This window comes from Salmo salar, unplaced genomic scaffold, assembly GCF_905237065.1.
Source record: "Salmo salar unplaced genomic scaffold, Ssal_v3.1, whole genome shotgun sequence".
NCBI lineage: Eukaryota > Metazoa > Chordata > Actinopteri > Salmoniformes > Salmonidae > Salmo > Salmo salar.
This window is the reverse complement of record NW_025547971.1, coordinates 17657-89745: the sequence shown is the minus strand read 5'-3', so window position 1 is coordinate 89745 and position 72089 is coordinate 17657. Positions and strand designations below refer to the sequence as shown.

General features: G+C 42.5%; 1 protein-coding gene and 1 long non-coding RNA gene across 2 annotated transcripts; both read left to right on the top strand.

Annotated features, from left to right (window-relative positions):
- Nucleotides 1-42691: 42691 nt before the first annotated feature.
- On the top strand, nt 42692-45830 carry LOC123732542 (Fc receptor-like protein 5). Its single transcript, XM_045711754.1, has 6 exons — nt 42692-42696; nt 42792-42844; nt 42906-43181; nt 43287-43529; nt 45522-45586; nt 45807-45830. Exons 1-6 carry the CDS (start codon nt 42692-42694, stop codon nt 45828-45830), a joined length of 666 nt encoding a protein of 221 aa, XP_045567710.1.
- A 12-nt stretch (nt 45831-45842) lies between these two features.
- LOC123732541 (uncharacterized) lies at nt 45843-62364 on the top strand. The gene is made up of 4 exons (XR_006763208.1): nt 45843-45881; nt 45977-46034; nt 46422-46464; nt 62308-62364. It is a non-coding gene; the product is annotated as an uncharacterized lncRNA (long non-coding RNA).
- Nucleotides 62365-72089: the final 9725 nt, after the last annotated feature.

The window sequence follows — 72089 nt, the reverse complement described above, 5'->3', positions numbered from 1 at the left end:
CATAACCATTGCTATAAATGCTAAAAATCCAATCTTACTGAAACATATTTCACATTTTGCCCTGTCCCTCTGTACTGGTATATCTCCACTACTCTCACCACTCCTCCCCTTAACCCATCTTCCTCTACTTTCTTCACTGCCTCAGCATATGACAACTTCTGCGCTACTATAACCCTGGAAACCTCAACCTGCCTCTCTCGCACAGGACATTTCTGATCCCCAGCTCCATGGACACCCCTACAATTAACACATTCTACTACTTTCCCTAATGTTACACATTCCTTTGTCTCTTACAATTAAACCAAATCTTTTTTCACCCACTGTGAAGCCACAAATGGATCAGCCAAAAGGCAAGAGTCCACTTTTTCCATAAACTTCACTCCTACTGTCACAGACTCATCTTTTTCCTGATCCTCGGTGCATACCTCGGTCTCTGATAACTTTACTACACCTACCACCTCTGATACTTCACCCTCATTCACTTCCATTTCTCTTCCTGTCTTCAGCTCCCTCTGCTTACACTTTCTACCATTCTTCTTTAAACAAACCATCTCCCTTTTTTCCACCATTTTTATCCGCCTTGAGCTCCCCCTCTTCTTCCCTCCCTCTCTTAGACCTCTCTTTTCCCTCCTCATCTTCTCCGTTTTCCACGTTCACGTCTCCTTATGTTAATACTGCTGCTCCATCCCTGACACACATCTTGGACTTGCTTTCTCTAGGGACTCCATTTTCCCCTTCCAGAGTTCTGCTCATGTTCCCAATGTGTATTGCCGCCACCAACTTGACGGTTTGAAACCCCAAAATGTAAAATCCATACGTAATAGTGAAACTAACTTAATCCATCCTAATTAAAATAGTACACTGCCAAAACAAACAAACTCCCACTTCTTCCTTCTTGTAGTTTTCCATATCTCCCTTTTCAGGCTCTAGGGCCTGAAAGGGTGGTACAGCTCTAGGACCTGAGAGGGTGGTCCGGCTCTAGGGCCTGAGAGGGTGGTACGGCTCTAGGGCCTGAGAGGGTGGTCCGGCTCTAGGACCTGAGAGGGTGGTACGGCTCTGGGACCTGAAAGGGTGGTACGGCTCTAGGACCTGAGAGGGTGGTCCGGCTCTGGGACCTGAAAGGGTGGTACGGCTCTAGGACCTGAGAGGGTGGTCCGGCTCTAGGACCTGAGAGGGTGGTACGGCTCTGGGGCCTGAAAGGGTGGTCCGGCTCTAGGACCTGAGAGGGTGGTACGGCTCTAGGGCCTGAGAGGGTGGTACGGCTCTAGGACCTGAGAGGGTGGTACGGCTCTAGGGCCTGAGAGGGTGGTACGGCTCTAGGGCCTGAGAGGGTGGTACGGCTCTAGGACCTGAGAGGGTGGTACGGCTCTAGGCTCTTCAACATAGATTTCCCACTAGACTCCAGATATTACCCCCTTGAGAGGTGCCCTTGTCCTAAGACTACTTTTACATTTATGGTCCGGTTGCATATTGACTTAATTAGCCTATGTGTTCATTTTATGAATGTTGTATGCTATGAAGAGAATTATAAAGCATTATTGATTTATGTTCAGGCATGCCGTTTTCGATCATGAGCAGCCATTCATGTGTTACGACACTTCAAACTGGTGAGACGCAACACACATTTCTTCTGTTCCTCAGAAGCACAAAAAACCTTAACAAGACAGCCTCCAGTGATCCTCACTCTACCCAGAACTCTCTCCACCAGTTTGGATACCTCAAATGGATTCCTCCAGATTGGTAATTGGTTCAGCTGCTCCTCATTTACAAACCGTACTCCTACAAGATACGAAGTAACATTCTATTCTCTGTCTTCTCTACTTTGCTCCTTTTTCCTTTGTTTTGGACTCCACTTCTCCTTGATTCTACCGCCATTAGATTCAGACCTCATCATCCGCTTCCGCCCTCTTTTTCACCTGCGTGAATCTTCCCTCTTCTCCAGCCCAGATGGAGACAAATGTTTTGACCTACAACGCAACAATGATATGTGCATTCCGCCACCTACTGGACAGCTGGGTAATAAGGATTTAAAAATGTATCCATACAAACTATAGTAATGAATCATTAACACCTGCTAACCATGTGTATGTGACAAATACTATTTGATTTGATATCTACTGTGTTGTTTGTTTGTGCATTTCTGTGATTATTTAGTTAGTTAGTAAATAAATGATTAAGACAATTGTTGTATGGATGATTCATAGTGAAGACTGGGTTCGTGCCGATAACCAACAATTTACGACATTTGGAATGAGACTAACGTGAGGTAAAGAATAATTAACTGATTTGATAAAATAACAGTCTTCGCTTTAATGAAAGAGGTAATGCAATAAATAGGCCATAGAGTCGAAATAATTACAATTTAGCCTCAACACTGGAGTGGTAGATGTGCAGATGATGATGTACAAGTAGAGATATTGGGGTGCAAAAGAGCAAGAAAATAAATAACAATATGGAGATGAGGTAGTTGGGTGGACTATTTACAGGCTATTTCCCGAACGTCTGTGTACAGGTACAGTGATCGGTAAGCTGCTCTGACAGCTGATGCTTAAAGTTAGAGAGGGAGATATAAGACTCCAGCTTCAGAGATTTTCAATTCGTTCCAGTCATTGGCAGCAGAGAACTGGAAGGAAAGGCGACCAAAGGAAGTGTTGGCTTTGGGGATGACCAGTGAAATATACCTGCTGGAGCGCATGCTACGGGTGGGTTTTGCTATGGTGACCAGTGAGCTGAGATAAGGAGGGGCTTTACCTAGCAAAGATGTATAGATGACCTGGAGCCAGTGGGTTTGGTGACAAATATGTAGCGAGGGCCAGACAACGAGAGCATGCAGGTCGCAGTGATGGGTAGTATATGGGGCTTTGGTGACAAAACGTGATAGACTACATCCAGTTTGCTGAGTAGAGTGTTGGAGGCTATTTTGTAAAAGACATCGCCGAAGTCAGGGATCGGCAGGATAGTCAGTTTTAGGAGGGTATGTTCAGCAGCATGAGTGAAGGAGGGTTTGTTGCGAATTAGGAAGCCGATTCTAGAATTGATTTTGGATTGGAGATGTTTAATATGAGTCTGGAAGGAGAGTTTACAATCTAACCAGACACCTAGGTATTTGAAGTTGTCAGAAGTCAGAACCGTCTAGAGTAGTGATGCTAGTCGGGTGGGCGGGTGCGGACAGCAATCGGTTGAAGAGCATGCATTTAGTTTTACTAGCATTTAAAAGCCATTGGAGGCCACAAAATGCATGTTATATGGCATTGAAGCTCGTAAGGAGGTCTGTTAAAACTTTTTAGGGATGGGGGCAGTATTTGGAAGTTTGGATGACTGAGGTGCCCAAAGTAAAACTGCCTGTTACTCAGGCCCAGAAGCTAGGATATGCATATGCATGGTAGTATTGGATAGAACACACTCTAATGTTTTCAAAACTGTTAAAATAATGTCTGTGAGTATAACAGATCTGATACTGCAGGCGAAAACCTGAGGAAAATCCATCCAGGAAGTGGGATTTTTTTTATGTGGGTGCTTTTCAATTGAATACAGTATCTAATGGGTTAGGACCCAGATTGCAGTTCCTATGGCTTCCACTAGATGTCAACAGTCTTTAGACATTGTTTCAGGCTTGTTTTCTAAAAAATGAGGAAGAATGAGACCTTTCTCTTAGTGGACTGTAGAATCATGCAGTGCTGGTTTTGCACGTGACCGAGTGCGCGCCTTTCGTTGTTTTTCCTTTCTATTGAATACGCTATTGTCTGGTTGAAATATTATCGATTATTTAGACAATTGACAACCTGAGGATTAATTATAAACATCGTTTGACATGTTTTGACGAACTTTACCGGTACTATTAGGATGTATTCGTCTGCATGTTTTGACCGCCTTTGAGCCAGTGGATTACTGAACAAAACGTGCCAACAAAACAGAGTTTTTGGGATATAAAAAGGAACTTTATTGAACAAAACAAACATTTATTGTGTAACTGGGACTCTTGTGACTGCAACCAGATGAAGATCATCAAAGGTAAGTGATTCATTTTATTTCTATTTCTGACTTTCGTGACTCCTCTACTTGGCTGGAAAATGTTTGTATGCTTTTGTAAGCGGGGTGCTGTCCTCAGATAAATGCATGGTATACTTTCGCCAAAAAGCCTTTTTTAAATCTGACACAGCGGCTAGATTAACAAGAAGTTTATCTTTAAGCCGATGTATAACACTTGTATCTTTTATGAATGTTTATTATGACTATTTCTGTATTTTGAATTTGGCGCTCTGCAATTTCACGGAATGTTGTTGAGGTGGGTCACTAGCGGCACACCTATGCCAGAGAGGTTTTAACACAGTGTCCAAAGAAGGGCCAGAGGTATACAGAATGGTGTCATCTGCGTAGAGGTGGATCAGAGAATCACCAACAGTAAGAGCGACATCATTGATATATACAGAGTAAAGAGTCGGCCTGAGAATTGAACCCTGTGGCACCCCTCTACAGACTGCCAGAGGACCGGACAACAGGCCCTCCGATTTGACACACTGAACTCTATCTGAGAAGTAGTTGGTGAACCAGACGAGGCAGTCATTTGAGAAGCCAAGGCTGTTGAGTATGCCGATAAGAATGCGGTGATTGACAGAGTCGAAAGCCTTGGCCAGGTCGACGAAGACGGCTGCACAGTACTGTCTTTTATCCATGGTGGTTATGCTATCGTTTAGGACCTTGTGCGTGGCTGAGGTACACCCATGACCAGCTCAGAAACCAGATTGTATATTTGAGAAGGTACGGTGGGATTTGAAATGGTCCGTGATCTGTTTGTTAACTTGGCTTTTGAAGATTTTAGAAAGGCAGGGCAGTTTGGGTCTAGAGTGTCTCCCCTGACTTCAAAAGGGTTTCCCAAATAAACATCTTTATAAAAAAAACGTATTCCAACAAGGAACGATTAATCAGACTCATTTTACACAACAATTTTAGCCCTTTTTGTTCCATTGTTGGACTTCCCTGTTGTCCACTTATCTTTATAGCTAACTGTACTCGACGCGCCTTCAGCTTCAAACGACACTTCTGCTTCCGCCATCTCAGGGTCCTGCAGTGACAACGTCCTCCCCCTCTGTATGTTCCTTCCTCCAACAGGAATCTGCTCCAAAAACTTTGTAAATAACAAGGTTGCCAACAAACAACCCATACAAAGTTGTATAGCAGCAGAATAAGATACCGGGCAGGGAGTGGGATGTTTAATTACTTTTTTCACTGACAACATTTATTTTGAAAAATGTCTGTCCTCATTCTGGTCGCCTACAAGCAATTCCTGTTCGTTGGTTTAGTTATTATTTCTGGTGTGTCTGCATTTGCCGGTGAACTCTATTGCTTTGGTTAAAATGTAACTAAATGACTGCTAGCTCCAATATTCTATTAGCTAGGTGGCTTGTACACAACAGCCTACTCGTACTACAGAAACATACAATGTATTTTGCCAAGTTCTCTCTGTGTTACTCCTGTTGCCCAAATATAGCAGGTAACTTATGTCTGTGTTGAAGATGTTATTGACCTATTTCAGGTAACCTCAAGATACTTCACTCACTACAGCTGCTTTTGAAGAACTTTCCAGGCGTTTGTGCTTTACATTCCGACTTTTGAATTGTCTCCTTAATTGGACATATTTAGTTAATAAAAAAGAACAATATATAAAGCATGCATCTGTTTTAAGGTTATTGTGTTTGTGTGTGTGGTGTAGTTCCTCTTGGTGTCCACTAGGTGGCATTACAGTTTCAATATTTTTACACCAGGTTATCATGTGTAACAATGTTCCTTTTAAGTCCAGTGGTGTAAATTACTGAAGTAAAAATACTTTAAAGTACTACTTAAGTGGTTTTTTTGTGTATCTGTATTTATAAAATGTATATTTTGACAACTTTTACTTTTGCAAAAATTCTAGATCACCTTTACTCCACACACAGAGATGCGTACAAAGCTCTCCCTCGCCCTCCATTTGGTAAATCCGACCACAACTCTATCCTCCTGATTCCTGCTTACAAGCAAAAATTATAGCAGGAAGCACCAGTGACTCGGTCTATAAAAAAAAGTGGTCAGATGAAGCAGATGCTAAACTACAGGACTGTTTTGCTATCACAGACTGGAACATGTTCCGGGATTCTTCCGATGGCATTGTACACCACATCAGTCACTGGCTTCATCAATAAATGCATCGAGGACATCGTCCCCACAGTGACTGTATCTACATACCCCAACCAGAAGCCATGGATTACAGGCAACATTCGCACTGAGCTGAAGGGTAGAGCTGCCGCTTTCAAGGTGCGGGACACTAACCCGGAAGCTTACAAGAAATCCTGCTATGCCCTATGACGAACATTCAAACAGGCAAAGTGTCAATACAGGGCTAAGATTGAATCATACTACACTGGCTCTGATGCTCGTCTTATGTGGCAGGAATTGCAACGTATTACAGACTACAAAGGGAGCACAGCCGCGAGCTGCCCAGTGACACGAGACTACCAGACAAGCTAAACCACTTCAAATCAAATCAAATCAAATTTATTTATATAGCCCTTCGTACATCAGCTGATATCTCAAAGTGCTGTACAGAAACCCAGCCTAAAACCCCAAACAGCAAGCAATGCATGTGAAAGAAGCACGGTGGCTAGGAAAAACTCCCTAGGAAAAACTCCCTAGAAAGGGCAAAACCTAGGAAGAAACGTAGAGAGGAGGGGTGGGGGGTGGCCAGTCCTCTTCTGGCTGTGCCGGGTGGATATTATAACAGAACATGGTCAAGATGTTAAAATGTTCATAAATGACCAGCATGGTCAAACAATAATAATCATAGTAGTTGTCGAGGGTGCAACAAGCACGTCCGGTGAACAGGTCAGGGTTCCATAGGCGCAGGCAGAACAGTTGAAACTGGAGCAGCAGCACGGCCAGGTGGACTGGGGACAGCAAGGAGTCATCATGCCAGGTAGTCCTGAGGCATGGTCCTAGGGCTCAGGTCCTCTGAGAGAAAGAAAGAAAGAGAGAAAGAGAGAATTAGAGAGAGCATATTTAAATTCACACAGGACACCGGATAAGACAAGAGAAATACTCCAGATGTGACAGACTAACCCTAGCCCCCCGACACATAAACTACTGCAGCATAAATACTGGAAGCTGAGACAGGAGGGATCAGAAGACACTGTGGCCCCATCCGATGATACCCCCGGACAGGGCCAAACAGGCAGGATATAACCCCGCCCTCTTTGCCAAAGCACAGCCCCCACACCACCAGAGGGATGTCTCCAACCACCAACTTACCGTCCTAAGGCAAGGCCGAGTATAGCCCACAAAGATCTCCGCCACGGCACAACCCAAGGGGGGGGCCAACCCAGACAGGAAGACCACGTCAGTGGCTCAACCCACTCAAGTGACGCACCCCTCCCATGGACGGCATGGAAGAACACCAGTAAGCCAGTGACTCAGCCCCTGTAATAGGGTTAGAGGCAGAGAATCCCACTTCTATGCTTGCTTCGAGACAAGCAACACTGAGGCATGCATTAGAACATCAGCTGTTCCGGATGACTGTGTGTTCACGCTCTCCGTAGCAGACGTGAGAGTAAGACCTTGAAACAGGCCAACATACACAAGGCTGCGGGGCCAGACGGATTACCAGGACGTGTGCTAAGGGCATGTGCTGACCAACTGGCAGGTGTCTTCACAAACATTTTCAACATGTCCCTGATTGAGTCTGTTATACTAACATGTTTCAAGCAGACCACCTTAGTCCCTGTGCCCAAGAAAACAAAGGCAACCTGCCTAAATCACTACAGAACAATAGCACTCAGGTCCGTAGCCATGAAGTCCTTTGAAAGGTTGGTAATGGCTCACATCAACACCATTATCCCAGAAACCCCTAGACCCACTCCAATTTGCATACCGCTCAAACAGATCCACAGATGATGCAGATGATGACCTCTATTGCACTCCACACTGCCCTTTCCCACCTGGACAAAAGAAACACCTATGTGAGAATGCTGTTCATTGCCTACAGCTCAGCGTTCAACACCATAATACCCTCAAAGCTCATCAATAAGCTAAGGATCCTGGGACTAAACACCTTCCTCTGCAACTGGATCCTGGACTTCCTGATGGGCCGCCCCCAGGTGGTGAGGGTAGGTAGCAACACATCTGCCAAGCTGATCCTCAACACTGGAGCTCCCCAGGGGTGCGTGCTCAGTCCCCTCCTGTACTCCCTGTTCACCCACGACTGCATGGCCAGGCACGACTCCAACACCATCATTAAGTTTGCAGACGACACAACAGTGGTAGGCCTGATCACCGACAGCGACGAGACAGCCTATAGGGAGGAGGTCAGAGATCTGGTTGGATGGTGCCAGAATTACAACCTATCCCTCAACATAACCAAGAATAAGGAGATGATTGTGGACTACAGGAAAAGGAGGACCGGGCACGCCCCCATTCTCATCGACAGGGTTGTAGTGGAGCAGGTTGAGAGCTTCAAGTTCCTTGGTTTCCACATCAACAACAAACTAGAATTGTCCAAACACACCAAGACAGTGGTGAAGAGGGCACGACAAAGCCTATTCCCCCTCAGGAAACTAAAAAGATTTGGCATGGGTCCTGAAATCCTCAAAAGGTTCTACAGCTACAACATTGAGAGCATCCTGACCGGTTGCATCACTGCCTTGTACGGCAGTTGCTCGGCCTCAGACGGCAAGGCACTACAAAGGGTAGTGCGTACGGCCCAGTACATCACTGGGGCTAAGCTGCCTTCCTTCCAGGACCTCTACACCAGGCGGTGTCAGAGGAAGGCCCTATAAATTGTCAGAGACCCCAGCCACCCCAGTCATAGACTGTTCTCTCTATTACCGCTTGGCAAGCAGTGACGGAGTGCCAAGTCTAGGACAAAAAGGCTTCTCAATAGTTTTTACCCCAAGCTTTAAGACTCCTGAACATGTAATCAAATGGCTTCCCAGACTATTTGCATTGTGAGCGTAATGTCAAAGAAAGGAAATTCAGGTGAGCACCACAATGCCTTCTACAACCATGCTTTACCAAGGTTTTCCAGCACACAGATTTCACCTACTACGGTAGCTATGTTGGTCTATTGTACTTCAAACAATGTGTTAGCAGGTTGCTTAGGATTCAAACCTTCTCTGTTGGTGCTAATACCCACCAGACATTTCTAAACCCAGAGGCACAATATCACCAGACTTTGGGGAATGCTTGTGAAACAGACCAATGAGACCAGGCAGTGTTTTGGGGTTAGAGAAGTCAAAAAGAGAAGTGAAACATTCTTCCTTAGTTGTTCATTTTCTAGAAATTTTACTTCTATGGGAAACGTGGGACGTTTCCCACCAGTTTAACCTGTCTAGGATAGGGGGCAGTATTTTCACGGCCGGATAAAAAACGTACCCAATTTAAACTGGTTACTACTCTTGCCCAGAAACGAGAATATGCATTTTATTAGTAGATGTGGATAGAAAACACTCTAAAGTTTCTAAAACTGTTTGAATGGTGTCTGTGACTATAACAGAACTCAAATGGCAGCCCAAAACTGAGAAGATTACAAGCAGGAAGTGGCCTGTCTGACAATTTGTGTTCCTTCTGTTGCATCTCTATCGAAATTACAGTATCTGTGCTGTTACATGACATTTTCTAAGGCTTCCATTGGCTCTCGAAAGGCGCCAGAAAGTGGATTGGGGCGTCTGCTGTCTCTGGGCAAAGTACAGGAACTCTGTTTGTCAATGGACTGCCTAAGGACTCACAGCCTGGAAATGCGCGGTCACGAGAGATCACAATTTTTTCTTTCCCTATTTGAATGAATACAAGGTTAGTCCGGTTGGAATATTATCGCTATTTTACGAGAAAAATCGCATACAAATTGATTTTAAACAGCGTTTGACATGCTTCTAAGTACGGTAAAGGAACATTTTGGATTTTTTTGTCACGAAATGTGCCCGCGCGTTGCCCTTTGGATAGTGACCTGAACGCACGAACAAAACTGAGTTATTTGGATATGACTATGGATTATTTGGAACGACAACAACATTTGTTGTTGAAGTAGAAGTCCTGGGAGTGCATTCTGACGAAGAACAGCAAAGGTAATCCAATTTTTCTAATAGTTATTCTGAGTTTACTGAGCCTAGACGTTGTCGAGTGTCTGAATAGCTAGCCTTGATGGCCGAGCTATGTACTCAGAATATTGCAAAATGTGCTTTTGCCGAAAAGCTATTTTAAAATCTGACACCGCAATTGCATAAAGGAGTTCTGTATCTATAATTCTTTAAATAATTGTGGTGTATTTTGTGAACGTTTATGCTGAGTAATTTAGTAAATTCACCGGAAGTTTTCGGTGGGTATGCTAGTTCTGAACATCACATGCTAATGTAAAAAGCTGGTTTTTGATATAAATATGAACTTGATTGAACAAAACATGCATGTATTGTATAACATAATGTCCCAGGAGTGTCATCTGATGAAGATCATCAAAGGTTAGTGCTGCACTTAGCTGTGGTTTGGGTTTTTGTGGCATATATGCTTCCTTTGAAAATGGCTGTGTGATTATTTCTGGCTGGGTACTCTCCTGACATAATCTAATGTTTTGCTTTCACTGTAAAGCCTTTTTGAAATCGGACAATGTGGTTGGATTAACGAGAGTCTTATCTTTCAAATGGTGTAAAATAGTCATATGTTTGAGAAATTGAAATTATAGATTTTTTGAGGTATTTGTATTTCGCGCCATGCGACGCCATTGGTTGTTGGCTAGGGGTTCCGCTGGCGGAACGGGGTTCCGCTAGCGGAACGTCTAGAGGCAGGAGGTTAACCTGTTATGGCTAGGGGGCAGTATTTTCACGGCTGGATAAAAAAACGTACCCTATTTAATCTGATTATTACTCCTGCCCAGAAACTAGAATATGCATATAATTATTAGCTTTGGATAGAAAACACTCCAAAGTTTCTAAAACTGTTTGAATGGTGTCTGTGAGTATAACAGAACTCATTTGGCAGGCCAAAACCTGAGAAGATTCTGTACAGGAAGTACCCTGTCTGACCATTTCTTGGCCTTCTTTCCCATCTCTATCCATTACAAATGATCTCTGCTCTAACGTGACACTTCCCACGGCTCACATGGTCTCTCAGAAGGCGGGAAAAAGCTGAATGACGTAATTCAAAGCCCTGGCTGAAACACACGAGCGCTTTTGCTAAGTGGTCTATCAGAGGACAAAGGGCTTAGGCGCGTGCACTGGCCACCCCCGTCTTTCTCTTTTTCCCTCTATTTACCGAAAAGCAGATTCCCGGTCAGAATATTATCGCTTTTTTACGAGATAAATTGCATAAAAATTGATTTTAAACAGCGGTTGACATGCTTTGAAGTACGGTAATGGAATATTTAGACATTTTTTGTCACGAAATGCGCCATGCGCACGACCCTGATTTACCATTTCGGATAGTGTCTAGAACGCACGAACAAAACGCCGCTATTTGGATATAACGATGGATTATTTGGGACCAAACCAACATTTGTTATTGAAGTAGAAGACCTGGGAGTGCATTCTGATGAAGAACAGGAAAGGTAATAACATTTTTCTTATAGTAAATCTGATTTTGGTGAAGGCTAAACTTGCCGGGTGTCTAAATAGCTAGCCCGTGATGGCTGGGCTATGTACTTAGAATATTGCAAAATGTGCTTTCACCAAAAAGCTATTTTAAAATCGGACATATCGAGTGCATAGATGAGTTCTGTATCTATAATTCTTAAAATAATTGTTATGCTTTTTGTGAACGTTTATCGTGAGTAATTTAGTAAATTGTTAGTAAATTCCCCGGAAGTTTGCGGGGGATATGCTAGTTCTGAACATCACATGCTAATGTAAAAAGCTGGTTTTTTATATAAATATGAACTTGATTGAACAAAACATGCATGTATTGTATAACATAATGTCCTAGGTGTGTCATCTGATGAAGATCATCAAAGGTTAGTGCTGCATTTATCTGTCTTCTGGGTTTTTGTGACATTATATGCTAGCTTGAAAAATGGGTGTCTGATTATTTCTGGCTGGGTACTCTGCTGACATAATCTAATGTTTTGCTTTCGCTGTAAAGCCTTTTTGAAATCGGACAGTGTGGTTAGATTAACGAGAGTCTAAAACCCTACTTAAGTATGATCTCCAATTAGAGACATTGGAGAACATCCCAAAAAAACAACATAGAAATAGAAAACTAGAACCTAAACATAGAAATACAAAACATAGAAAAACACAAAACACCCGCTGTCATGCCCTGACCTACTCTACCATAGAAAATAACATCTTTCTATGGTCAGGACGTGACACTGACGCATTTTCTAACACATTTTAGGAAGCTTTATTTGACAAGTTGGTAACCATACAACGGTGTTGCTCAAGGTAAACACACACAATGACATTATAGAAAAATACAATTTCACATTTCACATTGAAGCCTTTACATCATTCATCATGGACATAACAATACAACTTTCCTTCTATTAGTAGTAATGAAGCCTTTACATCATTCATCATGGACATAACACTACAACTTTCCTTCTATTAGTAGTAATGAAGCCTTTACATCATTCATCATGGACATAACACTACAACTTTCCTTCTGTTAGTAGTAATGAAGCCTTTACATCATTCATCATGGACATAACACTACAACTTTCCTTCTGTTAGTAGTAATGAAGCCTTTACATCATTCATCATGGACATAACACTACAACTTTCCTTCTATTAGTAGTAATGAAGCCTTTACAACTGATACTGTCAGCTGGTTCCAGTCAGTGGTGTCTGTATGTTCTCATGATAAAATGACTCTAACTCTGTTGATGGAGGTCAAGGCTGCAGCGTCTAAAGAGAAGTACATGATAAACTGACTCTAACTCTGTTGTGGAAACTTCACACCTCTCTGTTGCTGATTCTGTTGATGGCGGTCAAGGCTGCAGAGTCTAAAGATAGTGCGTTGGTGTGAAAACGGAAGGGGGGAGAGAGAAGATAAGAGAACTGGGAAGTAAAGAGATGGACTGACAGGGTTGTGGTTATTCACCGCTGCTGAAGAGAGCATATTTTTCCACCCAGCATGACGTTCTGATGAACAGGGTCACAAGGTAAAGAGAGAGGAGAGAGAGATGAGTGAGGGACAGAGGAGCTGATCCAGTCTACTACAGTGAAGACCATCAACACCACAGGAACATTGATACACCCCTACAGGTCTCAGTGTTTAATGTGTAGTTAGATACATTTATACACCCCAACATACAGTCCAATTATAATGACTGATTCAACCAGGTGTTTGACTGGTGTTTTAAGTGTTTAGAACTCTGAATGTACATCATATAGACTTCGTAGGTTCCCATGGAGACGAAAATAGAACCGGCTGCAGCAGACCACAAAGAGGAGGGGGAGGGGGGGAGGCAGAAAGAAGGAGGTACGTGTGTGTCTGTGTTGCTGTCTGCATGTCTGGGAATGTGTAGTTCTGTGTGTGTGTCTGTGTGTGTGTGTGTGTGTTTGTGTGTGTGTAACCTCAAACAGACACATATCTACTGCTCTGATAAGTCTATATATATATATATATATATATATATATATATATATATATATATATATATATATATATATATATATATATATCATACATTTATAGACATACAGCTATAACCTCTCTCTATATATACACACCTATAGACATACAGCTATAACCTCTCTCTATATATTCACACCTATTGACATACAGCTATAACCTCTCTCTATATATACACACCTATTGACATACAGCTATAACCTCTCTCTATATATACACACCTATTGACATACAGCTATAACCTCTCTCTATATATACACACCTATAGACATACAGCTATAACCTCTCTCTATATACACACCTATAGACATACAGCTATAACCTCTCTCTATATATACACACCTATTGACATACAGCTATAACCTCTCTCTATATATACACACCTATTGACATACAGCTATAACCTCTCTCTATATATATACACACCTATAGACATACAGCTATAACCTCTCTCTATATATACACACCTATTGACATACAGCTATAACCTCTCTCTATATATACACACCTATTGACATACAGCTATAACCTCTCTCTATATATACACACCTATTGACCTACAGCTATAACCTCTCTCTATATATACACACCTATTGACATACAGCTATAACCTCTCTCTATATATACACACATCTATAGATATACAGCTAGAACCTCTAACAGACACAGATCTACTGCTCTGATAAGTCTATGTGTGGGGTGGAGACAGCCTCTATTTTTACTAATGCTTTCAGCTGGAAGGACATTTTTCTTGGTGACTTCAGGTATTTTGAGCATCATGTTATACTGTTTAAATGTCAGCCACCAGACCAGAGCATCATGTTATACTGTTTAAATGTCAGCCACCAGACCAGAGCATCATGTTATACTGTTTAAATGTCAGCCACCAGACCAGAGCATCATGTTATACTGTTTAAATGTCAGCCACCAGACCAGAGCATCATGTTATACTGTTTAAATGTCAGCCACCAGACCAGAGCATCATGTTATACTGTTTAAATGTCAGCCACCGGTGCTGGCCATAACCTGTATAGGCCACCAAACCATTGCCCCACTTTCTTTACTGCTTTCTCTGAACTGATGTCTGTTGTCCTTGAGAACTATGATAAAATCATTGTGTTGGGTGATTTTAATATTCATGTTGATAAAGCGACTGACTCCAAGGCCATTGAATGTCTGAATCTTTTGAGCTCTATGGACTTTATCCAACATGTTACTGGGCCCACCCATACCCACAGCCGTAATCTGGACCTGGTTATTAGCAAGGGGCTTTCTACTGGGCCCACCCATAACCACAGCCATACTCTGGACCTGGTTATTACCAAGGGGCTTTCTACTGGGCCCACCCATAACCACAGCCATACTCTGGACCTGGTTATTACCAAGGGGCTTTCTTCTGGGCCCACCCATAACCACAGCCATACTCTGGACTGGTTATTACCAAGGGGCGTACCTCTGAGGAAGCACAGTTCCCGCTCAGCCCAGTCAAAACTGTTCGCTGCTCTGGCACCCCAATGGTGGAACAAGCTCCCTCACGACGCCAGGACAGCGGAGTCAATCACCACCTTCCGGAGACACCTGAAACCCCACCTCTTTAAGGATAAAGTAATCCTTCTAACCCCCCCCCCCCCTTAAAAGATTTAGATGCACTATTGTAAAGTGGTTGTTCCACTGGATATCATAAGGTGAATGCACCAATTTGTAAGTCGCTCTGGATAAGAGCTTCTGCTAAATGACTTAAATGTAAATGTTTTGACATATCCTGTATTGTTGATGTTGCTTTATCTGATCACCACTGAGGATTTATACCTTGTTGCCCATAGAACAGGGTAATACTGAACACATTATTAAGAAACTCTATCTGACCTCTGAAGTTGATACAGATTTTATTGAGTTCATTTTTTAATTTTTTTATTATTTTCATAATTATTTTACCAGGTAGGCCAGTTAAGAACAAGTTCTCATTTACAACCGCAACCTGGCCAAGATAAAGCAAAGCACTATGACAAAAACAACACAGAGTTACACATGGGAAAAACAAACGTACAGTCAATAACACAATAAAAAATCTATATGCGTGCAAATTAAGTAAGGAGGTAAGGCAATAAATAGGCCAATAGTGGCAAAGAAATTACAATTTAGCAATTTACACTGGAGTGATATATGTGAGATGAGGATGTGCAAGTAGAGATACTGGTGTGAAAAAGAGCAGAAAAACTAAAACGAATATGGGGATGAGGTAGGTAGTTGGTTGGATGGGCTATTTACAGATGTACAGCTGCAGCGATCGGTAAGCTGATCTGACAGCTGATGCTTAAAGTTGGTGAGGAAGATCGAAGTCTCCAACTTCAGTGATTTTTGCAATTCATTACAGTCATTGGCAGCAGAGAACTGGAAGGACAGGCGGCCAAAGTAAGTGTTGGCTTTGGGGATGACCAGCGAAATATACCTGCTGGAGCGCGTGCTACGGGTGAGTGTTGCTATGTTGACCAGTGAGCTGAGATAAGGCGGGGTTTTACCTAGCAAAGAGTTATAGATGACCTGGAGCCAGTGGGTTTGGTGACGGATATTGGAAGGCCAACCAACGAGAGCATACAGGTCACAGTGATGGGTAGTATGTGGGGCTTTGGTGATAAAACGGATGGCACTGTGATAGACTGCGACAAGTTTGAAGAGTCGAGTGTTGGGGGCTAACTTGTAAATGACATCGCCAAAGTTAAGGATCGGTAGGATAGTCAGTTTTACGAGGGTATGTTTGGCGGCATGAGTGAAGGAGGCTTTGTTGTGAAATAGGAAGCCGATTCTAGATTTAATTTAGGATTGGAAACGCTTAATGTGAGTCTGGAAGGAGAGTTTACAGTCTAACCAGACACCTAGGTGTTTGTAGTTGTCCACATATTCTATGTCAGAACCGTCCAGAGTAGTGATGCTAGTCGGGTGAAAGGGCGCGGGCAGCAATCGGTTGAAGAGCATGCAGTTAGTTTTACTAGCATTTAAAAGCAGTTGGAGGCCACGGAAGGAGAGTTGTATGGAGTTGAAGCTCGTTTGGAGGTTTGTTAGCACAGCGTCCAAAGAAGGGCCAGATGTATACAGAATGGTGTCGTCTGCGTAGAGGTGGATCAGAGAATCACCAGCAGCAAGAGCGACATCATTGATATATATAGACATAAGAGTCGGCCCGAGAATTGAACCCTGGGGAGCCCCCATAGAGACTACCAGAGGACCAGACAACAGGCCCTCCGATTTGACATACTGAACTCTGTCTGAGAAGTAGTTGGTGAACCAGGTGAGACAGTCATTTCAGAAGCCAAGGCTATTGAGTCTGCTGATAACAATGCGGTGATTGACAGAGTCGAAAGCCTTGGCCAGGTCGATGAAGACGGCTGCACAGTACTGTCTTTATCGATGGCGGTTATGATATCGTTTAGGACCTTAAACGTGGCTGAGGTGCACCCATAACCAGCTCGGAAACCAGATTGCATAGTGGAGAAGGTACGGTGGGATTTGAAATGGTTGGTGATCTGTTTGTTAACTTTGCTTTCAAAGATTTTAGAAAAGCAGGGCAGGATGGATATAGGTTAATAACAGTTTGGGTCTAGAGTGTCACCCCCTTTGAAGAGGGGGATGACCACGGCAGCTTTCCAATCTTTGGGGATCTCAGACGACACAAAAGAGAGGCTGAAAAGGCTAGTAGTAGGGGTTGCAACAATTTCAGCGGATCATTTTAGAAAGAGAGGGTCCAGATTGTCTAGCCCATCTGATTTGTAATACCCAGATTTTTCAACTCTTTCAGAACATCAGCAGTCTTAATTTGGGTGAAGGAGAAGCGGGGGGGTTGGGCAAGTTGCTGCAGGGGGTGTTGAGATGTTGGCCAGGGTAGGGGTAGCCAGGTGGAAAGCATGGCCAGCCGTGGAAAAATGCTTATTGAAATGATCGATTATCGTAGATTTAACGGTGGTGACAGTGTTTCCTAGCCTCAGTGCAGTGGGCCGCTGTGAGGAGGTGCTCTTATTTACACTTTACAAAACTTTTTGGGATTAGTGCTACAGGAAGCAAATTTCTGTTTGAAAAAGCTATCCATAGCTTTCCTAACTGATTTAGTATATTGGTTCCTGACTTCCCTGAAAAGTTGCATATCGCGGGGTCTATTCGATGCTAATGCAGTACGTCACAGGATGTTTTTGTGCTGGTCAAGGGCAGTCAAGTCTGGGGTGAACCAAGTGCTATATCTGTTCTTAGTTCTACATTTTTTGAATGGGGCATGCTTATTTAAGATGGAGAGGAAAGCACTTTTGAATAGCAACCAGGCATCCTCTACTGACGGGATGAGGTCAATATCATTCTAGGATACCTGGGCCAGGTCGATTAGAAAGGCCTGTTCGCTGAAGTGTTTTAAGGATTGTTTGATAGTGATGAGGGGTGGTCGTTTGACCTCGGACCCAGTACGCACGCAGGCAATGAGGCAATATATCTTGTCGGAAAATGTTATTTTAGGATTTTTGTTGTCCTTCCTAAGCCAGGATTCAGACACAGCAAGGACATCCGGGTTGGCAGAATGTGCTAAAGCAGTGAATAAAACAAACGTAGGGAATAGGCTTCTAATGTTAACATGCATGAAACCAATGCTTTTACGGTTACAGAAGTCAACAAATGAGAGTGCCTGGGGAATGGGAGTGGATCTAGGTGCTGCAGGGCCTGGATTAACCTCTACATCACCAGAGGAACAGAGGAGGATAATAGTACGGCTAAAGGCTAAAAGAACTGGCCATCTAGCACGTTCAGAACAGAGAGTAAAAGGAGCAGATTTCTGAGCACGGAAGAATAGATTCAAGGCGTAATGTACAGACAAGGGTATGGTAAGATGTGAATACAGTGGAGGTAAGCCTAGGCATTGAATGACGATGAGAGAGGTTTTGTCTCTAGAGACACCATTTAAACCAGGTGAGGTCACCGCATGTGTGGGGGATGGAACATAAAGGGTTATCTAAGGCATATTGAGCAGGGCTGGAGGCTCTACAGTGAAATAAGGCAAGAATTACTAACCAAAACAGCAATAGACAAGGCATATTGACATTAGGGAGAGGCATGTGTAGCCGAGAGATCATAGGGTCCAGTGAGCAGGTAGGCGAGCTGGAGGCACGGAGATTGAGACAGCTAGCAGGCCGGGGCTAGCAGCTGGCTAGCAGATCGGCCACAGGGGACATCACAACAAGAGTCTGTTGAAACCCCCTCAGACGGTTATGTCGGTAAACCAGTCGTGATGGATCTGCGGGGCTCCATGTCGGCAGCAAAGGGTCCAGGCCAATTGGCAGAAGAGGTAATTGAAGCCCAGCCATTGCTTGATGGAATCTCTTCAGCTAGCCGGGAGATGGGCTTAGGTTGAGGCTAGCTTCAGGCTAACTACTAGCTAGTAGCTAGTGAGCTGGCTAGCTTCAGAAGGGGGTTCCGGTTCAAAAGTGTAAAAATAGCAGATCCAAACCACATTGGGTGAGGCGGGTTGCAGGAGAGTATGTTCAGTCCGTAGATGGAAAATGAGATAAAAAAAATTATACAAATATATATGAAGAAAAATGATATATATATACAATGGGACAAGACAACCAAAACAGACATCCCCACTGCTACGCCATCTTGGATGCATCTCTGTCACTCTCTTCTATGTCTCTCTCTCTTTTCTATGTGTCTCCCTCTCTCTCCTATGTGTCTCTCTCTCCTATGTGTCTCTCTCTCTCTCTCTCATACACACACACACACACACACACACACACACACACACACACCTTTCACACCTTTCAGTCCTTCTCAAGAGGAAGTATAGATGGGTAGAGTGGAGAGGTGGGTGGGGGGATGGACAGGCTACAAGTCACTAGAGTTTAGATACAGTTAGTGATCGACACGTTGAGATGGAACGCACCTGTCCTCTACTCTGTGAGTTGAATATTATCTAAATGGTTTAATGTCTAGATATATGTTAATATCTATATAGTTTAAAATCTACATAGTTTAATATCTGTATAGTTTAATATATATATATATATATAGTTTAATATCTATATGGTTAAATATCTATATAGTCTATCTATATGGTTTAATATCTGTATAGTTTAATATTAGTACAAAAAAAAAAAATGCATGAAATTAAATGTATGCATTCACTACTGTAAGTCGCTCTGGATAAGAGCGTCTGCTAAATGACTAAAATGTAAATATCTGTATGGTTTAATATCTGTATAGTTTAATATCTGTATATTTTAATATCTATGTAGTTTTATACCTGTATGGTTTAATATATATATGTTTAACATCTGTATGGTTTAATATCTATATAGTTTAATATCTATATGGTTTAATATCTATTTGGTTTAATATCTATTTGGTTTAATATCTATATAGTTTAATGTCTATATAGTTTAATGTCTATGTAGTTTAATATCTGTACGGTTTAATATATATATGGTTTAAAATCTGTATAGTTTAATATCTGTATGGTTTAATATCTATATGGTTTACAGTTCTTCTTAATCGCTTTGGCAAATTTTTTTCAACCCTGGAAATGTTTAGAGGTTTTTTCACCAGTCAACCCTGGAAATGTTTGTTATGTACAAATGTCAGTTTTGTTCTACTTTTTTGTTGACACTATATAAGAATGTCAGTTTTGTCTAGCTGAATGCTATTGTGTATCACACTGAGCTTTTAGATACCAATTTCAACATTACGTAAAAGTTCACTGGGAAAGTCAAAACTCTACAATACTGTAGTACACAGAAAAATGGACATTTGCATGTCCATTTTTACATATTTCTTACATGTAAAGTCATATTCTAATTATGGCGCCGTTCTTAGGAAACTATGCAGTACTTTGTTTTTTTTATGCATTATTTTCTACATTTTTATCCCAGGAAATGTTAAGTCTCATTACATACAGCCGTGAAGTTCTATTGGATATAAGAGCAACGTCAACTTACCAGGAATACGACTTTCCTGAAGCGGATCCTCTGTTTGGACCACCACCCAGGACAATTGATCGGATCCTAGTAGGCGACCCAAAACAACAGTGCCACAGAAGGGGCAGACGGAGTGGTCTTCTGGTCAGGCTCCGTAGACGGGCACAATGCTCACCGCTCCCGAGTATACTACATGCCAATGTCCAGTCTCTTGACAACAAGGTAGACGAAATTCGAGCAAGGGTCTTCCAGAGAGACATCAGAGATTGTAACATTCTCTGTTTCACGGGAACATGGCTAACTCGGGATACGTTATCAGAGTCGGTACAGCCACCCGGTTTCTTCACGCATCGCACCAACAGAAACAAACATCTCTCTGGTAAGAAGAAGGGCGGGGGTGTATGCCTTATGATTAACTAGTCGTGGTGTGATCATAACAACATACAGGAACCCAAGTCCTTTTGTTCACCTGACCTAGAATTCCTTACAATCAAATGCCGACCGCATTATCTACCAAGAGAATTCTCTTCGATCATAATCACAGCCGTGTATATTCCCCCCCAAGCAGACACATCGACGGCCCTGAAAGAACTTCATTGGACTCTATGTAAACTGGAAACCACATATCGTGAGGCTGCATTTATTGGGGATTTTAACAAGGCTAATCTGAAAACAAGGCTCCCTAAATTTTATCGGCATACTGAATGAGCGACCTGGGCTGGCAAAATTCTGGATCATTGCTACTCTAACTTTGCTACTCTAACTTCCGCGATGCATACAAAGCCCTCCCTCGCCCTCCTTTCGGCAAATCTGACCACAACTCCATTTTGTTGCTCCCAGCCTATAGACAGAAACATAAACAGGAAACGCCCGTGCTCAGGTCTGTTCAACGCTGGTCCGACCAATCGGATTCCACGCTTCAAGATTGCTTCGATAACTTGGACTGGGATATGTTCCGGATAGCATCGGACAACAACAGTGATGTATACGCTGATTCGGTGAGCAAGTTTTTTAGCAAGTGCATCGGTGATGTTGTACCCACGGTGACTATTAAACCTTCCCCAACCAGAAACCGTGGATTGATGGCAGCATTCGCGTAAAACTGAAAGCGCGAACCACTCCTTTTAACCATGGCAAGGCGACCGGAAACATGACCGAATGCAAACAGTGTACCTATTCCCTCCGCAAGGCAATCAAACAAGCTAAGCGTCAGTATAGAGACAAAGTAGAGTCGCAATTCAACGGCTCAGACACAAGACGTATGTGGCAGGGTCTACAGTCAATCACGGATTGCAAAAAGAAAACCAGCCCAGTCAATGTCTTGCACCCAGACAAACTAAACAACTTCTTTGCTCGCTTTGAGGACAATACAGTGCCACTGACACGGCCTGCTACCAAAACCTCAAAACCTGGTGAGGGTAGGAAACAACATCTCCACCCCGCTGATCGTTAACACTGGGGCCCCACAAGGGTGCGTTCTCAGCCCTCTCCTGTACTCCCTATTCACCCATGACTGCGTGGCCATGCACGCTTTCAACTCAATCATCAATTTTGCAGACAACATTACAGTGGTAGGCTTGATTACCAACAACAACGAGACGGCCTACAGGGAGGAGGTGAGGGCTCTCGGAGTGTGATGTCAGGAAAATAACCTCTCACTCAACATCAACAAAACAAAGGAGATGATCGTGGACTTCAGGAAACAACAGAGGGAGCACCCCCCCTATCCACATCGACGGAACAGTAGTGGAGAAGGTGGAAAGTTTTAAGTTCCTCGGTGTACACATCACGGACTAACTGAAATGGTCCACCCACACAGACAACGTGGTGAAGAAGGTGCAACATCGCCTCTTCAACCTCAAGAGGCTGAAGAAATTTGGCTTGTCACCAAAAACACTCACAAACTTTTACAGAAGCACAATCGAGAGCATCCTGTCGGGCTGCATCACTGCCTGGTACGGCAACTGCTCCGCCCACAACCGTAAGGCTCTCCAGAGGATAGTGAGGTCTGCACAACACATCACCGGGGGCAAACTATCTGCCCTCCAGGACACCTACACCGCCCGAATACACAGGAAGGCCAAAAAGATCATCAAGGACAACAACCACCCGAGCCACTGCCTGTTCACCCCACTATCATCCAGAAGGAGAGGTCAGTACAGGTGAATCAAAGCTGGGACCAAGAGACTGAAAAACAGCTTCCATCTCAAGGCCATCAGACTGTTAAACAGCCATCACTAACATTGAGTGGCTGCTTCCAACATACTTACTCAAATCTCTAGCCACTTTAATAATAAAAAATAGGATGTAATAAATGTATCACTCGTCACTTTAAACAATGCCACTTTATATAATGTTTTCATACCCTACATTACTCATCTCATATGTACATACTGTACTCTATACCATCTACTGCATCTTGCCTATGCCGTTCAGCCATTGCTCATCCATATATTTATATGTACATATTCTTAATCATCCCTTTACATTTGTGTGTGTATAAGGTAGTTGTTGTGAATTGTTAGACTACTTGTTAGATATTACTGCACGGTCGGAACTAGAAGCACAAGCATTTCGCTACACTTGCATTAACATCTGCTAACCATGTGTATGTGACCAATCAAATTTGATTTGCTAAATAGTGAACAGAAAATTTGCCACAAAATGACATCCATGCAAAAAAACTAAACAAAACAAAAAACAATGAAAAAAACCTGCGGTAGTTCAGTAAAAAAAAAACAGTAAAAAACAATAAAATGTACCTCACACTACAAGTTCCCATCTTTCTCCCTTGTGATGCACTGGAGGAAAAATCTCCTTGCCAGGCGCAACCTGATCTCCTGTGATGTCATCACAAGCAGCATTCACCTAATCTTGAGCCCGATAGTCATATACTTTCCACCTGCTGAAAAAAACTCTTCTATCAGATTCAGGAATGGGGAGGATGGTGGAAGGAACTCCATTGTTATCCTTTCATGGGCAGCAAACCATTCCCTAACAATGTTCGTTCCGTGGAATCTGACATCCCACAGAATTACATAATTTTTAGGAAGGCCAGGAGAGGTTGGGTGTTATAGGGACCAATGTGTGGAATATGTGTGTTCACACCATTCTCAGATATCGCAGCACACATTGTAATATTTCCCCCACGTTGGCCTGGTGTGCCAATTGTGGCTCGGTGTCCAATGAGATTGCGGCCACGTCTCCTGCCTTTGGCCAGATTGAACCCAGCTTCGTCCACAAAAACAAGAATGTGGGTCATTTCATGTCCTTCCAGCTCCATTATTTTCTATATAGTAACACAGAAACAGAATATAAAGTTCGTTTTACAGCCTATTCTAGAATCAGACAGTTTAGTAAACTAGAAATGTTTTCTGTTCTTATGGGTATCTACAACTTCAGGAAGTATATACAGGCATCATTGAAGTACAGTAAAACTCACTGTACAATATACCATGTTCACACCAATGGTTTACGTGGACATACTGGTACCACAGCTCCTACCTGGACATACTGGTACCACAGCTCCTACCTGGACATACTGGTACCACAGCTCCTACCAGGACATACTGGTAGCACAGCTCCTACCTGGACATACTGGTAGCACAGCTCCTACCTGGACATACTGGTACCGCAGCTCCTACCTGGACATACTGGTACCGCAGCTCCTACCTGGACATACTGGTACCGCAGCTCCTACCTGGACATACTGGTACCGCAGCTCCTACCTGGACATACTGGTACCGCAGCTCCTACCTGGACATACTGGTACCACAGCTCCTACCTGGACATACTGGTACCGCAGCTCCTACCTGGACGTACTGGTACCGCAGCTCCTACCTGGACGTACTGGTACCACAGCTTCTACCTGGACATCCTGGTAGCACAGCTCCTACCAGGACATACTGGTACCACAGCTCCTACCAGGACATCCTGGTACCACAGCTCCTACCAGGACATCCTGGTACCACAGCTCCTACCAGGACATACTGGTACCACAGCTCCTACCAGGACATACTGGTACCACAGCTCCTACCAGGACATACTGGTACCACAGCTCCTACCTGGACATACTGGTACCACAGCTCCTACCTGGATATACTGGTACCGCAGCTCCTACCAGGACATACTGGTACCGCAGCTCCTACCTGGACATCCTGGTACCACATCTCCTACCAGGACATCCTGGTAGAACATCTCCTACCAGGACATACTGGTACCACAGCTCCTCCACTCTGTCACTATTCCTCTCAAATGGCACCTTGTACAGTTGTTTAACAGTCATTTTTTTTTTTTTCCAAAACCATGTCTATAGTGGAAATGCTGACAGAATTTATATTTGTGAAGATGTTGTTGTCATTTATGATTGCACTTTGGATCTCTTAGTCTGATGGAATTGTTGGCTATGACCATGTTGTTGGCTGGATATGACCATGTTGGATATGACCATGTTGTTGGCTGGCTATGACCATGTTGTTGGCTGGCTATGACCATGTTGTTGGCTGGCTATGACCATGTTGTTGGCTGGCTATGACCATGTTGTTGGCTGGCTATGACCATGTTGTTGGCTGGCTATGACCATGTTGTTGGCTGGCTATGGCCATGTTGTTGGCTGGCTATGACCATGTTGTTGGCTGGCTATGACCATGTTGTTGGCTGGCTATGACCATGTTGTTGGCTGGCTATGACCATGTTGTTGGCTGGATATGACCATGTTGTTGGCTGGATATGACCATGTTGTTGGCTGGATATGACCATGTTGTTGGCTATGACCATGTTGTTGGCTGGCTATGACCATGTTGTTGGCTGGCTATGACCATGTTGTTGGCTGGCTATGACCATGTTGTTGGCTGGCTATGACCATGTTGTTGGCTGGCTATGACCAATCAATCAATCAAATGTTTTTATAGCCCTTCTTACATCAGATGGCTTTTCATAGCCAATCATTCAGAGTATCCCTCCCACTCCTGCTGTCTCTAGAGAGTTGAAAAACGCAGGTCTGGGACAGGTAGCACGTCCGGTAAACAGGTCAGGGTTCCATAGCCGCAGGCAGAACAGTTGAAACTGGTGCAGCAGCAGGGCCAGGTGGCCTGGGGACTGCAAGGAGTCATCAGACCAGAGTCCTGAGGCATGGACTTAGGGCTCAGGTCCTCCGAGAGAGAGAAAGTGAGAAAGAGAGAAAAACTGAGAAAGAGAATTAGAGAGAGCATACTTAAATTCACACAGGACACCGGATAAGACAGGAGAAATACTCCAGATATAACAGACTGACCCTAGCCCCCCGACACATAAACTACTGCAGCATAAATACTGGAGGCTGAGACAGGAGGGGTTGGGAGACACTGTGGCCCTGTCCGACAATACCCGCGGACAGGGCCAAACAGGCAGGATATAACCCCACCCACTTTGCCAAGCACAGCCCCCACACCACTAGAGGGATATCTTCAACCACCAACTTACCATCCTGAGACAAGGCCGAGTATAGCCCACAAAGATCTCCGAATGACATCACCAAGAGGTAAAATATATAGTGAAAACAATAGTGGTCCTAAAACGGAGCCTGGTGGAACACCGAAATGTACAGTTGATTTGTCAGAGGACAAACCATCCACAAAGACAAACTGATATCTTTCCGATAGATAAGATCTAATCCAGGCCAGAACTTGTCTGTGTAGACCAATTTGGGTTTCCAATCTCTCCAAAAGCATGTGGTGATCGATGGTATCAAAAGCAGCACCAAGATCTAGGAGCATGAGAACAGATGCAGAGCCTCTTGGTCTGACGCCATTAAAAGGTATTTTACCACCTTCACAAGTCCAGTCTCAGTGCTATGATGGGGTCTAAAACCAGACTGAAGCATTTCGTATACATTGTTTGTCTTCAGGAAGGCAGTGAGTTGCTGTGCAACAGCTTTTTCAACAATTTTCGAGAGGAATGGAAGATTCGATATAGGCCGATAGTTTTTTATATTTTCTGGTTCAAGGTTTTTCAAGAGAGGCTTTATTACTGCCACTTTTAGTGAGTTTGGTACACATCCGGTGGATAGAGAGCCATTTATTATGTTCAACATAGGAGGGCCAAGCACAGGAAGCAGCTCTTTCAGTAGTTTAGTTGGAATAGGGTCCAGTATGCAGCTTGAAGTTTAGAGGCCATGATTATTTTCATCATTGTTTCAAGAGATATAGTACTAAAACACTTGAGTGTCTCCCTTGATCCTAGGTCCTGGCAGAGTTGTGCAGATTCAGGACAACGGAGCTTTGGAGGAATACGCAGATTTAAAGAGGAGTCCGTAATTTGCTTTCTAATGATCATGATCTTTTCCTCAAAGTTCATGAATTTATTACTGCTGATGTCACGTCCTGGCCAGTATAAGGTCAATTGGTATTGTAGTTTGGTCAGGACGTGGCAGAGGGTATTCGTTTTATGTGGTTCGGGGTGGTGTGTTTTGTTGAAGGGGCATTTGGTTTAAGTATTCCGGGTTTTTGGGCACTGTTTGGTTTTCAGGTATTCTATGATTAGTCTAGTATGTCTGTTTCTATGTTTGGTTAATTGGGGTTGGGACTCTCAGTTGAAGGCAGGTGTTGTCTATCTGCCTTTGATTGAGAGTCCCATATATTAGGGTGTGTTTGTGTTTGTTATTTGTGGGTGATTGTTCTGTGTTAGCCTTGTAGACTGTCAGTAAATCGTTCGTTTTCTTGTTTGTTGTTTTGTATTCGTTTGGGAGTGAATAAATGTTCAAAATGAACAATCACATACCTGCTGCGTATTGGTCTACCTTTTCCACCGACGATACCTGTGACAGCTGAAGTAAAAGCCATCCTCTCTTGGGGAATGCTGCTTTTTAGTTAGCTTTGCGACAGGATCAAAAAGAAATGTCGAATTCTTCTTATTTTCCTCAATTAAGATGGAAAAATAGGATGATCAAGCAGCAGTGAGGGCTCTTCGATACTGCACGGTACTGTCTTTCCAAGCTAGTCGGAAGATTTCCAGTTTGGTGTGGCGCCATTTCCGTTCCAATTTTCTGGAAGCTTGCTTCAGAGCTCGGGTATTTTCTGTATACCAGGGAGCTAGTTTCTTATGACAAATGTTTTTAGTTTTTAGTGGTGTGACTGCATCTAGGGTATTGCGCAAGGTTAAATTGAGTTCCTCAGTTAGGTGGTTACAGATTTTTGTACTCTGACGTCCATGGGTAGGTGGAGGGAGTCTGGAAGGGCATCAAGGGCATCTGCTTAAACAACTTCTTATGGGTACCTGGGATGGTAGCGTCCCACCTGGCCAACATCCAGTGAATTTGCAGAGCGCGAAATTCAAAAATACTCAAGTCAAATATTTAACATTCTTGGAAATATGTGTTATACATCAAAATAAAGCTTAACTTCTTGTTAATCCAGCCGCTGTGTCAGACTTCAAAAAGGCTTTACGGCGAAAGCATACCATGCGATTATCTGAGGACAGCACCCAGCACACAAAACATTACATACAGTTACCAGCCAAGTAGACTAGTCACAAAAGTCAGAAATAGCAATAAAATGTATCACTTACCTTTGATGATCTTCGTATGGTTGCACTCACAAGACTCCCAGTGTCACGACTTCCACCGAAGGTGGCTCCTCTCCCTGTTCGGGCGGTGATCGGCGGTCGTCGTCGCCGGCCTACTAGTTGCCACCGATCCATTTTTCCTTTTCGTTTGTGTCTGTCTGTTTTGTTTTGTTTACACCTGTATGCTATTAGTAATTTTGTGGGTTTATTAACCCCCGCTCCTGCTATTCTTTGTGCGGGATTATTTTGCTGTTGTTGCTACGGTAGAGGTGCGTGTTTGCGCCGCAGGGTTTTTTTTTCCTCAGGTTCGTATATTACCGTTGTAGTTGTTTTTGGAGTAGAGATTTCTCCTCCATGTGTGGCGTTTATTTCCCTGTGTGTGGCGACTTCGGTGGGTGTGTTTCCCCACCTGTGGTTGTCGTGTTTGCAACGTTAAATAAATGATTGTGCTAGTCAGACTTCATTGCTCTCCTGCTCCTGACTCCTGCACCTACCTCTTCTTAGGAGGAATATAACACCCAGTTACACAATAAATGTTTGTTTTGTTCGATAAAGTCCCTCTTTATATCCAAAAACCTCCGTTTTGTCAGCGTGTTTTGTTCAGTAATCCAATAGCTCAAAGGCAGTCACAACAGGCAGACGAAAAATCCCAAAAGTATCAGTAAAGTTCATAGAAACATGTCAAACGATGTTTATAATCAATCCTCAGGTTGTTTTTAGTCATAATAATCAATAATACTACAACCGGACAATAGCTTCGTCAATATAAAAGAAAAACAAGAAAGGCGCCCTCTTGGTCGCGCTCAGTAAACAGGTCTGGGGACATTCCACTATCCACTTACTCAAAGTGGTCTTACTCCCTCATTTTTTCAGAATACAAGCCTGAAACTATTTCTAAAGACTGTTGACATCTAGTGGAAGCCATAGGAAGTGCAATTTGAGTCCTAAGTCAATGGATACTGTAATGGCATTCAATAGAAAACTACAAACATCAAGAAATCCCACTTCCTGGATGGATTTTTCTCAGGTCTCCGCCTGCCATATCAGTTCTGTTATACTCACAGACATTATTTTAACAGTTTTGGAAACTTTACAGTGTTTTCTATCCAAATCTACTAATCTACTAATTATATGCATATCCTAGCTTCTGGGCCTGAGTAACAGGCAGTTTACTTTGGGCACGCTTTTCATTCGGAGGTGAAAATAGTGCCCCCTACCCTAGTGAGGTTAATGGGGAGAACCGGTTGAAAGTTTCTGTCGGCTGAATGAGCGACACCGGTTGAGCATTCCAGCAGCATTTCCCCTCCAGAAGCCATGAGAAAATTGCCCGGCTGCGGGGACCGTGCGAGGGGATTTATACTAACGTTACTATCTGTACTTACTGGTGGCACAGACGCTGTTTCAACCTTTCCTACAGTTAAATTACCCTTGCCTAACGATTGCGTCTGAAGCTGGGCTTGCAGCACAGCTATCCTTGCCGTAAGGCGAAAGTTCTCCTGTATATTATGAGTACAGCGACTACAATTAGAAGGCATCATGTTAATGTTACTACTTAACTTCGGCTGGTGGAGGTCCTGACGAACCACGTCCAGATAAAGCGTCCGGAGTGAAAACATTTAATGAAAAAAATTGAGCGATGAAAAAAATAAAATATATAAATCAGTAATTAAAAAGTAAAAACCGTTGGCTTGGCAGGTGGCAAAGTAAGGTTAGCAACAAAACGAACAGCAGCACGTAAACAAGTCTGCAAGTTATGACTGGAAATGACAAAAAAGATCCCTCTCTATTTAGGAGACAGTAACAGGACCATGTTGTTGGCTGGCAACGACCATGTTGTTGGCTATGACCATGTTGTTGGTTATGTCAATGTTGTTGGTTATGTCAATGTTGTTGGTTATGACCATGTTGTTGGCTATGACCATGTTGTTGGTTATGACCATGTTGTTGGTTATGTCAATGTTGTTGGTTATGACCATGTTGTTGGTTATGACCATGTTGGCTGGTTATGACCATGTTGTTGGTTATGACCATGTTGGCTGGCTATGACCATGTTGTTGGCTATGACCATGTTTGCTGGATATGACCATGTTGTTGGTTATGACCATGTTTGCTGGCTATGACCATGTTGGCTGGATATGACCATGTTGTTGGTTATGACCATGTTGGCTGGCTATGACCCTGTTGTTGGCTATGACCATGTTTGCTGGATATGACCATGTTGTTGGTTATGACCATGTTTGCTGGCTGTGACCATGTTGGCTGGATATGACCATGTTGTTGGTTATGACCCTGTTGTTGGTTATGACCATGTTGTTGGCTGGCTATGACCATGTTGTTGGCTGGCTATGACCATGTTGGCTGGATATGACCATGTTGGCTGGATATGACCATGTTGTTGGCTGGATATGACCATGTTGTTGGCTGGATATGACCATGTTGGCTGGATATGACCATGTTGTTGGCTATGACCATGTTGGCTGGTTATGAACATGTTGGCTGGTTATGAACATGTTTTTGGCTGGCTATGACCATGTTGTTGGCTGGATATGACCATGTTGTTGGCTGGATATGACCATGTTGTTGGCTGGATATGTCCATGTTGTTGGCTGGATATGACCATGTTGGCTGGTTATGAACATGTTGGCTGGTTATGACCATGTTGTTGGCTGGCTATGACCATGTTGTTGGCTGGCTATGACCATGTTGTTGGCTGGCTAGGACCATGTTGGCTGGATATGACCCTGTTGTTGGCTACAACCCTGTTGTTGGCTATGACCATGTTGTTGGCTATGACCATGTTGTTGGTTATGACCATGTTGTTGGCTGGTTATAACCATGTTGTTGGTTATGACCATGTTGGCTGGTTATGAACATGTTGGCTGGTTATGACCATGTTGTTGGTTATGAACATGTTGGTTATGACCATGTTGTTGGCTGGATATGACCATGTTGTTGGCTGGCTAGGACCATGTTGGCTGGTCATGACCATGTTGGCTGGATATGACCCTGTTGTTGACTGGTCATGACCATGTTGGCTGGCTATGACCATGTTGGCTGGCTATGACCCTGTTGTTGGCTATGACCATGTTGTTGGCTGGATATGACCATGTTGTTGGCTGGATATGACCATGTTGTTGGCTGGATATGACCATGTTGTTGGCTGGATATGACCATGTTGTTGGCTGGATATGACCATGTTGTTGGATATGACCATGTTGTTGGCTGGCTATTACCATGTTGTTGGCTGGTCATGACCATGTTGGCTGGATATGACCATGTTGTTGGATATGACCATGTTGAAAATGTCTGGTTCTTGCAGATGGCTGAATGCTGCTGGCTAGGACCATGTTGGCTGGTCATGACCATGTTGGCTGGATATGACCCTGTTGTTGGCTGGATATGACCCTGTTGTTGGCTGGATATGACCCTATTGTTGGCTGGATATGACCATGTTGTTGGCTGGTTATGACCATGTTGAAAATGTCTGGTTCTTGCAGATGGCTGAATGCTGCTGCTCTGTCATTAGCATGAGGTCATTTTGCAGTCCTATATATGACATGTAGAATTCACACATACATCATGTTGCAGATAGTATATTGTATTCAAATTGTGCTGTATATTACATCATACATTTCTTATGATACATTGTGATTTACAGACTTGCATTTACCTTTACAATAGTTGCTGTATTATTGTGATTGAAATGCTGTATCAAAAGTAAAGAACAAGTACATATTTACCTGTTTTCCCGTGCACGGAATGTTCGCACAATTGATCACACTGTGGACCTGTTTACATTAGGCTGTCCTCTCTGACCAGCCTCTTCCACTGTAAGTCCATAGTTGACACTGTGGACCTGTTTACATTAGGCTGTACTCTCTGACCAGCCTCTTCCACTGTAAGTCCATAGTTTATGACACTGTGGACCTGTTTACATTAGGCTGTCCTCTCTGACCAGCCTCTTCCACTGTAAGTCCATAGTTGACACTGTGGACCTGTTTACATTAGGCTGTACTCTCTGACCAGCCTCTTCCACTGTAAGTCCATAGTTGACACTGTGGACCTGTTTACATTAGGCTGTACTCTCTGACCAGCCTCTTCCACTGTAAGTCCATAGTTTATGACACTGTGGACCTGTTTACATTAGGCTGTACTCTCTGACCAGCCTCTTCCACTGTAAGTCCATAGTTTATGACACTGTGGACCTGTTTACATTAGGCTGTACTCTCTGACCAGCCTCTTCCACTGTAAGTCCATAGTTTATGACATGGTCCACAGTTGTGGCTCTGATTTCATCAGGGACTCTTATTCTTTGCCTTCTAACTAATATGTCTTCCCCTTTCACCACCACCACCACCCCTACCACCACTACTACCACCACTACTACCACCACCACTACCACCACTACCACCACCACCACTACCACCACCTCCACCACCACCACAACCACCACCATCATCCACGCATTCTGACACTTCTTCTTCTATGATGTCTTCCCCTAACACCACCACCACCTAACACCAGCACCACCACCACCTAACACCACCACTAATACCACCATCACTTATACCACCACCACCACCACTACTAATACCACCACCACCACCCATAGTGGGGTCATATTAGTTTGTATCTGAGTCTCCTCTTTCCATAGTGGGGTCATATTAGTTTGTAGCTGAGAGTCTCCCCTTTCCATAGTGGGGTCATATTAGTTTGTATCTGAGATTCTCCCCTTTCCATAGTGGGGTCATATTAGTTTGTAGCTGAGAGTCTCCCCTTTCCATAGTGGGGTCATATTAGTTTGTAGCTGAGTCTCCTCTTTCCATAGTGGGGTCATATTAGTTTGTAGCTGAGTCTCCTCTTTCCATAGTGGGGTCATATTAGTTTGTATCTGAGAGTCTCCTCTTTCCATAGTGGGGTCATATTAGTTTGTAGCTGAGAGTCTCCCCTTTCCATAGTGGGGTCATATTAGTTTGTATCTGAGATTCTCCCCTTTCCATAGTGGGGTCATATTAGTTTGTAGCTGAGAGTCTCCCCTTTCCATAGTGGGGTCATATTAGTTTGTAGCTGAGTCTCCTCTTTCCATAGTGGGGTCATATTAGTTTGTAGCTGAGTCTCCTCTTTCCATAGTGGGGTCATATTAGTTTGTATCTGAGAGTCTCCTCTTTCCATAGTGGGGTCATATTAGTTTGTAGCTGAGAGTCTCCCCTTTCCATAGTGGGGTCATATTAGTTTGTATCTGAGAGTCTCCCGTTTGTAGCCAGTTCGGACGGAACAGCTGCACTGACTTCAAACGAGTCCCTTGACACTTTTGGGGGTCGTAGAGCAAAATGCACTTTCCACTGCAGATGCGGAAGTCCAACATAGGTGGATATCTGTGGACCAAGGCGCAGCGTGAGTAGAGTTCCACATATTTATTACAGTGACACTTCCAAAAACAACAAAGAATTAACAAATGTGCCATTCACATAGGCACTAAATAAAACAAAATCCCACCACGCAGGTGGGAAAAGGGACACACTAAGTATGATCCCCAATTAGAGGCAACGATATTCAGCTGCCTCCAATTGGGAACCATACTCACACACCAACATAGAACTATAATAACTAGAACACCCCCCCTAGTCACGCTCTGACCTATTACACCATAGAGAACCCTGACAATGGTCAGGGCGTGACAATATCTCTTAAACTGAAGGATTTAGATGGGGATGGTTGTAATATTGTCACGTTCGTGGTAATGGACAGACCAAGGTGCAGCGTGTGTTGAGTTCCACATCTTTTTTATTAAAAGTGTAACTTCACAAAAACAATAAACCAACAACGAAACGTAACTTCAGTGGTGCAACATGCACAACACAAACAATATCCCAAAAACGCAGATGGGAAAGGACCACACTAAGTATGATCCCCAATTAGAGACAACGAATATCAGCTGCCTCTAATTGGGAACCATACTCAAACTCAAACATAGAAAATCATCGACTAGAACACACCCTAGTCACGCCCTGACCTACAACACCATAGAGAACCCAGAGGGCTCTGTTAATCAGAAATGTGTCAATATACTATTAAGGAAATTAATATCTCAGCTCAATGTTTACATCATGTAGAAATAGTGATAGTTCTCTCTGTGTGTTTCAGTGTTTACATCATGTACCATAGTGATAGTTCTCTCTGTGTGTTTCAGTGTTTACATCATGTACTATAGTGATAGTTCTCTCTGTGTGTTTCAGTGTTTACATCATGTACCATAGTGATAGTTCTCTCTGTGTGTTTCAGTGTTTACATCATGTACCATAGTGATAGTTCTCTCTGTGTGTTTCAGTGTTTACATCATGTACCATAGTGATAGTTCTCTCTGTGTGTTTCAGTGCTGTTGAGTTCACTGGTATACTGTAGCCTCGGACAAGGTGGAGGTGAGAACATTTCTCTATATTCATCACCTGTTCTATAATAGTAACATTTATCTATATTCATCACCTGTTCTATAATAGTAACATTTATCTATATTCATCACCTGTTCTATAATAGTATCATTTCTTCCTGGTCTCTTCATTGGTTCTTCATGTCTCCAGTCCTTATTCTCTTAGTAAAGAAGGTTCCATAAAGGATCTCCAATTGTTCTAGCTGCAACACATCACAGGATATAATGTTTTACTCTGTGTTGTGAGATACAGACTCAAATATATTAGCCTCATAATGACTATAATGACTATAATGACAACCCTGTGTGGGGTGTCAATAGCTAGATCTACTGTCTCTATTATATTGTGACAGACCAGCTAGATCTACTGTCTCTATTATATTATGACAGACCAGCTAGATCTACTATCTCTATTATATTATGACAAACCAGCTAGATCTACTGTCTCTGTTTCAGTATAAAGCCTTGTCTAGACCAGGACATAATCTGGAGCTAGATCTACTGTCTCTACACTCTTAGAAAAAAGGATTCCAAAATGTTTTTTCAGCTGTCCCCAAAGGAGAACCCTTTTTGTTTCCAGGTAGAACCCTTTTGCCATGTTGAATGCTTTGTGGAAAGGGTTCTACATGGAACCCAAAAGGGTTCTGCATGGAAACATAAAGAGTTTTACCTGGAACCCCAAAAATTTATTCAAAGGGTTTCCAATGGGAACAGTCAAAGTCTCACAAGGGGTCTGAGGATCTCATCTCGGTACCTAATGGTACCTCTAGCGAGCACATGGAGGGCTGTGCGGCCCCCCAAAGAAATGCCACCCCACACCATGACTGACCCACCGCCAAACCGGTCATGCTGGAGGATGTTGCAGGCAGCAGAATGTTCTCCACGGCATCTCCAGACTCTGTCACGTCTGTCACATGTGCTCAGTGTGAACCTGCTTCATCTGTGAAGAGCACAGGGCGCCTGTGGCGAATTTGCCAATCTTGGTGTTCTCTGGCAAATGCCAAACGTCCTGCACGGTGTTAGGCTGTAAGCACAACCCCCACCTGTGGACGTCGGGCCCTCATACCACCCTCATGGAGTCTGTTTTTGACCATTTGAGCAGACACATGCACATTTGTGACCTGCTGGAGGTCATTTTGCAGGGCTCTGGCAGTGCTCCTCCTGCTCCTCCTTGCACAAAGGTGTAGGTAGCGGTCCTGCTGCTGGGTTGTTGCCCTCCTACGGCCTCCTCCACGTCTCCTGATGTACTGGTCTGTCTCCTGGTAGCGCCTCCATGCTCTGGACACTACGCTGACAGACACAGCAAACCTTCTTGCTACAGCTCGCATTGATGTGCCATCCTGGATGAGAAGCACTACCTGAGCCACTTGTGTGGGTTGTAGACTCCGTCTCATGCTACCACTAGAGTGAAAGCACCGCCAGCATTCAAAAGTGACCAAAACATCAGCCAGGAAGCATAGGAACTGAGAAGTGGTCTGTGGTCACCACCTGCAGAACCACTCCTTTATTGTGGGTGTCTTGCTAATTGCCTATAATTTCCACCTGTTGTCTATTCCATTTGCACAACAGCATGTGAAATTTATTGTCAATCAGTGTTGCTTCCTAAGTGGACAGTTTGATTTCACAGAAGTGTGATTAACCTCTTGGGGCTAGGTGGGACGCTAGCGTGCCACCCGTGGTGCACTCCATCAACAGCAGGTGCATTTCAAGAGCGGCAAATTTGAATCCAAATAAATGTCAAAATTCAAATTTTTCAAAAATACAACTATGTTACACCATTTGAAAGATAAACATCTCCTTAATCTAACCACGTTTTACGATTTCAAAAAGGTTTTACGGCGAAAGCATAAATTTAGAGTATGTTAGGACAGTACATTTACAAGAGTTGTGTGTAATGTTTTGTCAAGTCAAAGACAGGGTCACCAAAACCATAAAACCAGCTAAAATGATGCACTAACCTTTTACAATCTCCATCAGATGACACTCCTAGGACATTATGTTAGACAATGCATGCATTTTTAGTTCTATCAAGTTCATATTTATATACAAAAACAGCGTTTTACTATGGCATTGATGTTGAGGAAATCGTTTCCCTCCAATAACCGGCAGTCAAGTCAGCGTCAGAAATTAAATAATTAAAATTAGAAAACATTGGTAAAATATTATATTGTCATTTAAAGAATTATAGATTTACATCTCTTGAACGCAATCAACTTGCCAGATTTAAAAATAACCTTACTGGGAAATCACACTTTGCAATAATCTGAGCACTGCGCCCAGAAAAATACGCGTTGCGATACAGACTAGACGTCATGTTGGGGAGATCTAAAATCGAAAATACTATGTAAATAATCCATTACCTTTGATTCTCTTCATCAGATGTCACTTCCAGGTATCACAGGTCCATAACGAATGTAGTTTTGTTCAAAAAAGCTCATCATTTATGTCCAAAAATCTCCGTCTCGTTAGCACATGATGTAAGCCAGCCGGACTTCTCGTCATGAACGAGGGGAAAAATATATTTCCGTTCGTTCAAACATGTCAAACGTTGTATAGCATAAATCATTAGGGCCTTTTTTAACCAGAACATGAATAATATTCAAGGTGGACGAATGCATACTCTTTTATAACGTATTGGAACGAGGGTACCCAACATGAAGTAGCGCGCCAGGTGTCTAATGGGACATCACCGTTCCATGGCTCTTGTTCGGTCAGATCTCCCTCCAGAAGACTCAAAACACTTTGTAAAGGCTGGTGACATCTAGTGGAAGCAATAGGAAGTGCCAAAATATTCCTAAACCCCTGTGTTTTTCAATGGGATAGGTTTAAAGTCAATACAACACATCAGGTATCCACTTCCTGTCAGAAAATGTCTCAGGGTTTTGCCTGCCAAATGAGTTCTGTTATACTCACAGACACCATTCAAACAGTTTTGGAAACTTTAGAGTGTTTTCTATCCATATATAATAAGTATATGCATATTCTAGTTACTGGGTAGGATTAGTAACCAGATTAAATGGGGTACATTTTTTTTATCCAGACGTGCAAATGCTGCCCCCTAGACCCAACAGGTTAACTTGGAGTTACATTGTGTTGTTTAAGTGTTCCCTTTATTTTTTTTGAGCAGTGTATTTCAAACCAGCACAGGCGACACAAATCATAAATGGCGATAGAATAAATCACTTTCTTTTGAAGATCTTCCTCTGTTTGAAATCCCAAGGGTCCCAGCTACACAATGAACGGTAGTTTTGTTTGATAAAGTCCTTCTTCATATCCCCAAAATTCTGTTTAGTTGGCACCATTGAATTCAATAATCCACTCGTTCAAACTTTTTGAGTATAGAGCCAAAAGAAGAAAACATGCTGAAAAGTCCCAATAATTACGGAGGGCACTGTATTGTCGTGTCTTTGGGGTACCATTAAACGGAAGATATGTTTATCAATTAGCTCCCTGTAATTATTATCACGCGATTAAACTGATTAATCGTTTAATTGTAATTAACTAGGAGATCGGGGCACCAAGGAGAATATTCAGATTACAAAGCTATAATTTTCCTAATATAACTTTCCTGTACTATAATATTATATTCTATTATAGTATAGGCCGATTATCTTCTAGTTTAAATGGCGTATTTTACCTCTAGTCCAGTCTCATTCCAAACGTCGTAAATTGTTGTATCTGCACGAACCCAGTCTTTACTAAAATCATCCATACATCATTTGTCTTAAAATCATTTATTTACTACACTAAGTAATTAACAGAAAAACGTACAAACAGTAATTATAGTCACAAAGGATTGGTATAGGAATGTGCCCTACTGGCTAACAAGCATGGCTGGTCTGTTAGACAATGGGTCATAAACGGTCAGCTGAGAAGTTTACACAGAGTTCATTAATATTAACAATTGACAATTGAAGGCTCACTCATTCGGGAACAATTGCAATCAATATATATATTACGCTCATGTGTCGTGATCCTTGTTCGAGAGTTCTGTTCTGTTGGGGAGTTTTGTCCGCGTTCTGTCTCTCTCTCTCTCTCGGTTAGAATGGATCTTTCAGAGCGACATTCATTAATGTCGTCATCGAATGGTGGTTTCGTTGGTCTTCGCGTTCGATGATATAATTTACTTAGCTGCAGACTAATAATTAATATCAAAGACTTGTTCTTATTCTGTCGGTATCAATAGTCTAAAAGTTAACCACGTGGTATGGTTCACTTTCAGTAGAGGAATTGGAAGGTAAAACCTATTAGCCAACGCAGTGTAGGCCTGGTCTGTAGAAATGTAAATCCGGGGGTGTTTTATAGTGCCCATAGAACAGCTTGTCAAATGACGCCTGGTCCTGTATGGGTCCCTGGGGCGTGCCTATGACTGAGTTAGATTTGGTTACAGAAATACAATTCTATCACATTACATCAGTACAATAGCATCTCAATGTCTTACAAAAGCTTTATCCTTATTAATACATTCCATACACCCATATGATGCAAGTCTTAACCTCTTGGGGCTAGGTGGGACGCTAGCGTGCCACCTGTGGTGCACTCCATCAACAGCAGGTGCATTTCAAGAGCGGCAAATTTGAATCCAAATAAATGTCAAAATTCAAATTTTTCAAAAATACAACTATGTTACACCATTTGAAAGATAAACATCTCCTTAATCTAACCACGTTTTACGATTTCAAAAAGGTTTTACGGCGAAAGCATAAATTTAGAGTATGTTAGGACAGTACATTTACAAGAGTTGTGTGTAATGTTTTGTCAAGTCAAAGACAGGGTCACCAAAACCATAAAACCAGCTAAAATGATACACTAACCTTTTACAATCTCCATCAGATGACACTCCTAGGACATTATGTTAGACAATGCATGCATTTTTAGTTCTATCAAGTTCATATTTATATACAAAAACAGCGTTTTACTATGGCATTGATGTTGAGGAAATCGTTTCCCTCCAATAACCGGCAGTCAAGTCAGCGTCAGAAATTAAATAATTAAAATTAGAAAACATTGTTAAAATATTATATTGTCATTTAAAGAATTATAGATTTACATCTTTTGAACGCAATCAACTTGCCAGATTTAAAAATAACCTTACTGGGAAATCACACTTTGCAATAATCTGAGCACTGTGCCCAGAAAAATACGCGTTGCGATACAGACTAGACGTCATGTTGGGGAGATCTAAAATCGAAAATACTATGTAAATAATCCATTACCTTTGATTCTCTTCATCAGATGTCACTTCCAGGTATCACAGGTCCATAACGAATGTAGTTTTGTTCAAAAAAGCTCATCATTTATGTCCAAAAATCTCCGTCTCGTTAGCACATGATGTAAGCCAGCCGGACTTCCGTCATGAACGAGGGGAAAAAATATATTTCCGTTCGTTCAAACATGTCAAACGTTGTATAGCATAAATCATTAGGGCCTTTTTAACCAGAACATGAATAATATTCAAGGTGGACGAATGCATAGCCTTTTATAACGTATTGGAACGAGGGTACCCAACATGAAGTAGCGCCAGGTGTCTAATGGGACATCACCGTTCCATGGCTCTTGTTCGGTCAGATCTCCCTCCAGAAGACTCAAAACACTTTGTAAAGGCTGGTGACATCTAGTGGAAGCAATAGGAAGTGCCAAAATATTCCTAAACCCCTGTGTCTTTCAATGGGATAGCTTTAAAGTCAATACAACACATCAGGTATCCACTTCCTGTCAGAAAATGTCTCAGGGTTTTGCCTGCCAAATGAGTTCTGTTATACTCACAGACACCATTCAAACAGTTTTGGAAACTTTAGAGTGTTTTCTATCCATATATAATAAGTATATGCATATTCTAGTTACTGGGTAGGATTAGTAACCAGATTAAATCGGGTACATTTTTTTTATCCAGACGTGCAAATGCTGCCCCCTAGACCCAACAGGTTAAGCTGAGTCTATTATATAAACAGTTTTATGGTAATATGGCTATATTGTCTATTCTGAGTATCACAAAATTGTACCAAGCGGATCAGTTCGTAGCTGGATTCTTCACCAATCTTCCATACTTTCTCCAGCACACACAAAATGTCGCTTGGCTCTCCAATTCTATGAGTTGGAAGAATTTCCTGTGTCTCGCTATGGGCCATGTGGCCAGAGACTCTCCTGAAATTTTAGAGTTTTTACGACCCTTTACACACAGGGTGGATTGGGGGAAGGTAGGGGGGGGTGCAATTGGGAGGGGGTCAACTGTCCTCCCTGTACCAAAAGAGGCCAACGTCATGACAGTATATACAGTTGAAGTCGGAAGTTTAAAACTCGTTTTTCAACCACTCCACAAATTTCTTGTTAAAACTATAGTTTTGGCAAGTCGGATAGGACAACTACTTTGTGCATGACACAAGCAATTTATCCAACAATTGTTTACAGACAGATTATTTCACTTATAATTCACTGTATCACAACTCCAGTGGGTCAGAAGTTTACATACACTAAGTTGACTGTGCCTCAGCTTGGAATATTCCAGAAAATTATGTCATGGCTTTAGAAGCTTCTGATAGGCTAATTGACATCATTTGTGACAATTGGAGGTGCACCTGTGGATGTATTTCAAGGCCTACCTTCAAACTCAGTGCCTCTTTGCTTGACATCATGGGAAAATAAAAATAAAAATCAGCCAAGACCTCAGAAAAAAAATTGTAGACCTCCACAAGTCTGGTTCATCTTTGGGAGCAATTTCCAAAAGCCTGAAGTACCACGTTCATCTGTACAAACAATAGTACGCAAATATAAACACCATGGGACCACGCAGCCGTCATAACACTCAAGAAGGAGACGCTTTCTGTCTCCTAGAGATGAACGTACTTTGGTGCGAAAAGTGCAAATCAAGATGAAGATGTTGGAGGAAACGGGTACAAAAGTATCTATATCCACAGTAAAACGAGTCCTATATTGGCAAAACCTGAAAGGCTGCTCAGCAAGGAAGAATCCACTGCTCCAAAACCGCCATTAAAAAGCCAGACTACGGTTTGCAACTGCACATGGGGACAAAGATCGTACTTTTTGGAGAAATGTCCTCTGGTCTGATGAAACAAAAATGGAACTGTTTGGCAGTAATGACCATTGTTATGTTTGGAGGAAAAAGGGGGAGGCTTGCAAGCCGAAGAACACCATCCTAACCGTGAAGCACGGGGGTGGCAGTATCATGTTGTGGGGGTGCTTTGCTGCAGGAGAGACTGGTGCACTTCACAAAATAGATGGCATCATGAGGGGGAAAATTATGTGGATATATTGAAGCAACATCTCAAGACATCAGTCAGGAAGTTAAAGCTTGGTCGCAAATGGGTCTTCCAAATGGACAATGACTCCAAGCATACTTCCAAAGTTGTGTCAAAATGGCTTATTAAGGACAACAAAGTCAAGGTATTGAGTGGCTATCAAAGCCCTGACCTACATCCTATAAAAAAATGTGTGGGCAGAACGGAAAAAGTGTGTGCCAGCAAGGAGGCCTGCAAACCTGACTCAGTTACACCAGCTCTGTCAGGAGGAATGGGCCAAAATTTACCCCACTTATTGTGGAAAGCTTGTGGAAGGCTCCTGAAACGTTTGACCCAAGTTAAACAATTTAAAGGCAATGCTACCAAATACTAATTCAGTATATGTAAACTTCTGACCCACTGGGAATGTGATGAAAGAAATAAAAGCTGAAATAATTCATTCCGTCTACTATTATTCTGACATTACACATTCTTAAAATAAACTGGTGATCCTAACTGACCTAAAACAGGGAATAGTATAGCTATCAGACTGACCTTCTCCATGACCCTCTCTCTCTCTCTCTCCCTCTCCCTCTTTCTCAGTTCTCCCTCTTCCAGCCTCTCTGAGTGTCAGTCCTGACAGATCTCAGTTCTTTGAATATGAGTCTGTCTCTCTGAGCTGTGAGGTTCAGGGGAACTCTGCTAGATGGAGAGTGGTGAGGAACACATCGAGAGGAATCCTTTCAGATTGTGATACTGACTGGGGAAAACAACAAGGGTCTTCATGCAACGTGTCACTAAAACCATCAGACAGTGGAGTGTACTGGTGTGAGTCTGGGTCTGGAGAACACTGCAATGCTGTCAACATCACAGTACACGGTATGTCCACAAACACCATCAACTAACATTATAGTGTTTAGTGGTTCATCTGGTTTCAGATAACATCAGCTATGTTTATATATTATATGCAGCTGGTGCTGTGATCCTGGAGAGACCTGCCAAAGGGCAGAAAGGGTCTCATTGAATCTGGTGTTGACTAGTAGAACAAATCAAAGTTGAACTCAGATGTGATACAGACTCAGCTCTGGAATATATTACAATAGAACAGATATCAGAATGTATCTCTCTCTGTCTACCTCCCTCTCTTTTTTTCTCCCTCTCCCTCTCTCTCTTTCTCAGTTCTCTCTAATCCAGCATCTCTGATCGTCAGTCCTGACAGATCTCAGTTCTTTGAATATGAGTCTGTCTCTCTGAGCTGTGAGGTTCAGGGGAACTCTGCTGGATGGAGAGTGGTGAGGAACACATCGAGAGGAAACCTTTCAGATTGTGATACTGACTGGGGAAAACAACAAGGGTCTTCATGCATCGTGTCACTAAAACCATCAGACAGTGGAGTGTACTGGTGTGAGTCTGGGTCTGGAGAACACAGCAATGCTGTCAACATCACAGTACATGGTATGTCCACAAACACCATCTACTAACATTATAGTGTTTAGTGGTTCATCTGGTTTCAGATAGCTGATGTTATGTTTATATATGATGTTTATATATTATATACAGCTGGAGCTGTGATCCTGGAGAGCCCTGCCCTTCCTGTGACTGAGGGAGATTCTGTGACTCTGCGCTGCAGATATCAGCGAACTCCCTCTGACCTCACAGCTGATTTCTACAAAGATGGATCCCTCATCAGGGCTGAGACTACAGGAGAGATGACCATCCCTGCAGTATCCAAGTCAGATGAAGGACTCTACAAGTGTTACAACTCTGAAGGAGAATCACCAGAGAGCTGGATGACTGTGACAGGTGAGAATATGAGAAACCTTGACATTCAGATTATTTGGTTCTTCTTTACACTGTTAAGTTTGAGAAGTTATATTCATAATAATTTGTGTTCTTGTAATCTCGTTTGGTCATTAGACGTAATACATACAGTACCAGTCAAAAGTTTGGACACACACACTCATTCAAGGACTTCTTTATTTTTACTGTTTTCTACATTGTAGAATAATAGTGAAGACATCACATGGAATCATGTAGTAACCAAAAAAGTGTTAAACAAATCAAAATATACTTTATATTTGAGATTCTTCAAAGTAGCCACTCTTTGCCTTCATGACAGCTTTGCACAGTCTTGGCATTCTCTCAACCAGCTTATTGAGGAATATGTGGGAAGGAGTTCCCACATATGCTGGGCACTTGTTGGCAGATTTTCCTTCACTCTGCGGTCCAACTCATCCCAAACCATCTCAATTGGGTTGAGGTCAGGTGATTGTGGAGGCCAGGTCATCTGATTCAGCACTCCATCACTCTCCTTCTTGGTCAAATAGCCCTTACACAGCCTGGAGGTGTACTTTAGGTCATTGTCCTGTTGAAAAAGAAATTATAGTCCCACTAAGTGTATCGCTGCAGAATGCTGTGGTTGCCATGCTGGTTAAGTGTGCCTTGAATTCTAAATAAATTATAGACTGTGTCACCAGCAAAGCACCCCCACACCATAACACCACCTCCTCCATGCTTCACGGTGGAAAATACACATGCGGAGATCATCCGTTCAACTAATTTGCATCTCACAAAAATATCAAATTTGGACTCATCAGACCAAAGGACAGATTTTCACCGGTCTAATGTCCATTGCTCATGTTTTTTGGTCCAAGCAAGCCTCTTCCTCTTATTGGTGTCCTTTAGTAGTGGTTTCTTTGCAAAAATTCTATCACAAAGACCTGTTTCACTCTGTCTCCTCTGAACAGTTGATGTTGAGATGTGTCTGTTACTTGACCTGTGTGAAGCATTTATTTGGGATGCAATCTGAGGTGCAGTTAATTGTCCATTTCTGAGCCTGGTTACTAATGAACTAATCCTCTGCAGCAAAGGAAACGCTGTCTTTCTTTCCTGTGGCGGTCCTCATGAGAGCCAGTTTCATCATTGCGCTTGATGGTTTTTGCGACTCCACTTGAAGAATCTTTCAAAGTTCTTGAAAGAATTCCAGATTTGACTGACCTTCATGTCTTAAAGTATTGATGGACTGTCGTTTCTCGTTGCTTATTTGAGCTGTTTTTTGCCATAATATGGACTTGGTCTTTTACCAAATAGGGCTATCTTCTCTATACCAACCCTACCTTGTCACAACACCACTGATTGGCTCAAACGCACTATGAAAGAAATTCCACAAATTAACTTTTAATAAGGCGCACCTGTTAATTGAAATGCATTCCAGGTGACTACCTCATGAAGCTGGTTAAGAGAATGCCAAGAGTGTGAAAAAAACTAATCAAGGCAAAGGGTGGCTCCTTTGAAGAATCTCAAATCAAATATATTTTGATATGTTTAACACTTTTGTGGTTACTACATGATTCCATATGTTTTATTTCATAGTTTTGATCTCTTCACTATTATTCTACAATGTAGAAAATAGTAAAAATAAAGAAAAACCCCTGGAATGACTAGGTGTGTCCAAACTTTTGACTGGTACTGTATGTTTAAGATAATATTAGTCAAATTGATTATAACTATTTACTGTGTTTCCTCTGGTGTTTTTCAAGATGGGGGCTCTACCTCTCTCCTCCTCCCTCTGTCTGTCTCTGGGTTGGTGGCTGCTCTCTCCATCTCTCTGATCATTCTACTGGTCCTGTTCTGCAAGAGGAACAAACATGTAGCAGCTGAACCCAGAGATGTTATGTATGCTGACGTCAGAATCACACAGGACCCAGAACCCAGGAGAAGGAGAGGTACACACACACACACACACACACAGTACAGTGTCTTTTTGTCTTTAACCCATTGTCTCGTCTCCTCCAGAGAAGTCTAGAGGAGCTGATCCAGTCTACTCTGCAGTGAAGACCTCCAACACCACAGGTACTGTAGTACTGTATAACACCACAGGTACTGTAGTACTGTATAACACCACAGGTACTGTATAACACCACAGGTACTGTAATACTGTATAACACTCCAACATACAGACAATCCTCTCTCAGCTGGTCCAGTCTGTGTTAATATCCTCTCTCTCTCCTCTGTTTAGTTCCAGGTGGATCTGGTCCAGTCTGTGTTAATTTCCTCTCTCTCTCCTGTGTTTTGTTCCAGGTGGATCTGGTCCAGGTGATGTGACCTATGCTGACATCAACCACACAGAGAAGAGACAACACAACAGGAGGAGAGGTAGGAGGAAGGGAGAGACCAACAACACTCCCCTCATCTTTCTGGAGTAAATAATATGTTTAACAATAGTTGTGACCTTTATGTGTTTCTTTCAGAGAACGTTGTTCCAGACCCTGTCTACTCAGCAGTGAAGACAGACAGACAGAGATACAGGTCAGAAGGTCGTTCCAGACCCTGTCTACTATTTTGTTGTGTACCTCACTTTTTGTTCTGATTTACAAATGCAGCACTGTGTAGAGTTTAGATAAACATTGTACCATCTAAACCACTGTGTTTAGTGTAGATAAACATTGTACCATCTGAACTGCTGTGTTTTCTATAACCAAAAATATTGTTGTTTCAGCTCTTTGCAAAAGATGCAAAAACAAAACTTAAGAATGGGAAGCATAGAAATATCTCACAAAGAACAGATCTACCGCTACTTAGATTGGCTTTAAAGCAGTATGACAGATCTATAACAAATATCTATGTGGATTTTGTTGGGTTGCTCAAAAAGTTACATATTGCCATTTTAACAAATGTAATCCGTGTGTCCTTTAGGTAGAGCTGTATCTGGATCCAGGGACGTAATGTACAGACTGAGGTAGGTCCAGATCACTGTATCACTAACCCTAATGTACAGAAATGTACCTAACTTCAAAATGATTGTTATGAATGATGTAGCATGTTGTGTTATGAATGATGTAGCATGTTGTGTTATGAATGATGTAGCATGTTGTGAGTGTTAATAATGATGTAGCATGTTGTGAGTGTTAATAATGATGTAGCATGTTGTTTGTTAATAATGATGTAGCATGTTGTGTTATGAATGATGTAGCATGTGAGTTATGAATGATGTAGCATGTTGTGAGTGTTATGAATGATGTAGCATGTGTTTTATGAATGATGTAACATGTGTTTTATGAATGATGTAACATGTTGTGTTTGTTAATAATGATGTATGTGATGTGAAGCGCAATCCAAGATGGCGTAGCAGTCAGACGTCTTTGTCCTTCGTCTTGTCGTGTCCCATGTATATATACTTTTATATATTTTTCTTTGCATATCTTTTTATATTTTTCTAACCCCTTACTTCAAAATACTCTCCTGCAACCCTCCTCACCCAATGTGGTGCGGATCTGCTTTTTCTCTAAAGTATTTTTCTCTACCTCTATTACTAGAATCTCCAACATAAGCTAGCCAGCTAACTGTCCAGCTAAGGGTCATCAGCTAACCTTTAGCTCAGAAAGATCTCGCCAGTTTGTACAACGCGATTCAACCAGAGCATACCGGACCTATTTTTCTCTCCATATCCCCGGATTCCTACCGCAAGCTCTGAACCTTCTGACCTTCGCAGCTAACGTCCCCTGAATGCTAGCTGTCTAGAGCACAACGGACTGTTAGCTTACGAGGCCCATCGAATACATTCCGAAGCTACTAGCTAGCAGTCAGCTATCCTTTGCTAGCAGACATCAGCTACCTTTATCCCGGACAACTCCCACCAGTCTGTACAGCGCGACTCAAACCAGAGCGGGTCGGACTTATTCTTCTCCATATCTCTGGATTCCGACCGCAAGCTCTGAACTTATTATTTATATATATATATATATATATATATATATTTTTTTTTTTTTGTGTTTGTTATCTCGTTAATCTAACCACACTGTCCGATTAAAAAAAAAAAAGCTGTTTTTTGATGTAAATATGAACTTGATTGAACAAAACATGCATGTATTGTCTAACATAATGTCCTAGGATTGTCATCTGATGAAGATCATCAAACGTTAGTGCTGCATTTAGCTGTGGTTTGGGTTTATGTGACATTATATGCTAGCTTGAAAAATGGGTGTCTGATTATTTCTGGCTGGGTACTCTGCTGACATAATCTAATGTTTTGCTTTCGTTGTAAAGCCTTTTTGAAATCGGACAGTGTGGTTAGATTAAAGAGAGTCTTGTCTTTAAAATGGTGTAAAATAGTCATATGTTTGAGAAATTGAAGTAATAGCATTTCTAAGGTATTTGAATATCGCGCTACGGGATTACACTGGCTGTTGAGTAGGTGGGACGCAAGCGTCCCACTGGCCCAGAGAGGTTAACTAATCTCCAGACCAGCTTCAATGCCTACAACTCTCCTTCAGTGACCTCCAACTGCTCTTAAACGCAAATAAAACTAAATGCATGCTATTCAACCGATCATTGCCCGCCAATCCAGCATCACTACTCTGGACGGCTCTGACTTAGAATACATGGATAACTACAAATACCTGGGTGTCTGGCTAGACTGTAAACTCTCCTTCCAGACTCATATTAAGCATCTCCAATCCAAAATTAAATCTAGAGTCGGCAACAAAGCATCCTTCACTCATGCTGCCAAACATACTGTGGCAAACCTCTTCAAAGTTAGGAGCGTTTGTCACAAATTAAGTGGGAAACTGTCACCAAAGTCAGCCCAGAATGAAAGTTCTTTCGAACATGACAGTACCTGTGTGTTTGTTTCGCTGTCCTGGTCCACCCAGGCCGCAGGTAAGGTCAAGGATAGCAGGGTTCGGTACACAAATCTGGTTCTCGGTAGGTCCAGGTCTAAACGCCAACAGGTAAGTCCAAAACAGTCCAGCTCGTACACGGTAAATCCAGCCAATGTAGATTGTCTCTTTCTCTATGGTTCATAGATCCTTCCCGCCCTCTCTCTCTTCCTGGTTTTTCTTGACCTTTTATCTGTGGGTCGGCTCCACCTTCTGAGGGTTCCCCTTGCTTCTGGGAATTGTAGTTTTGGCAGTCGGCCATTTTGTGATCTGTAGTTCTGATCGGGGTGGCCATTTTAGTGATCGGGCAGAGCCCGTTTATTAGTTCTGCCCTCACATATCTGCCATTTATCACTCGACCCCCTTCTTTGCCACAATACCCTCGTAAAACTGACCATCCTACCGATCCTCGACTTCGGCGATGTCATCTATAAAATAGCCTCCAACACTCTACTCAACAAATTGGATGCAGTCTATCACAGTGCCATCCGTTTTGTCACCAAAGCCCCACACACTACAAACCACTGCGACCTATACGCTCTCGTTGGCTGGCCCTCACTTCATACTCGTCGCCAAACCCACTGGCTACAGGTTATTTACAAGTCTCTGCTAGGTAAAGCCCCTGCCTTATCTGAGCTTGCTGGTCACCATAGCAGCACCCACGCTCCAGCAGGTATATCTCACTGGTCACCCCCAAAGCCAATTCCTCCTTTGGTCGCCTTTCCTTCCAGTTCTTTGCTGCCAATGACTGGAACGAACTGCAAAAATCTCTGAAGCTGGAGATTCCCATCTCCCTCACTAGCTTTAAGCACCAGCTGTCAGAGCAGCTCACAGATCACTGCACCTGTACATAGCCCATCTATCTACCTCATCCCCATACTGTATTTATTTATTTATTTTGCTCCTTTTGCACCCCAGTATCTGTACTTGCACATCCATCTTTTGCACATATACCATTCCAGTGTTTAATTGCCATATTGTAATTACTTTGCCACCATGGCCTATTTATTGCCATAATTCCCTTATTTGACCTCATTTGCAATCACTGTATATAGACTTTTTGTTTTCTTTTATTCTACTGTATTTACTGTATGTTTTGTTCATTCCATGTGTAACTCTGTGTTGTATGTGTCTAACTGCTATGCTTTATCTTGGCCAGGACGCAGTTGCAAATGAGAACTTGTTCTCAACTAGCCTACCTGGTTAAATAAAGGACTTGTTCTCAACTAGCCTACCTGGTTAAATAAAGGTGAAATAAAAAAATAAAAAATGTAACATGTTGTGTTTGTTATGAATGATGTAGCATGTTGTGTTTGTTATGAATGATGTCGCATGTTGTGTTTGTTATGAATGATGTCGCATGTTGTGTTTGTTATGAATGATGTCGCATGTTTTGTTTGTTATGAATGATGTCGCATGTTGTGTTTGTTATGAATGATGTGTTTGTTATGAATGATGTAGCCTGTTGTGTTTGGTATGAATGATGTAGCATTTTGTGTTTGGTATGAATGATGTAGCATGTTGTGTTTGGTATGAATGATGTAGCATGTTGTGTTTGGTATGAATGATGTAGCATGTTGTGTTTGGTATGAATGATGTAGCATGTTGTGTTTGGTATGAATGATGTAGCATGTTGTGTTTGGTATGAATGGTGTAGCATGTTGTGTGTGTTATGAATCGTGTAGCATGTGGAGTTTGTTATGAATGATGTAGCGTGTTATACTATGAATGATGTAGCATGTCGTGTTATGAATGTAGCATGTGGAGTTTGTTATGAATGGTGTAGCATGTGGAGTTTGTTATGAATGGTGTGGTGTGTGTTATGAATGATGTGGCATGTTGTGTTTGGTATGAATGCTGTCGCATGTTGTGTTTGTTATGAATGATGTAGCATGTTGTGATTGTTATGAATGATGTAACATGTTGTTTTATGAATGATGTAGCACGTTGTGAAGTATGTAGCATGATATGCTATGAATGATGTAGCATGTTGTGGTTGTTATGAATGATGTGGTTGTTATGAATGATGTGGTTGTTATGAATGATGTAGCATGTTGTGTTTGGTGTGAATGATGTAGCATGTTGTGTTTGTTATGAATGATGTAGCATGTTGTGTTTTGTTATGAATGATGTAGCATGTTGTGATTGTTATGAATGATGTAGCATGTTGTGTTTGTTATGAATGATGTCGCATGTTGTGTTTGTTATGAATGATGTCGCATGTTGTGTTTGTTATGAATGATGTAGCATGTTGTGTTAAGAATGATGTAGCATGTTGTGTGTGTTATGAATGATGTAGCATGTGGTGTGTGTTATGAATGATGTAGCATGTGGTGTGTGTTATGAATGATGTAGCATGTGGTGTTTGTTATGAATGATGTAGCATGTGGTGTTTGTTATGAATGATGTAGCATGTTGTGTTTGTTATGAATGATGTAGCATGTGGTGTTTGTTATGAATGATGTAGCATGTGGTGTTTGTTATGAATGATGTAGCATATGGTGTTTGTTATGAATGATGTAGCATGTGGTGTTTGTTATGAATGATGTAGCATGTGGTGTTTGTTGTGAATGATGTAGCATGTGGTGTTTGTTATGAATGATGTAGCATGTGGTGTTTGTTATGAATGATGTAGCATGTGGTGTTTGTTATGAATGATGTAGCATGTTGTGTTTGTTATGAATGATGTAGCATGTGGTGTTTGTTATGAATGATGTAGCATGTGGTGTTTGTTATGAATGATGTAGCATGTTGTGTGTGTGTGTGTTATGAATGATGTAGCATGTTGTGTTTGTTATGAATGACGTAGCATGTGGTGTGTGTTATGAATGATGTAGCATGTGGTGTGTGTTATGAATGATGTAGCATGTTGTGTTTGTTATGAATGACGTAGCATGTTGTGTGTGTTATGAATGATGTAGCATTTGTGTTATGAATGATGTAGCATGTTGTGTTATGAATAATGTAGCATGTTGTGTTTGTTATGATTGATGTAGCATTTTGTGTTATGAATGATGTAGCATGTTGTGTTATGAATAATGTAACATGTTGTGTTTGTTATGAATGATGAAGCATATTATGTTATGAATGATGTAGCACGTTGTGTTATGAGTGATGTAACATGTTGTGTTATGAATGCTGTAGCATGTTGTGTTTGTTATGAATGATGTAGCATGTTGTGTGTGTTATGAATGATGTAGCATGTTGTGTGTGTTATGAATGATGTAGCATGTTGTGTGTGTTATGAATGATGTAGCATGTTGTGTTTCTTATGAATGATGTAGCATGTTGTGTTTCTTATGAATGATGTAGCATGTTGTGTTATGAATGATGTAGCATGTTGTGAATTATGTAGCATGTTATACTACGAATTATGTAGCATGTCGTGTTATGAATGTAGCATGTTGTGCTTGTTATGAATGATGTAGCATGTTGCGTTTGTTATGAATGATGTAGCATGTTGCGTTTGGTATGAATGATGTAGCATGTTGTGTTTGGTATGAATGATTCTGCATGTTGTGTTTGGTATGAATGATGTTGCATGTTGTGTTTGGTATGAATGATGTTACATGTTGTGTGTGTTATGAATGATGTAGCATGTTGTGTTTGTTATGAATGATGTAGCATGTTGTGTTTGTTATGAATGCTGTAGCATGTTGTGTTTGTTATGAATGCTGTAGCATGTTGTGTTTGTTATGAATGATGTAGCATGTTGTGTGTGTTATGAATGATGTAGCATGTTGTGTTTGTTATGAATGATGTAGCATGTTGTGTTTGTTATGAATGCTGTAGCATGTTGTGTTTGTTATGAATGATGTAGCATGTTGTGTGTGTTATGAATGATGTAGCATGTTGTGTGTGTTATGAATGATGTAGCATGTTGTGTTTGTTATGAATGATGTAGCATGTTGTGTGTGTTATGAATGATGTAGCATGTTGTGTGTGTTATGAATGATGTAGCATGTTGTGTTTGTTCTAATCAAATTTGATTGGTCACATTCACATGGTTAGCAGATGTTAATGCGAGTGTAGCGAAATGCTTGTGTTTCTAGTTCCGATTGTGCAGCAATATTTAACAAGTAATCTAACAATTTCACAACTACCTTATAAACACAAGTGTAAAGGAATGAATATGTACATGTAAATATATGGAAGAGCGATGGCCATGCGGCATAGGTAAGATGCAGTAGATGGTATAGAGTACAGTATATACATATGAGATGAGTAATGTAGGGTATGTAAACATTATATAAAGTGGCGTTGTTTAAAGTGACTAGTGATACATTTATTATATCCAATTTTTTATTATTAAAGTGGCTAGAGATTTGAGTCAATATGTTGGCAGCAGCCACTCAATGTTAGTGATGGCTGTTTAACAGTCTGACGACCTTGAGATAGAAGCTGTTTTTCAGTCTCTCGGTCCCAGCTTTGATGCACCTGTACTGACCTCGCCTTCTGGATGATAGCGGGGTGAACAGGCAGTGGCTCGGGTGGTTGTTGTCCTTGATGATCTTTTTGGCCTTCCTGTGACATCGGGTGGTATAGGTGTCCTGGAGGGCAGGTGGTTTGCCCCCGGTGATGCATTGTGCAGTCATCACTACACTCTGGAGAGCCTTGCGGTTGTGGGCGGAGAAGTTGCCGTACCAGGCGGTGATACAGCCCGACAGGATGCTCTCGATTGTGCATCTGTAAAAGTTTGAAGGTTTTAGGTGACAAGCCAAATTTCTTCAGCCTCCTGGGGTTGAAGAGGCGCTGTTGCACCTTCTTCACCACGCTGTCTGTGTGGGTGGACCATTTCAGTTTGTCCGTGATGTGTACGCCGAGGAACTTAAAACTTTCCACCTTCTCCACCACTGTACCGTTGATGTGGATAGGGGGGGTGTTCCCTCGGCTGTTTCCTGAAGTCCATGATCATCTCCTTTGTTTTGTTGACATTGAGTGTGAGGTTATTTTCCTGAAACCACACTCCGAGGGCCCTTACCTCCTCCCTGTAGGCCGTCTTGTCATTGTTGGTAATCAAGCCTACCACTGTAGTGTCGTCTGCAAACTTGATGATTGAGTTGGAGGCGTGCACGGCCACACAGTCATGGGTGAACAGGGAGTACAGGAGAGGGGCCCCAGTGTTGAGGATCAGCGGGGTGGAGATGTTTCCTACCCTCACCACGTGGGGGCGGCCCGTCAGAAAGTCCAGGACCCAGTTGCACAGGGTGGGGTCGAGACCCAGGGTCTCGAGCTTAGTGACGAGTTGAGGGTACTACGGTGTTAAATGCTGAGCTGTAATTGATAAACAGCATTCTTACATAGGTATTCCTCTTGTCCAGATGGGTTTGTGCAGTGTGGTTGGGATTGCGTCTTCTGTGGACCTATTGGGGAGGTAAGCAAACTGGAGTTGGTCTAAGGTGTCAGGTAGGGTGGAGGTGATATGTTCCTTGACTAGTCTCTCAAAGCACTTCATGATGACGGAAGTGAGTGCTTCGAGGCGATAGTCGTTTAGCTTAGTTACCTTAGCTTTCTTGGGAACAGGAACAATGGTGGCCCTCTTGAAGCATGTGGGAACAGCAGACTGGGTTAGGGATTGATTGAATATGTCCGTAAACACACCAGCCAGCTGGTCTGCGCATGCTCTGAGGACGCGGCTAGCGAGGGTTAACACTTTTAAATGTTTAATTCACGTTGTCCGCTGTAAAGAAGATCCTGCAGGTTATGATAGTGGGCCATGTCAGGTTGAGGACTGTATTGTCCTCAAAGCGAGCAAAGAAGTTGTTTAATTTGTCTGGGAGCAAGACGTCGGTGTCCGCGATGGGGCTGGTTTTCTTTTTGTAATCCGTGATTGACTGTAGACCCTGCCACATACGTCTTGTGTATGATCCGTTGAATTGCGACTCTACTTTGTCTCTATACTGACCCTTAGCTTGTTTGATTGCTTGCGGAGGGAATAGCTACACTGTTTGTATTCTGTCATGTTTCCGGTCGCCTTGCCCTGATTAAAAGCAGTTGTTCGTGCTTTCAGTTTTGCGCGAATGCTGCCATCAATCCACGGTTTCTGGTTGGGGAAGGTTTTAATAGTCACCGTGGGTACAACATCACCGATGCAGTTTCCAGTAAACTCGCTCACCGAATCAGCGTATACATCAATGTTGTTGTCTGAGGCTATCCGGAACATCAACTTTACAAGTACAGAGAATTGTTTGGCATCTGTCTTGGCTCTAAGATAAGTTACTACTTTAACTAAGACCGTCTCTGTATTGGCTCTAAGATAATTTACCACTTTAACTATGGTTGTCTCTGTGCTTTGGTGGGCACAAAAAAACAGATTGGAATTGGAAGGCTTCAATTGTGATGTCATTTTCCTGACCATGCCTGTGTCAACCAGGGAAAAGAAATCCATAGTTCCATGGTAGGCTAGTACACATATCATCAGTACTACACCTGCTACAGTACTATACCTGCTGTAGTATTACAGTACTACAGTACTACACCTGCTACAGTACTACAGTACTACACCTGCTACAGTACTACAGTACTACACCTGCTACAGTACTAAACCTGCTGCAGTACTACAGTTCTACACCTGCTACAGTACTACACCTGCTACAGTACTACACCTGCTACAGTACTACAGTGCTACACCTGCTTAGAGTACTACACCTGCTACAGTACTACACCTGCTGTAGTATTACAGTACTACAGTACTACACCTGCTACAGTACTACACCTGCTGCAGTACTACACCTGCTACAGTACTACACCTGCTGTAGTATTACAGTACTACAGTACTACACCTGCTACAGTACTACAGTGCTACACCTGCTACAGTACTACACCTGCTACAGTACTACACCTGCTGTAGCATTACAGTACTACAGTACTACACCTGCTAGAGTACTACAGTACTACACCTGCTGCAGTACTACACCTGCTACAGTACTACACCTGCTGTAGTATTACAGTACTACAGTACCCACACCTGCTACAGTACTACAGTGCTACACCTGCTAGAGTACTACACCTGCTACAGTACTACACCTGCTACAGTATTACAGTACTACACCTGCTGCAGTACTACACATCCTGACCAAACTACAATACCAAATGACCCCTTTACGGGTCAGGACGTGACAAGGGCAAATTGGGTCTGTGATATAATTATGTATTTTATATAACTATCATCCAAATGTTTAAAGTGAGTGACGGAGAGAAACAAAATGGTGCTCCTTGGGACCCAAAAGCATAATCAGTGCTCTAACTTCGTTTGAGGTAATAATTTAGCTGTTGGAACACCAACTAATAGAATTCTGCTTAAGAGGTTGGAGATTGGCTGACAACTTCTAAGAGCTGAAGAATCTAGAATCCTTTTCTTCAGAAGGGGAACCACCATAGCAGTTTTTAGTGCAGTGGGGAAAGTTCCCGTGAACAGGGAGGGATTAACAATAGCTTGCACTTCTTCAGATATGCACTTAGAAACTGTTATGAAGAAGGTGGTGGGGATAGGATCGAGAAGGCAGGTAGAAGGTTAAATTGTGATATCATTTTCCTGAACATGTCTGTGTCAACCAGGGAAAATAAATCCATAGTACCTTTGTGTGGTAGGCTAGGACACATTATCATCAAACTTCTCATCAGGTCTTGACTGATACCCAGTCTAATGTTGAATCTAATACCTGAAATGTGCTGTAAACTCATCACATTTAGATGAAGGAAAGTCCACATAGGTTTGCGGAGGTGGGATTTATCAGGCAATCAATGGTGGAGAAGAGCACTCTCTAATTATTCTGATTAATATCGATCAAGTTAGTAAAATGAGCCCATCTGGCATTTCTAATGGCCTTGTTATATATGATGCTCTCTCATTTCTAATGGCCTTGTTATATATGATGCTCTCTCATTTCTAATGGCCTTGTTATATATGATGCTCTCTCATTCCTAATGGCCTTGTTATATATGATGCTCTCTCATTTCTAATGGCCTTGTTATATATGATGCTCTCTCATTTCTAATGGCCTTGTTATATATGATTCTCTCTCATTTCTAATGGCCTTGTTATATATGATGCTCTCTCATTACTAATGGCCTTGTTATATATGATGCTCTCTCATTTCTAACGGCCTTGTTATATATGATGCTCTCTCATTTCTAATGGCCTTGTTATATATGATGCTCTCTCATTTCTAATGGCCTTGTTATATATGATGCTCTCTCATTTCTAATGGCCTTGTTATATATGATGCTCTCTCATTTCTAATGGCCTTGTTATATATGATGCTCTCTCATTTCTAATGGCCTTGTAATATATGATGCTCTCTCAGAATATCATAATGGACCTGCAACTTTGACTTCATCCACTTCCGCTCTGCCTTTCTGCAATTTCTCTTTAATGTATTAGTTTCCTCACTCATTATCTGTTTGGATGTGTCCTTTCTCACCTTTACTGGCACCAATGTTTGCCCGAAATTTACAATGTTTTTATTTAATTAACGTTTGGACTGGCAAGCAACTAGGAAAAAATCCCCAGTGGTGATCAGAGAAAGCAACATCAACAATAGAGGATATGTCAATAGAAAGCCCCATGGTAATAACCAGGTCCAGAGTATGGCTGTGGTTATGGGTGGGCCCAGTAGAAAGCCCCTTGGTAATAACCAGGTCCAGAGTATGGCTGTGGTTATGGGTGGGCCCAGTAGAAAGCCCCTTGGTAATAACCAGGTCCAGAGTATGGCTGTGGTTATGGGTGGGCCCAGTAGAAAGCCCCTTGGTAATAACCAGGTCCAGAGTATGGCTGTGGTTATGGGTGGGCCCAGTAGAAAGCCCCTTGGTAATAACCAGGTATAGAGTACGGCTGTGGTTATGGGTGGGCCCAGTAGAAAGCCCCTTGGTAATAACCAGGTCCAGAGTATGGCTGTGGTTATGGGTGGGCCCAGTAGAAAGCCCCTTGGTAATAACCAGGTCCAGAGTATGGCTGTGGTTATGGGCGGGCCCAGTAGAAAGCCAGTAGAGCCAAATGGTAATAACTGGTTCCATTTAAACAGTATAACATGATACTCTGGTCTGGTGGCTGACATGTAAACAGCATAACATTATGCTCTGGTCTGGTGGCTGACATTTAATAAACAGAATAACATGATGCTCTGGTCTGGTGGCTGACATTTAAACAGTATAACATGATGCTTACAGCTGAGAGCATTAGTAGTAGCTTTATGTGAACAACATCACCCATAGTTAAACACCAATGTCCCTTTGTCACACACAGATGTGACCTGTTTCAGGAAACTAGGCGAACAACTGAAAGCATTAGTAAAAATAGAGGCTGTCTCCACCCCACCACATATAGATACTTATCAGAGCAGGAGATCTGTGTCTGTTTGAGGTTAGAGCTGTATGTGAACAACATCACCCATTGTTAAACACCTCTGTCCCTCTGTCACACATTTTACATGTATTTTTATATGTTTTTGTCATTTAGCGACTTACAGTAGTGAGTCATTTAGCAGACGCTCTTGTCCAGAGAGACTTACAGAAGTGAGCGGATACATTTTTGTACTTTTCTAAGCACCAGTCCCTACCAACTGAGCCACACAGGACACACATGCAGAGAAACAAAAACACACACACACACACACACACACACACACACACACACACACACACACACACACACACACACACACACACACACACACACACACACACACACACACGCACACACACACACACGCACACGCACAGGCCCAGACATGTACCTCCCTCTTCTTGCCTTTGCTGACTGTTGCAGCAGGTCTATTTTAGTCTGAATGGGAACGTACAGTTGAAGTCGGAAGTTTACATACACTTAGGTTGGAGTCATTAAAACTCATTTTTTAACCACGCCACACATTTCTTGTTAACAAACTATAGTTTTGGCAAGTCCGTTAGGACATCTACTTTGTGCATGACACAAGTAATTTTTCCAACAATTGTTTACAGACAGATTATTTCACTTATAATTACTTGTATCACAATTCCAGTGGGTCAGAAGTTTACATACACTATTGGAGGATTACCTGTGGATGTATTTCAAGGCCTACCTTCAAACCCAGTGCCTCCTTGCTTGACATCATGAGAAAATAAAATAAATCAGCCAAGACCTCAGAAACAAAATTTAAGACCTCCACAAGTCTAGTTCATCCTTGGGAGCAATTTCCAAATGCCTGAACGTACCACGTTCATCTCTACAAACTATAGTACGCAAGTATAAACACAATGGGACCACGAAGCCATCATACCGCTCAGGATGGAGACACATTCTGTTTCCTAGAGATTAACCTGTTAGGGCTAGGGGGCAGTATTGACACGGCTGGATAAAAAACGTACCCGATTTAATCTGGTTACTACTCCTGCCCAGTAAATAGAATATGCATATAATTATTGGCTTTGGATAGAAAACACTCCAAAGTTTCTAAAACTGTTTGAATGGTGTCTGTGAGTATAACAGAACTCAAATGGCAGGTCAAAACCTGAGAAGATTCTGTACAGGAAGTACCCTGTCTGACCATTTCTTGGCCTTCTTTGTCATCTCTATCCAAAACAAAGGATCTCTGCTGTTACGTGACACTTCCTACGGCTCCAATTGCCTCTCAGAAGGAGGAAAAAAGCTGAATCGTGGCTTTGCAGGCTCTGGCTGAAAAAAAGTAGCGCGTTTGGGTAGTAGCTGGTTACTGTACTGTGAGACTCAGGCGCGTGCCCGCGTCGACCGAATGCTTTGTTTTCTTTCCTCTGTTTACCTAAACGCAGATTCCCGGTCGGAATATTATCGCTTTTTGACGAAAAAATGGCATAAAAATGGATTTTAAACAGCGGTTGACATGCTTCGAAGTACGGTAATGGAATATTTAGAATTTTTTTGGTCACGATTTGCGCCATGCTCGTAACCCTTATTTACACTTCGGATAGTGTCTTGGAACGCACGAACAAAACGCCGCTATTTGGATATACCGATGGATTATTTTGGACCAAACCAACATTTGTTATTGAAGTAGCAGTCCTGGGAGTGCATTCTGACGAAGACAACAAAGGTAATCAAACTTTTGTAATAGTAAATCGGAGTTTGGTCAGGGCTAAACTTGGTCGGTGTCTAAATGGCTAGCCGTGATGGCTGGGCTATCTACTGAGAATATTGCAAAATGTGCTTTCACCGAAAAGCTATTTTAAAATCGGACACCTCAATTACACAAAGGAGTTCTGTATCTATAATTCTTAAAATAATTGTTATGTTTTTTGTGAACGTTTATCGTGAGTAATTTAGTAAATTCACCGGAGGTTTGCGGGGGGTATGCTAGTTCTGAACGTCACATGCTAATGTAAAAAGCTGTTTTTTGCTATAAATATGAACTTGATTGAACAAAACATGCATGTATTGTATAACATAATGTCCTAGGTGTGTCATCTGATGAAGATCATCAAAGGTTAGTGCTGCATTTAGCTGTCTTCTGGGTTTTTGTGACATTATATGCTAGCTTGAAAAATGGGTGTCTGATTATTTCTGGCTGGGCTGGATACTCTGCTGACATAATCTAATGTTTTGCTTTCGTTGTAAAGCCTTTTTGAAATCGGACAGTGTGGTTAGATTAACGAGAGTCTTGTCTTTAAAATGCTGTAAAATAGTCATATGTTTGAGAAATTTAAGTAATAGCATTTCTAAGGTATTTGAAAATCGCGCCACTGGATTACACTGGCTGATGCGTAGGTGGGACAAATTCGTCCGCGCCCGGCTGGCGGGCGGCTCTGGCAGCTCCGGGCTGGCGGGCGACTCTGGCCGCGCCCGGCTGGCGGGCGACTCTGGCCGCGCCCGGCTGGCGGGCGACTCTGGCTGTGCCCGGCTGGCGGGAGGCTCTGGCGGCTCCGGACAGGCGGGCGGCTCTGGCGGCCCGGACTGGCGGGCGGTTCTGGCGGCTCCGGACTGGCGGGCGGCTCTGGCAGCTCCGGACTGGCGGGCGGCTCTGGCGGCCCGGACTAGGATTCACCAGGCTGGGGAGACATGCAGGAGGCCTGGCTCTGGGCGCAGGCACAGGACTCACCAGGCTGGGGAGACCCACAGGAGGCCTGGTCCTGGGAGGAGGCACACAATAGACCAGGCTGGTGAGACCCCCTGGAGGCCTGGTCCTGGGAGGAGGCACAGGATAAACCGGGCTGTGGGGAGCACTGGAGTTCTAGTGCGTAGGCTTGCCACCCATACTCCAGGCTGAATGCCCACTCTTGGCCGGCACGGGCGGAGCGCAGGCATAGGGCGAATTGAGCCTCCCAGCACCCCGGAGACACAGTGCGCAGAGCCGGCGCAGGATAACCTGGACCGAAACGGCGCACTGGAGACCATGCTCTTCTCCTGGTGCAGCTCCTTCCTCCGCTGCTTGGTCCTTTTCTGGTGGGTGATTCTGTAACAACCGTCGTCGCAATGAGACCAAGGTGCAGCGGAGGATGTGTTCATCATAAAGGATTTTAATAAACGAATGAACACTACAAACAAAACACGAAAAGAAACGACAGCCAAACAGTCCTGTCAGGATTAACACAAACCTAGACAGAAAATAATCACCCACAAACCCCAAAGGAAAAACAGGCTGCCTATGTATGACTCTCAATCAGCAACAACGATCTACAGCTATTCCTGATTGAGAGCCACACACGGCCTAACCAAAGAAACAAACCAACATAGAAAAATAAACATAGAACGCCCACCCATGTAACACCCTGGCCTAACCAAAATAGAGAACAAAAAACCCTCTCTATGGCCAGGGCGTTACACCTATATCGATATAACCTGAAAGGCCGCTCAGCAAGGAAAAAGCCACTGCTCCAAAACCGCCATAAAAAGCCAGACTACGGTTTGCAACTGCACATGGGGAAAAAATATCGTACTTTTGGAGAAATGTCCTCTGGTCTGATGAAACAAATATAGAACTGTTTGGTCATAATGACCATTGTTTTGTCTGGAGGAAAAGGGGGAGGCTTGCAAGCCAACGAACACCATCCCAACCGTGAAGCACGGGGGTGGCAGCATCATGTTATGAGGGTGCTTTGCTGCAGGAGTGACTGGTGCACTTCACAAAATAGATGGCATCATGAGGTGGGAAAATTATGTGGATATATTGAACATATCAAGACATCAGTCAGGAAGTTAAAGCTTGGTCGCAAATGGGTCTTCCAAATGGACAATGACCCCAAGCATACGTCCAAAGTTGTGGCAAAATGGCTTAAGGACAACAAAGTCAAGGTATTGGAGTGGCCATCACAAAGCCCTGCCATCAATCCTATAGAAAATGTGTAGGCAGAACTGAAAAAGTGTGTGCGAGCAAGGAGGCCTACAAACCTGACTCAGTTACACCATTTCTGTCAGGAAGAATGGGCCAAAATTCACCCAACTTATTGTGGGAAGCTACCTGAAACGTTTGACCCAAGTTAAACAATTTAAACAACCAAATAATAATTGAGTGGATGTAAACTTCTGACACACTGGGAATGTGATGAAAGAAATAAAAGCTGAAAGAAATCATTCTCTCAACTATTATTCTGACATTTCACATTCTTAAAATAAAGTGGTGATCCTAACTGATCTAAGACAGGAACGTTTTACTGGGATTAAATGTCAGGAATTGTGAAAAACTAAGTTTAAATGTAGTTTGCTAAGGTGTATGTCAACTTCCAACTTCAACTGTACGTATTCTGTATGATGTACATTCAGAGTTCTAAACACTTAAAACACCAGTCAAACATCTGATTGAATCAGTCATTATAATTGGACTGTATGTTGGGGTGTATAAATGTATCTAACTACACATTAAACACTGAGACCTGTAGGGGTGTATCAATGTTCCTGTGGTGTTGGAGGTCTTCACTGTAGTAGACTGGATCAGCTCCTCTGTCCCTCACTCATCTCTCTCTCCTCTCTCTTTACCTAGTGACCCTGTTCATCAGAACGTCATGGTGGGTGGAAAAGATGCTCTCTTCAGCAGCGGTGAATAACCACAACCCTGTCAGTCCATCTCTTTACTTCTCATTTCTCTTATTTTCTCTCTCCCCTTCCCTTTTCACACCAGCACACTTATCTTTAGATGCAGCAGCCTTGACCTCCATCAACAGTATCAGCAACAGAGAGGTGTGAAGTTTCCACAACAGAGTTAGAGTCAGTTTATCATGTACTTCTCTTTAGATGCTGCAGCCTTGACCTCCATCAACAGAGTTAGAGTTAGTTTATCATGAGAACATACAGACACCACTGACTGGAACCAGCTGACAGTATCAGTTGTAAAGGCTTCATTACTACTAACAGAAGGAAAGTTGTAGTGTTATGTCCATGATGAAAAGGCTTCATTACTACTAACAGAAGGAAAGTTGTAGTGTTATGTCCATGATGTAATGTCATTGTGTGTGTTTACCTTGAGCAACACCATTGTATGGTTGCTAACTTGTCAAATTAAGCTTCCTAAAATTTGTTAGAGAATGTGTCAGTGTCACAACTATACTAATGTCACGTCCTGACCATAGTAAGATGTTATTTTTAGAGCAGGGTGTGACAGGGGGTGTTGTGTTTTTCTATGTTTTGTATTTCTATGTTGTTTATTTGGGATGATCTCCAATTAGAGGCAGCTGGTCCTCGTTGTCTCTAATTGGAGATCATACTTAAGTATGTTTTTTTACACCTGTGTTTTTGGGTAGTTGTCTTCTGCTTAGTTTTCTGTACCTGACAGAACTGTGTGCTTTTGTTTTCGCGTCGTTATTTTTCTTTAGTGTTCTGAGTTAAAATAAATATTCATCATGAGCAATCAACACGCTGCACTTTGGTCCCCTCTCTACGACAGCCGTTACAGTCAGTTTGTCACTTTCATGAGTTTAGAGTAATAACATGTTCCACTACTGAAGACATTGTTTCTAATCTAGGTTGGAGTAATAACATGTTCCACTACTGAAGACATTGGCTCTAATCTAGGTTGTGCCTTTATATTTAGAGAAAATGAACAACTCAGGAAGAATGTTTCACTTCTCTTTGTGACTTCTCTAACCCCAAACCCCAACCTGGTCTCATTGGTCTGTTTCACAAGCATTCCCCAAAGTCTGGCGATATTGTGCCTCTTGGTTTAGAAATGTCTGGTGGGTATTAGCATGATCTGAGAAGGTTTGAATCCTAAGCAACCTGCCAACACATTGTTTGAAGTAAAATAGACCAACATAGCTACCGTAGTAGGTGAAATCTGTGTGTTGGAAAACCTTGGTAGAGCATGGGTGTAGAAGGCATTGTGGTGCTCACGTGAATTTACTTTCTTTGACATTATGCTCACAATGCAAATAGTCCAGGAAGCCATTTGATTACATGTTCAGGAGTCTTAAAGCTTGGGGGGTAAAAACTGTTGAGAAGCCTTTTTGTCCTAGACTTGGCACTCCGGTACTGCTTGCATTGCGGTAATAGAGAGAACAGTCTATGACTGTGGTGGCTGGGGTCTTTGACAATTTTTAGGGCCTTCCTCTGACACCGCTTGGTGTAGAGGTCCTGGATGGCAGGCAGCTTAGCCCCAGTGATGTTCTGGGCCATACGCACTACCCTTTGTAGTGCCTTGCGGTCAGAGGCCGAGCAATTGCCGTACAAGGCAGTGATGCAACCAGTCAGGATGCTCTTGATGTTGCAACTGTAGAACCCTTTGAGGATCTCAGGACCCATGCCAAATCTTTTTAGTTTCCTGAGGGGGAATAGGCTTTGTCGTGCCCTCTTCACGACTGTCTCGGTGTGTTTGGACAATTCTAGTTTGTTGTTGATGTGGACACCAAAGAACTTGAAGCTCTCAACCTGCTCCACTACAGCCCCGTCGATGAGAATGGGGGGCGTGCTCGGTCCTCCTTTTCCTGTAGTCCACAATCATCTTCTTAGTCTTGGTTACGTTGAGGGATAGGTTGTTATTCTGACACCACCCGGCCAGGTCTCTGACCTCCTCCCTATAGGCTGCCTCGTCGTTGTCGGTGATCAGGCCTACCACTGTTGTGTCGTCTGCAAACTTAATGATGGATTTGGAGTCGTGCCTGGCCATGCAGTTGTGAGTGAACAAGGAGTACAGGAGGGGACTGAGCACGCACCCCTGGGGAGCTCCGGTGTTGAGGATCAGCGTGGCAGATGTGCTACCTACCCTCACCACCTGAGGGCGGCCCGTCAGGAAGTCCAGGATCCAGTTGCAGAGGAAGGTGTTTAGTCCCAGGATCCTTAGCGATGAGCTTTGAGGGTACTATGGTATTGAACGCTGAGCTGTAGTTAATGAATATTATTCTCACATAAGTGTTCCTTTTGTCCAGGTGGGAAAGGGCAGTGTGGAGTGCAATGGAGATTGCATCATCTGTGGATCTGTGGCGGTATGCAAATTGGAGTGGGTCTAGGGTTTCTGGGATAATGGTGTTGATGTGAGCCATTACCAACCTTTCAAAGCACTTCATGGCTATGGACCTGAGTGCTACGGGTCTGTAGTGATTTAGGCAGGTTGTCTTGGTGTTCTTGGGAACAGGGACTAAGGTGGTCTGCTTGAAACATGTTGGTATAACAGACTCAATCAGGGACATGTTGAAAATGTCAGTGAAGACACCTGCCAGTTGGTCAGCACATGCCCGGAGCACACATCCTGGTAATCCGTCTGGCACCGCAGCCTTGTGCATGTTGGCCTGTTTCAAGGTCTTTCTCACGTCGGCTACGGAGAGCGTGAACACAGTCTTCCGGAACAGCTGATGTTCTCATGCATGCCTCAGTGTTGCTTGCCTTGAAGCGAGCATAGAAGTGGTTTAGCTCGTCTGGTAGTCTCGTGTCACTGGGCAGCTCGCGGCTGGGCTTCCCTTTGTAGTCTGTAATAGTTTGCAAGCCCTGCCACATAAGACGAGCGTCAGAGCAGGTGTAGTATGATTCAATCTTAGCCCTGTATTGACGCTTTGCCAGTTTGATGGTCCGTCGCAGAGCATACCAGGATTTCTTGTAAGCTTCCGGGTTAGAGTCCCGCACCTTGAAAGCGGCAGCTCTACCCTTTAGCTCAGTGCGAATGTTGCCTGTAATCCATGGCTTCTGGTTGGGGTATGTAGGTACAGTCACTGTGGGGACGACGTCCTCGATGCACTTATTGATAAAGCCAGTGACTGATGTGTTGTACTCCTCAATGCCATCGGAAGAAACCCAGAACATGTTCCAGTCTGTGATTAGAAAAACAGTCCTGTAGTTTAGCATCTGCTTCATCTGACCACTTTTTTTATAGACAGAGTCACTGGTGCTTCCTGCTATAATTTTTGCTTGTAAGCAGGAATCAGGATAGAGTTGGGGTCGGATTTACCAAATGGAGGGCGAGGGAGAGCTTTGTACGCGTCTCTGTGTGGAGTAAAGGTGATCTAGAATTTTTGCAAAAGTAAAAGTTGTCAAAATATACATTTTATAAATACAGATACACCAAAAAACGACTTAAGTAGAACTTTAAAGTATTTTTACTTCAGTAATTTACACCACTGGACTTAAAAGGAACATTGTTACACATGAAAACCTGGTGTGACAATATTGAAACTGTAATGCCACCTAGTGGACACCAAGAGGAACTACACCTCACACACACAAACACAATAACCTTAAAACAGATGCATGCTTTATATATTGTTCTTTTTTATTAGCTAAATATGTCCAATCAAGGAGACATTTCAAAAGTTGGAATGTAAATCACAAACGCCTGGAAAGTTCTTCAAAAGCAGCTGTAGTGAGTGAAGTATCTTGAGGTTACCTGAAATAGGTCAAAGCATATATTAAATACAACTCAACAACATCTTCAACACAGACATAAGTTACCTGCTATATTTGGGCAACAGGATTAACACAGAGAGAACTTGGCAAAATACATTGTATGTTTCTGTAGTACGAGTAGGCTGTTGTGTACAAGCCTCCTAGCTAATAAAATATTGGAGCTGGCAGTCATTTAGTTACATTTTAACTTCTCTGGGCTAGGTGGGACGTGAGCGTCCCACTCTATTCAACAGCCAGTGGTAGAGCGTGGCGCGAAATTCAAAACCTCAAAAATGCTATCATTTCAATATTTCAAACATACGACTATTTTACACCATTTGAAAGATAAGACTCTCGTTAATCTAAACACATTGTCCGATTTCAAAAAGGCTTGTAGCTCCCACATACACAGTAATACCCAACAAAAGGTTTGTTTGTAGCTCCCACATACACAGTAATACCTAACAATAGAAAACACAATCTTAAAAATGTATATAATAAATATCAGAACAAGTTGTGTAAGTCACTGAGTCACATGTCAGCTACAAACATTTAGATTGGTAAGTTAGTCTAGCCAGTTGTCTAAACTTCTGGTAATAATGCCCCAATACCAATTTTGTTAAGTCACTCTCAGATATGGTTAACAAACATAAGTCTTGGCAAAATGTGTAGAATCGCAGGAAATTCCCTGCAATACTGCTCCATGGCAAAATGAGTCTAATTGCATGAAATGTATTATAAATGTCTATTTCACTCCACCGTCAGGAGGGAGGGGGGAGGTAAAATGTTTTGCCAGTGAGGTGGGGGGCACCCCAACAAAATCTCAGTTAGGGCCCCCAAAAGGCATGTTAAGATCCAAATGAACATCAGAACATGGACAGAGGGGGACCTGGGACTTCATCCACAAATCATCTCACAGTAATTGCTGATCTAGGATGTGTCTATAATCTCATTCTTGTTGTAAACTGCAAAACTGATCCGAGAGGAACACTTCTACTCTGAGACATGTGGTGGTTCATTTCTGCATTACCAAATGAGGAGAAACAAACTTCACACAGTCAGAGTTATACTTATAACTACATCTTTAATAATAAGAGCTTTGCAATAGCAATGACTTTCAACGATTCACCATTTCGAATGATCCGTTTAGAGTGACAACACAACGGCTACTGAGATATTTTATAGCAAAGATCCACCCCCCCTAGTCGACTTAACCTCTTGGGGCTAGGTGGGACGCTAGCGTGCCACCCGTGGTGCACTCCATCAACAGCAGGTGCATTTCAAGAGCGGCAAATTTGAATCCAAATAAATGTCAAAATTCAAATTTTTCAAAAATACAACTATGTTACACCATTTGAAAGATAAACATCTCCTTAATCTAACCACGTTTTACGATTTCAAAAAGGTTTTACGGCGAAAGCATAAATTTAGAGTATGTTAGGACAGTACATTTACAAGAGTTGTGTGTAATGTTTTGTCAAGTCAAAGACAGGGTCACCAAAACCATAAAACCAGCTAAAATGATGCACTAACCTTTTACAATCTCCATCAGATGACACTCCTAGGACATTATGTTAGACAATGCATGCATTTTTAGTTCTATCAAGTTCATATTTATATCCAAAAACAGCGTTTTACTATGGCATTGATGTTGAGGAAATCGTTTCCCTCCAATAACCGGCAGTCAAGTCAGCGTAACAAATTAAATAATTAAAATTAGAAAACATTGGTAAAATATTATATTGTCATTTAAAGAATTATAGATTTACATCTCTTGAACGCAATCAACTTGCCAGATTTAAAAATAACCTTACTGGGAAATCACACTTTGCAATAATCTGAGCACTGCGCCCAGAAAAATACGCGTTGCGATACAGACTAGACGTCATGTTGGGGAGATCTAAAATCGAAAATACTATGTAAATAATCCATTACCTTTGATTCTCTTCATCAGATGTCACTTCCAGGTATCACAGGTCCATAACGAATGTAGTTTTGTTCAAAAAAGCTCATCATTTATGTCCAAAAATCTCCGTCTCGTTAGCACATGATGTAAGCCAGCCGGACTTCTCGTCATGAACGAGGGGAAAAAATATATTTCCGTTCGTTCAAACATGTCAAACGTTGTATAGCATAAATCATTAGGGCCTTTTTAACCAGAACATGAATAATATTCAAGGTGGACGAATGCATACTCTTTTATAACCTATTGGAACGAGGGTACCCAACATGAACTAGCGCGCCAGGTGTCTAATGGGACATCATCGTTCCATGGCTCTTGTTCGGTCAGATCTCCCTCCAGAAGACTCAAAACACTTTGTAAAGGCTGGTGACATCTAGTGGAAGCAATAGGAAGTGCCAAAATATTCCTAAACCCCTGTGTTTTTCAATGGGATAGGTTTAAAGTCAATACAACACATCAGGTATCCACTTCCTGTCAGAAAATGTCTCAGGGTTTTGCCTGCCAAATGAGTTCTGTTATACTCACAGACACCATTCAAACAGTTTTGGAAACTTTAGAGTGTTTTCTATCCATATATAATAAGTATATGCATATTCTAGTTACTGGGTAGGATTAGTAACCAGATTAAATCGGGTACATTTTTTTTATCCAGACGTGCAAATGCTGCCCCCTAGACCCAACAGGATAACAAACCACAGATATAATGAACAGTTCACAAAGGAAGACTTTATAATGAGAAAGGAGTATCCCGTAGCCAGATAGCATTCACTATAAATGATCGTTCAGTTTGGTCCCTAAAACGAGGTTCTAATCTCATTCCTGGTACTTCATAGCACAAAAACACCAACTCATCCAATGGCATAACTCAATTGTCAACTCTAGATACTCCCATCTCAAGTAAAACCCCTTCTTGACCCCTCTCCTGGACAAGCTCACTGAGGAGAGTGAGCCTCTAGGTCATACACTATCCCAGGATAAGTGCAACATCAGAGGACATCCAATGGTCCAGACACCGCCATACACCTCCCCCAATGCCAAAGGAGGGAGTGACTTGCTCACAGACATTGTGGAGACAAGTAATTGGTTCCCCATTAATCACACCATCCCTTCACATGGTTTAACCTCTATGGGCTAGGTGGGACGCTAGCGTGCCACCCGTGGTGCACTCCATCAACAGCAGGTGCATTTCAAGAGCGGCAAATTTGAATCCAAATAAATGTCAAAATTCAAATTTTTCAAACATACAACTATTTTACACCCTTTGAAAGATAAACATCTCCTTAATCTAACCACGTTTTACGATTTCAAAAAGGTTTTACGGCGAAAGCATAAATTTAGAGTATGTTAGGACAGTACATTTACAAGAGTTGTGTGTAATGTTTTGTCAATTCAAAGACATGGTCACCAAAACCATAAAACCAGCTAAAATGATGCACTAACCTTTTACAATCTCCATCAGATGACACTCCTAGGACATTATGTTAGACAATGCATGCATTTTTAGTTCTATCAAGTTCATATTTATATCCAAAAACAGCGTTTTACTATGGCATTGATGTTGAGGAAATCGTTTCCCTCCAATAACCGGCAGTCAAGTCAGCGTCACAAATTAAATAATTAAAATTAGAAAACATTGGTAAAATATTATATTGTCATTTAAAGAATTATAGATTTACATCTCTTGAACGCAATCAACTTGCCAGATTTAAAAATAACCTTACTGGGAAATCACACTTTGCAATAATCTGAGCACTGCGCCCAGAAAAATACGCGTTGCGATACAGACTAGACGTCATGTTGGGGAGATCTAAAATCGAAAATACTATGTAAATAATCCATTACCTTTGATTCTCTTCATCAGATGTCACTTCCAGGTATCACAGGTCCATAACGAATGTAGTTTTGTTCAAAAAAGCTCATCATTTATGTCCAAAAATCTCCGTCTTGTTAGCACATGATCTAAGCCAGCCGGACTTCTCGTCATGAACGAGGGGAAAAAATATATTTACGTTCGTTCAAACATGTCAAACGTTGTATAGCATAAATCATTAGGGCCTTTTTAACCAGAACATGGATAATATTCAAGGTGGACGAATGCATACTCTTTTATAACGTATTGGAACGAGGGTACCCAACATGAACTCGCGCGCCAGGTGTCTAATGGGACATCATCGTTCCATGGCTCTTGTTCGGTCAGATCTCCCTCCAGAAGACTCAAAACACTTTGTAAAGGCTGGTGACATCTAGTGGAAGCAATAGGAAGTGCCAAAATATTCCTCAGCCCCTGTGTTTTTCAATGGGATAGGTTTAAAGGTAATACAACACATCAGGTATCCACTTCCTGTCAGAAAATGTCTCAGGGTTTTGCCTGCCAAATGAGTTCTTTTATACTCACAGACACCATTCAAACAGTTTTAGAAACTTTAGAGTGTTTTCTATCCATATATAATAAGTATATGCATATTCTAGTTACTGGGTAGGATTAGTAACCAGATTAAATCGGGTACATTTTTTTTATCCAGACGTGCAAATGCTGCCCCCTAGCCCTAACAGGTTAACAGATACATTCACATATGAAGACAATGTTCCATCCTGTCCTCTTCCCTTCCTGATATTCTGCATAGCAGCAGGGATATGTGAAAGACAAGCCTGACTTCTCCTCTGTCTGGGCCCCAGGTGACTGAGCCCCAGTGTGACTGAGCCCCAGTGTGACTGAGCCCCAGGTGACTGAGCCCCAGTGAGACTGAGCCCCAGTGTGACTGAGCCCCAGTGTGACTGAGCCCCAGTGTTACTGAGCCCCAGTGTTACTGAGCCCCAGTGTTACTGAGCCCCAGCTGAGGGAAGAAGTGCAACTGCCAACACCAGAGTCCGAAGGGATACATTCTAATAACAAGTATATCACATCTGCACATTATACAGATAAGACATCTTAATTATCTATGTTACCCAACTAATTCTGATTCATCCGCCACAGACACTTGATAGGTTAGATTGAATGTTGATAGGTCCCAAGAAACAAAGAGATCTTCTGTTGAATCTGACAATTAATCTGGATGGTTGTACAGTCGTCTCAAATAAAACTGTGAAGGACCTCGGCGTTACTCTGGACCCTGATCTCTCTTTTGAAGAACATATCAAGACTGTTTCAAGGACAGCTTTTTTCCATCTACGTAACATTGCAAAAATCTAAAACTTTCTGTCCAAAAATGACGCAGAAAAATTAATCCATGCTTTTGTTACTTCTAGGCTGGACAACTGCAATCCTCTACTTTCCGGCTACCCGGATAAAGCACTAAAGAAACTTCAGTTAGTGCTAAATACGGCTGCTAGAATCCTGACTAGAACCAAAAAATTTGATCATATTACTCCAGTGCTAGCCTCCCTACACTGGCTTCCTGTTAACCTGTTATGGCTAGGGGGCAGTATTTTCACGGCTGGATAAAAAACGTACCCGATTTAATCTGGTTACTACTCCTGCCCAGTAACTAGAATATGCATATAATTATTGGCTTTGGATAGAAAACACTCCAAAGTTTCTAAAACTGTTTGAATGGTGTCTGTGAGTATAACAGAACTCAAATGGCAGGTCAAAACCTGAGAGATTCCTTTACAGGAAGTGGCCTGTCTGACCATTTCTTGAACTTCTTTGCCATCTCTATCTTTTACAAAGGATCTCTGCTCTAACGTGACACTTCCTACGTCTTCCATGGGCGCTCAAAGCCCGGGAAAAAACAGAATGTCGTCATCCCAGCCCCAGGCTGAAACACATTATCGCCTTTCTCAAGTGGTCGATCAAGGGACTGTGGGCTTAGGCGCGTGCCCTGGCTGCCCCCGTCTTTGTGATTTTCCCTCTGTTTGCCAAAAAGGAGATTCCAGGTCGGAATATTGTCGCTTTTTTTCCGAGATATATTGCATAAAAATGGATTTTAAACAGCGGTTGACATGCTTCGAAGTACGGTAATGGAATATTTAGATTTTTTTTGTCACGAATTGCG

Excerpts from the sequence above, each read along its gene's own strand:
- LOC123732542 (XM_045711754.1), top strand. Across the intron at positions 43,530-45,521 it reads GAGCTGGATGACTGTGACAG|AGAAGTCTAGAGGAGCTGAT; the intron begins GTGAGAATATGA and ends CGTCTCCTCCAG. Across the intron at positions 45,587-45,806 it reads CCAACACCACAGGTACTGTA|GTGGATCTGGTCCAGGTGAT; the intron begins GTACTGTATAAC and ends GTTTTGTTCCAG.